Source organism: Alosa alosa, chromosome 3 (genome assembly GCF_017589495.1).
Source record: "Alosa alosa isolate M-15738 ecotype Scorff River chromosome 3, AALO_Geno_1.1, whole genome shotgun sequence".
NCBI classification, from domain to species: domain Eukaryota; kingdom Metazoa; phylum Chordata; class Actinopteri; order Clupeiformes; family Clupeidae; genus Alosa; species Alosa alosa.
The window spans coordinates 4,642,690-4,702,180 of NC_063191.1; the positions used below are offsets into that span (position 1 = coordinate 4,642,690).

Below are 59,491 nucleotides of genomic sequence, written 5' to 3' on the forward strand. Positions count from 1 at the left end.
ACGTTGTTTTTTGTACCATCTGTCTAGCCTGGAAAATCCAGACCCTGATAATTTAGAAATATTAAGGGGTCTGGCAAAGAGCAATGTAATGGCCCAACTTCGGTGACAACAAGCATGCATTTAAAATCTCACTGCAATTGGATAACACTAGACCATGTTTACTCTGAATGATTTCGGACTTTGACACAATCGGATAACATTACGACCAATGTGTACTGTCCTCCAACGTTGCAGCGCTGTCTTCAGCAGTTTAGCTGGTTCCCCGGAATGTTGGCGTAAAAGTAACGTGCATCATTGCTCATTGCCAGAGTGTCAAAATTCCACTGTACAAGGATACAAGGATACAAGGAAGTTTATTGTCACATGCATATAGTTACTGGAAGTAAAAATGCAGTGAAATTATGTCTGGTGTCAGCCTATTGTTTTTATGGGGGATGCAGTAGAAGAGGGGTTTAGTAGATTAAGTGGCAAGGGCTGCATAAGAAAGGTGGGGGAGGATTGGGATTGGGGGAGGGGGGCACCAACAAAGGCGCCCAAGGCAACAGGGGCAAGGAAAAACTCCCTTACCAAGGAAGAAATCTTGGGCAGATCCACGGCTCAAGGGGCTAGAAAGGCTAGGCAATCAAGGACATGGGTAGATAGATGGAGGAGAAATCAAAAAATAATAAATAAAAGTTCTATGGAGATGTGCAAAAAAGTTGGAGAAACGTCAAAATGTGTGTGTGTGTGTTTGTTTTTGACGTGTGATAAATAAGAAAAATAAATAAAAAGGTCATAGCATAGGGAGAGGGATGTAAAGTGCTAAAAGTCATTGTAGAGGTGTGTGTGTGTGTGTGGGGGTCATGAGTGCTGAGGTGAATGAGTGCAAAGTCAGTATAGTGTGAGTTCAGAGTTAGGATGGCCTGGGGATAAAAACTTCTCCTGAGTCTCTCAGTTCTGGCTTTGTGACTACATAGGCGTCTTCTTGATTTCAGCGGTAGGAATAATCCACTGTTAGGATGAGGAAGGAGTCCTTCAGAATCTTTTGGGCTCTTAGGAGTACTCTTCTGGAATAGATATCTTGTAGAGCAGGGAGTTGAGTTCTTATAGTACATTCAGCTGGCGCACTACTCTCTGCAGAGTACTACGATCTCTAACTGTGGAGTTCCCATACCAGGTGATGATGCTACCAGAACACTCTCAACGCTGAAGTGTAGAAGGCCTTCATGATGGATGTAGAAACTTTGAATTTCCTTAGCTGACGAAGGAAGTAGAGTGGATTGTCTGGACTTCTTCAGAACATATTGAGTGTTAACAGTCCATGTTAAGTCTTCAGTAATGTGGACACCAAGGTATTTAAAACTTATAATAATAATAATAATAATAATAATAATAAGCTTTATTTGTATAGCACCTTTCATACACAGAATGCAGCTCAAAGTGCTTTTACATTTGAAGCATGTAACACAATAATAGTCAGTCAGTCATTATCAATCACTTTTTTCTTTGCTGTTTTATGATCTACTCAGCAACATATCAAAAATATAGAAAATGACATGTCATAAGACTGGCAGCCTTTAACCCTCTTACCCCCACAAGCACGCCATATGGCAACTGTGGCAAGGAAAAACTCCCATATTCCAGGAAGAAACCTTGAGCAGAACCTGACTTAATAGGGGAGCCCATCTGCTTCTGGCTGGCTGCGCCCTCAATAGTAACAGATGTAGAATAATCTGAAAAATGTAGTCTACAGGATAATATGGAGTTAACTAAAAGCTTTCCTGTACAGGTATGTTTTCAGATCTTTTTTTAAAATATTTACTGAACTTCGCCTGCTTGATGTACAGAGGCAGGGTGTTCCATAGTTTGGGGGGGGCATAATGGATAAAGCAGCTTCTCCACTTTGTTTGTGGAGCACTTTGGGTATGATTAAAAGATTTGAATTGGATGATCTAAGTTTCCTTTGTGGTTGATAAGATATTAAAAGCTCAGAGATATATGAAGGTGCTATGCCATTCAGAGCTTTGTAAGTAATTAACATAACCTTAAAATCAATTATATAGGAAATAGGGAGCCAGTGCAGTTCAGCCAACACAGGGGTGATGTGTTCTCTCTTCTTAGTCTTAGTTAAAAAAAGTCTAGCTGCAGAGTTCTGTATGAGTGCCAATTTCTTTTAGATGTTTTTGGGAAGACCAGTGAAAAGTGCATTGCAGTAGTCTAACCTGCTAGTGATAAATGCGTGAATTAGTTTTTTTCTGCATCTTGTTGAGTTAAGAAGGGCCGCACTTTGGCAATGTTTCTCAAGTGGAAATAGGCTGTCTGAGTAACTTTACTGATATGGGGCCTAAAACTTAACTCTGCATCTAGGATGACACGAGGCTTGTTACTTTTGATTTGACCTGGTGTGCCAAGTTCCCCAGATTACTAAGAATAATATCTCGCTTTTTAGTTTTGGTCCAACCAGAAGTACCTCTGTTTTGTCATCATTTAGTTTCTTTAAAAAAAAGTTTTTGCTCATCCACTGATTAATGGAGGTTAGGCATGCAGTGAGGGAGCAAAGGCCATCTGGGGTTAGTTGGCTCCACAGAGATATACAATTGGGTATCATCTGCATTAGCTGTGGGGAAGTTTACATTATGCTGACTTATGACGTTTCCCAATGGAAGCATATATAGAAAATAGCAGGGGACCAAGGCAGCTCCCCTGGGCCACACCAAAAAGGCAAGTCATGTTTTCAGATACATGATCTCCTAGACTGATATAAAGATCTCTGCCAGTAATGTAGGTTTGAAACCAGTTTAGAGCATTATCAGAGAGACCCACCCACTTCTTAAAGGCGGTGAATTAGGATGCTATGATCAATGGTGTCAAATGCCCACTCAAATCCAGAAGAATAAGGATTGAGACTTTGTTTGAGTCGGTAGCTAGTCTGAGATCATTGACTATTTTTACTAGAGCCGTTTTGTGCTGTGATTTGATCTAAAACCTGATTGGAATTTTTCAAGGATACTGTTTTCGTTGAGGAAGGTATTTAACTGATTACAAACAACTTTTTCAAGTACTTTGCTCAAAAAATGATAGATTTGATATAGGCCTGTAGTTGCTCAGATTGGTATGGTCAAGATTTGACTTTTTTAAGTAAAGGTTTCACAACAGCGGTTTTAAAAGCAGTTGGAAATATACCTGTTTCTAATGAGGTATTTATTACCTTGAGAAAAAGGGAGCTAAGCTATCCTATACTTTTTGAGGAATGTAGTAGGGATTGGATCTAACACATGTTGAGGAGCGGTTTGAGTTATAATTTTACCAAGCTCAGATTGAGTAATAGTGCTAAAAGGACCTTAATTTTTGGGGGGCTGTTTTTGGGTGTACTATCAAACATATTACTTGTGTTACCAATAGCCTCCCTTATAGAAATGACTTTGTTTTTGAAGAAGTCTGCAAATTCTTCGCATCTTAGAGAGGATGCCTGGCTGAGTGTATCAAAAGGTGTTTGATGCAATAGCCTATCAATGGTAGAGAACAACACCCTAGAGTTTCCACTGTTTTCAGCAATTACCTTAGAGAAGTGGTTCCTCCTCTCATTCCGAATAGCTCTATTATAATTTGCAATTTTTCTTTTAGAATGGCACGGTGAACCTGTAACTTAGTTTTTCTCCATGTTCTCTCAGCTTTCCTACATGATATTTTTTAGATCATGGATATTTTCGTTCATCCAAGGTGTCAGTTTGCTACAGGGCCTTTTTTAGTTTTTTAAGGGTGCCACTCTGTCAAGCAAGAGCCTAATTCACGATTGAGAGCCTCTACCATTTGATCAATGGGATGATGTAAAGTATCTAAATTTTGTGGAGTCTATAAGAGCTATGAACTGCTGTTCTGCTCTAATGTCCAAGAGTCGCGATTTGATTGCAATTTCGGGATGAATTTTTGGAGTATGTAGTACTATATTAAAAGATACACAATAATGATCAGACGTATTTATATCATTTACTGATAAGTCTGTGACTTCTATCCCTCTAGATATGACTAGATCGAGGGTGTTGCCAAGGTTGTGGGTGGGTCCTGTAACATGCTGCTTTAGCTCTAAACTGTCCAACACATTAAGGAACTTACTGGCTTTAGCATCAGTTGTCTTATTGACATGAATATTGAAGTCGCCATTTACAATTATCCCATCATAGCTAGTGATGATTGCGACATAAGTTCAGAAAACTGGTCTAGAAAGCCAGTCCATAGTTTAGGAGGGCGGTATAAGGTTAATAGAAGTACAGCTGGGTCAGCCTTCAGAGTGAGGGCAATATACTTGTGACTCTCTCTACAGGTTGCCCTGCTCTCTACAGGTTGCCCGCTGATCATTAGTGGGGTGTAACTGTAGTTCTGCTGCTGCCTTCTGTAATCCACTACCATTTCATTGGTTTTATTGACATTCAGTGTCAAGCTGTTAGATTGACACCACTGTGCCCACCTCATCAACCCTGATCCAAGTAGAGCTGTTCATTGTTGTTACTAATCAGGCCCAAGATCACTGTGTCATCTGCAAACTTGATGATGGAGGTATGACTACTGTTGGCTTTGCTGTCATGTGTGTAGATGTTGTACAGCAGTGGACTCAAAACACAGCCTTGGGGAGCACCAGTGCTGATGGTTAATGTGTCAGATGTCAGACCCCCCACTCTAACCTCTTGTGAACGGTTGGTGAGAAAGTCAAATATCCAGTGACACAGGGTGGTGTTCAGTCCTAAGGCCTTCATCTTTGTGACCAAGGTGAGAGGTACTATCGTGTTGAATGCTGAACTAAAAGTCAATGAACAGCATCCTCACATAATTCCCATTCCCCTCCTCCAGGTGAGTTAAGGTGGTGTGCATGAGGTTTGAGATGGCATCCTCTGTAGACCTGTTGGCTCTGTAAGCAAATTGGAGGGGGTCGAACGAGGCAGGGACGGATGAGCAGATAATGTTTTTCACAAGCTTCTCAAAACACTTCATCACTGTAGACGTCTCATTGTGCTCTCGCGAGAACTTTGGATTTCCAGGGTACCATCTGCCTGCACTTATGGCGGAGCTCTGCAAGTCACGATTTTTCAATAAAAAAAACTATGTAATCACACAGAAATGACATTTATGATATAAATTAGTGAGGAGAAATTGATTGTGTGGAAATATATTATTTGACATTTGTTTTTCTTATTTTCATGGGAGCACCTGCCTCCCCTGCCCTCATGTCACTGGCCTGAATGGAGTGAGGGCTTCATGTCATCATGTCATATTAACGTAAATCACTTCAGTTTATCTTGGCCCACTGCTAAAGTGGATGGGAGTATCAAACACAATAGGGTCATTCCATGTCAATTCAACCAGGGCCCACGCACTTAGGTCTCAAAAAAATCTGACCTATGTTACCCAGGGAGACACACTGTAAAATTACTCTTATGTAAGATCAATACTTTCCAAGATACAGCCAGTTTTACGGGGGGGGGTGTCGATTTTGTTCAGCTTTTTTTTTTTTGTCAAAGTTCACAAGCCCATAAGCATGAACTAAACCATGTAGGAGGCTCAAATTTTGCATGCCGGTACATAAATAGGAATAGTATGTAGCAACATTTTCACATTTGGTCTGGATGATCCTGCATGGTCATAGCTGTCCCTCAAAATTGATTAAAAATTTTATTGGAGTTTTGGCTGGGCTCTGTTCAGGCCTTCAGAAGATTTTTTTTGTACTCAACATAGGCACAACCGTGGCTGAACACGCTCCTATACATGTTTCCACCACTCAGTCTGATATATCCAACTCTCCAGAGTAAGAGAAAACAGACTTTCTTCTCCTAGTGGCCCCAAATTGGCCAGGGAGACTATGGTTAGTGGAGATCAATTAGATGTTAGTCTGGCCTTTCCCTCTATGTGGAGACCTACTGTCTCAAGCCCGCGGGAGAGGGTAAACCTGAACTCCTACTCAAGATCAAGGTGCTAGAGCCCCAGTGGTGTAGTCTACTTTTTTGAGGTGGGCATACTGTATATTTTGGCCAGTAATGGGCTCAGTGGTTACCAAACTAGGGGTCGGGACTCGACCCCTCGGGACCAATATTAAGGGACAAAAATGTTTGTGGGGGTCGCAGATTTGCACTTACCTGCCCCTTGCATGCGTGAGGGACAGCATAAATTCACTTTCAAAACCAATAGTAAATAATCATCAAATACCCTCTCCAGCTCTTGAAGTTCCTGCTTGCTCCTGCTGGTCCACCATCTCAGTGTCAAGGTCCCCTCCAGCTCCCCTTGCACCTTGTTGCTGACTGCCACTGCGATCTAGAGAAAACAATGAACAACTCTGTTTCATATGAGTTCAGATGCAAAGAGTTCAGATGCAAAGCCCTCTAAAAGCTATGACAAAAATAGGCCAATTTTAAGTTTCATTTTTAAGCATTTTCATCTATGACAATCAAAAATGTTACTATCAAGTACTGTAGGCCTACAACAAGTCAAGCCCAAACAAAATTAGATTAGCTGATTTTTAAATGTCGGTCAATAGAAATATAGCCTGTTTTGTAAACTCATCACATGCACTAAAGGTTTTTGCATCTGGCATTATATCGCAGTAACAGTGTGGTAGATAATGTTATTACCCATAAGTACAGATAATATATCTCCCCATCCATGCATACCATGGAGATAGCATGGTTCTGGCTAGTAAATAAAGTTAATGATAGATACTTAATCCAGACAGCCACAGTACACATCATGTAGACCGTTTACAGACAGACATGGCGATTAGGAGTTATTCCCAAAGAAGAATCCCAGATAAACAAAGCGCCCAGAAATTAAAACTAAGTAGGGTAACGTGGATCAGAGTACGTTAGCTTGCTAGTATTGAGAGAAGAACAAAAGCTAGACTACAGCATGACTAGCCTGTGTTATTACTGTGTTATGTCCACAAATTAAACAACCTAGAAGGGTAACTTGGTAGCCATACAAGTCTCATAAAAAGCGTGAATGATGTTTTTGACTCTTAACTTACCTTCGGAAATGTCAGGTTGGGCAACCTTATTAAAAAAGTTCCGAAGGTCTTGCTGTCCTTTGCGCCTGGCCATCCTCGTCGTCCCCAACTAAAAACCTGGAACGCTGCTGTGCTGCTGCTTTAACCTGGCAGCTCGGGGTCGGGGGGAAGGCTGATTGATGCTGGCAATATGTGATACCGGTTAAACATGGCGGTGATCTGACATTCAGCCATTCGTCCCCATAGAAAGCAGTGCCAGTGGTCAATGCTGGAAAACAACTGACGGAGAATCCATGGGAGATTGACTGCCGCAATCTCCGAATGAATATTGTAAAGTGTAATATCGTTGTGTTGTTAAATTACAAGGCTTCCATGAGAAGTGGCCGTTGATGAAACGTGGCTGTGCTACTCTAAATATTGAAAAATGAATTTTAAGTGGGTATGCTGAACATTATAGGTGGGTATACTGAAATAACCAAAATTTTGAGGTGGGTATACGGCGTATACCTGCATTCTTTGTAGACTACACCCCTGTAGAGCCCTATCTGCATTCACACTTAAAGGGAAACTTGGCAGGATTTCCCCCTCTGCTGGAGAAATTGTGCATTATGCTATTTCAAACTGTGGAAAAAGGTAATGATAAAGCACATGGATTTGTTTACAAGCTAGCAAAACGGTTAGCATAAGTTCGGTAGACAATGTGGATGTTACAAGGTAAGAAACACGATTTAAAACAAGTTTCTTGTTTCTCACTTCTCTTTCCGGGACGGTAGTCTCAATGTTGCAAGGTTGGTTTTCCGCCTGGGGGGCTTAGGGGGCAATGGAAAAGTCACCATTTTCACCGGAACAGGTCATTTAACCATCCAAATGATTTCTAAACGGGTTTATTACGTTGAAATAGTTGCCAAGTTCCCCTTTAACGATGGGTTTGCAGCACAATCACAAGGCACTCTGTCACAGAGACACCGACATCAAACATAATCACACCAGTCATACTCGTGCACAGTGACGGACTGGGGTCAAAAAGCGGCCCTGGGATTTGCACCACACACGGCGCTAACCTGCTCTGTAGCATGCAGATAGGATTTGCAACACACACGGCGTTAACCTGCTCTGTAGCACGCAGATATAATTTGCACCACACACAGCGCTAACCTACTACCATGCCGACAGAAGGCCACTGTCACCAGTATTCTGAGTGGCCCATTTGACGAGCGGCATTTCTAGCATGTGCCCAAGATCCAGACGGCCAGTACATCACTGCTCATGCATACCAGAGGACATTCTTCCCACCCACACATACCCACACCATGCACTTTGGGCATGACAGGTCAGCTGGAAAATTTGCTTATTTTAACTGATTTAAGGCATTTATATCTTAAAGGCCTTTACACCCAGGTAAAAAAGTAGTATACTTTAGTGTGTTAGAAATATGATTAAAGTACATGAAGTATAAAGCAAGTATGCTTACACTTTTAGAAAGTATACTTCAAAGTAGATGTTATTAAGTTCAACTTCAGTGTACTAAAATTAAATATACTTATTGTGCAATATTCAAAGTGTTTTTGTAATGTACTTTTTAAAAGTGTACTTTGTTGTTAGTGTATTTTTAAATGGTAAAGAAGTTTATTTAGTTTAAGTGGTTTAAATTGCTAATACTTAGAGTTGTAATATAGTGTACTTATGGAAAGTATATTTTTTTGGTAGGCCTAATACATTGTTTGTATAGTTTCATAGTCATAGTATTAAGTTCAACTTCAGTGTACCTAAAAATTAAATATACTTATTGTGCAATATTCAAAGTGTTTTTTTGTAATGTACTTTTAAAAGTGTACTTTGTTGTTAGTGTATTTTAAATGGTAAAGAAGTTTATTTAGTTTAAGTGTATTAAATTGCTAATACTTAGAGTAATATAGTCTACTTATGGAAAGTATATTTTTTTTGGTAGGCCCTAATACATTGTTTGCATAGTTTCATAGTCATCTCACCTTTAATAAAATACTAATGTGTGTAGCTTTTAGGCCTGATATGTCAGCCGCATGGATGGCAATGTGCAATAATCTAGCCTAGACACACTGATCTATCAGTTTTGGTCATCAAATAATATTTTTTTCTTTTTTGTTGATTTTGTGTCTTAGCAAGGTAGTAGCCTATACGTTTGTGATGTAGTAGAGGTTGTGAGAGGATGAATGTGGCATTTTGTTAAATTTATAGGCAACACAGTTAAATGTTGGCAGTCCAGTTGACCAATAACATGGTTGTTTGAATTTGAAATGGAGTGGGCGGATCTGTGCAGCTTTCGATCAAAACGTGGTGTGAGCAAACATTAACGTTATTTTATACAGTCTATGCTTGTAACTTTATTTGCAAGACAGATGGACTGTAGAGACCAGAAAAATGCATCGTTTACGGTCCGTATAAGGTTACAGGTTTGTCCAAATTAAAGATACCATAAATTCTAGTCATGCCAGAGACGTTGGTCCTACAGAGCCAGAAGGACTCGTCATATGAGATAACAAGGGCTGAAGCCAGTTGGATCTAAAGTGCTAAGTTATTCGTTATCAGGTGAGTCCCAAAGCATATTGTTAAATGATTCTGATGTATCGGAACTCCCCTATTACCGCCGGGTCCCGTATTTCCACCGTCTTGCATGTATGTGTCACTTAATATCAATTTCTATACAAACCAAGACAGCAGACTCCTAAAGAAGCGCGAACCACCCACACCATAGGTGTATCTAAATTAGCTATGTACCAAAAATGACATTTTACCGGGACTCAAAGAGCTGTAGACAGTGTTGTAAGGCTGCGGTACACAACCGCTTGAGCTCCAGTGGAATTTTAATTTCATGACGAGAATTCTCGGTCTAACCGTTCATGTGCCGTTGAAACGGTGTAAATAGGCGACCCATCAGGCCAGCACTATAACTCCTGAGTGGTAAACAAAATCGGATATTTCAGGCAGTAAATGCTCCGTTAACAAACAAACCAGATTTTGTTCAAATCTACACACCTATGGCTACTGAAAAAATGTCAGGTTAATTTAGCAAATGTTATTTTGAAGTGTTAAAAACATCGTTGTTTTAGAATTTCTGAACAAAAGTGGTGATAATTGGGGTTGTTACGATAGCTTACTCTTTATGACCTTCGGTAGTCTTTGGAGAAGTTAAATTGATGGCTTAGCAATCTTTCAAGAGTTTGTTTTTATCCTTGCTAGTACAAGCTAGCAATGCCAGATCACGTTAGCTAATTTAGCTAACGTTAACGTCATAAACATCGACCAGATCCCTATCAAGAAGAAAACTAACGTTACATTAGCCTGCTTTGTGTTTGTGGGATTATTGACAAGCGTTGGCTAGCACTAACGTTAGACAAACTATGATGGAAGAAAGTGTGTTCTTTATTAAGCAACGTTTGCCTAAAGTTCACCAATGTTCTTTAATATTATAGTGTAGGCTAAGTTAACTCGCAGAAAGGAGGATGGTGCTAGGCTAGTCACACTTCACATTCATTAGGCATGCTAATGTCATTGTAGCTGTTTTTTTCTTTAATCGTGGAGACATCTTTTAAAATGAGTCTACAGGACAAATTACATGCATTTTATGAAGTAGAGCGTTTTTTTTTCCACAATTGATATTAGAGGGGAATTAAACCTGGTGTTCTACTAAGTTAGTGCTATGAAGCTTAGGCTACGATTGATATTATGCCTTGGTTTATGCGATAGATTTAGATTTTTTTAATTATTTGTGTTTGACAGAGCATTCAAGTTCATTTCATGGTAGTGATTGTAATTTACCTAGTTTTAATCTGTAGCCTATCTATGTTTTTACAGGTGTTCCTGGACAGTTTTGAAACCGAGATGGCTGAACGCCTCAAATCAGCAGTAAAGGTAAATATTCTTCATCCAGGACCTTGTCTCATTACTCTTAAAGCATAACTCAAGCCAAAATGCAACCTAGGGTCTTTTTGTGAATGTACCTGAGTCAAACTTTCGTTTGAAAGCATAATTAAGTCAGAAGCGCCACCATTAAGCTTGACTGTATTGTCGTTTCTGGGTCAAATGCCATTTTGAATGGGAGTCGTAGGGGCAGAACTATTTTGATACATGATGATTTTGATTCATGCATCAAAATAATAGGCTAGTGCCCCTAACGACTCCCATTTAAAATGCCATTTGACCAAAACGATAATACGGGGTTGTATTGGAAACAAAGGAATCTAAGGTAATCAAATGCAGAAAACAGGGTGGTTGCACTCATATCGGTGCCAAAGTGCACAACGCTTTAAGGAAAGACTACCTGGCCAGGTCTACCCATACCAGGATGGCAAACAGATGGTGTCAATACCAATTTGATCCATAAAAAGTAAATGGCAAATAGGTACAGATAATCTGTATTAATCTCATCATTGCCAATGGATTTCTGTGTAAAATATTGTTTATCTTGTAAAATGTTGTCAATCTTCTTTCTGTTCACAGACAACAGAGACAAATTCTCTAATACCAAGGTCAATGCATTTGACTGCTGTCCAGCCCCGGGTTGCCACCGAAAACTTTATGCATCTTGGACTGGAAGATGGTGTGCTAGTAAGGAAGCTAGCTACCACAGCCTTTGCCACCACATCTCAGTGTTGGGAGGGAAGTTCACTCACTGCGCAACTATACCAGCTGTACCTTTCCTCCTCAGCCATGATCCGTAACCACCATGGTTTTCTTTCTGGGCCAGAAGACTTTGCAAACAAATAAGCAATAAATGATCATGCATTACAAATTTAGCCATGTTAGACTGTTAAGTTGTTGGCTTGTAGGCTGGGTCTCCAGTAAACAATTTCAAGCTTAGAGGGCAAATTCCCTCACCTAGGAGGGTAAACAACTTTTGTTTTTCATGAAATATGCATTTTGAATTGATGGTTCAAAAAACGTTTTGTATCCATGATGGCCTTGAAGTCTTGAGTTTGTGAATTTGCTTAAATAAGCTTATTATGTGCTGTTAACCAGCAACCATAGACAGTAAAAGAAAGCAGCAAGTAGCCTTGGCTACAATTTCTGTAGTTGCTTTGCGTCCATTCATTGTTATTCTCTCTCCTGCTCAAAAAAAAGTTGTGCGTGCATTAAGTTGATGATAACGTGTTTACAAACTCTACTTTACATAAAATATTGTAAATAGCCTATTGTCATGCAGTTAATGGGATACTGTGCAGAGTTGGAAAGTTAGGTCAACTTGGAAACTGTTTCTGTTGCCTGATGGTAAGGTACAGCCAGTAGCTTTTACACCTGCAGGAGCGCTTGCTTGTTAGCCCTGTGTGTTGCACAATGCACTTTGCTCCTCTCATCTATACGACACAGTTCCCATGGTTCTCCAAACCATACATAACTACGAGGACAAATATTGCTACACGAGGGAAATCAATGTGGTGTCCGATGTGAAAAAATAGGTATAAATCTAGCGCATTACACATTTCCAACCTAATCACGGATGTGTGGATGACATAAATTAGGAAATATTAGAGGACTTAATGAGGCGTGATGTTGAACTGCATGCCAATGCCATTTAACCAAAATGCCCCAGCAGCAGCACGGGAGAGGAGAGCTTATCTGACAGATCTGCATTGTCTATACTCTATAGTGAGGTAGATTACATTGCAAAAATATTACCATGCATTCATAACCTCGTGATTCAGTGAGAGTGATCCCAAAACATCGGAAAGTGACATTTCTGTATTACATTTTGTCAAGAGGAAAAATCAATAGCAAACTGTTCCCAACTGACTATAGCCAAAGTCCTTTTAGGCAAGTCCCTCCACTCGGCGGCCATATTGCAACGCTTTTTGGGCACTCATCGGGCATCCTATTCGGCAGAAATGCGTGTGCGCAATGCTTCACGACACCAATCTTGCTCCAGCGGCACGTTCACAACACATGATTGGCACGATGTCTTCACAACACACCATATGATTGGCTTAATGTATTCACATCACACCACATGATTGGCTCAATGTATTCACATGTCAACGTTTTGCCGAGGAAAGGGTGGGATACAGTATATGTAGACAACGGCGTTACAAACTAGCCCCATGCATTTCTATGGATGATTTTTTAAGTGCTGTGTCTCCTCATTAGAAAGTCTCTGCTATAGCACTATGAACCGTTCCTGGCTGCGCCTGGCAATTCCGCAATCATAATAGCAATCCGCTATGGAACAAGCGTGCCTGTTGTTAAAGGGAATGTGAGATGACGCTCTGATTGGTTTATTGCACCTTACGCCCAAACCACACCCATGATTAATGTAGCTACTTCAGACCACCCCATTTTAGATTTGCGTCGGACGCAACAGTCATTAACCCGCCGGTAAAATAGAAACAGTGCCCAAGATCCGCCCACAAAGTGATTTGCGCGAAGTCAATTGAGTTAAAGTGCACGATAGAGCCCAAAGTATGTGTTTATAAAAATATTCTTATAACACAGTGAGCAGACACATCCTTTTCCCCTTTATAGATGACAATCTGAGTTAAATTTGGTGCCACCTGTGTCATGCCACACCCACACTTGCCTATATGTAGTCAGAGAAATGCCCTTAATTAATACTCATTTGGACACAGCAAAGTGCAATACAATTTTTCAAGTCAACTCCAAAAAATTGTGTAGAAAGTGGCGGATGCCTTCTTTTGTGCATATACAGCATTTATGAATGAAGCCCCTGGACTCTACATTTGTTGTTCTGGTACAGTTATCCCTTACTTACAATACATCAGGGAACCTCATCACTATATAAGTGTCAATCACAAGCAAATGTGAAGAATAGAGGACACTCCTGAACTGACTAGAGAGCAGATTGAGCTCAGTGTGTCTCTGTGTCCTCCTGGACCCCATGCTCTACTGCTGGTCATACCTGTGGACACTCATATCACAGAGTCAGAGAGAAGATCAGTGCAGGAACACCTGGAGCTTCTCAGTGAGAGAGTGTGGAGTCACACTATAGTGCTGTTCACCTGTGGAGACTGGCTGGGAGACACACCCATTGAGCAGCACATTGAGAGTGAAGGAGAGAGTCTGCACTGGCTGGTAGAGAAATGTGGGAACAGATATCATGTCCTCAACAACCAGACCAGAGATGATCACATGCAGGTTACACAGCTGATGGAGAAGATAGAAGAGATGGTGGCAGGAAACAGAGGACATCATTTTAAATTTGGTGAATAACAACTAACCATTATCAGTAAAAATGCTAACATACCTGCTACCCCATTGTGAGAGAAAATTAACTCTTACTTTGCTGGAGAGTTTTATATCTTTATATGAAGTTATGGTTATGGGATTTGGCAGACACTTTTGTCCAAACAGACTTACAAATACAAAACACAACAAAAAACAATACAATAGGTTCAAATGAACAGTTTTAAAATGTTGGAAAGACTACACGTTGAATCATATATTCGTTTTCATTTGTATACAAATCTATTTCTTAATTTATTCATTACAGTATATTAATTTACTGTAATTGATATTATTTATCTAGATAGATAGATACTTTATTGATCCCCAAGGGAAATTCAAGAATTAATCTATCTATTAATATGTGTTTATTCATTTTAATTTCTGATTATGTTTTTATCTTTGATAGTGAGTGGAGACTCCCTCTCTGACCGTTGGTCTCTCAGTAGTTCTGCATACAGCTCCTTCAGATCACAAGCTGGACCAGAGGAACAGCATACACGCCCTGTCAAGAAAGCAAGCAGCTTTGACATTATACCACCAGACAGTAAGCAAATAGTTCAGACAATTTGGATTATTTGGTTATGCTGCAACTATGTCAAATATTTATCAGGAATGTATTTCATTTGTTATATGGTGGATAACATATATTGATTTACATTGTGTATGAAAATATGTATGCATTTCTTACTTTATTTAGAGACAATGTTGATTCCTTAGCTGAACAAAAACCTTGTTTAGCTAAGGGTGTGTGTAGAGGGATTTATACTGATATTTCTCTTTACAGTAAAAACACATAATATGGCTGGACTACATAGAATGGCACCTGTGCACATGAATTCTGTCTTGAGTTGTGTTATGTGTGAACATTTGTGTGCATTATTTAGTTATTTAGAGCCTAATACCTCAAGCATACCAACCTCAGTATGTCTGCATGTCAGAGGTGCTGAGAATTTCAATATCTTGTCAACTTTTTTGGAAAACTCTTCTTGCCTGTGGTATGTGGCAGGCAGAGATCTGCAGATGATCAGATACAGATACATTATGGAGCAGGCAGAGATCTGCAGATGATCAGATACAGATACAATATGGAGCAGGCAGAGATCTGCAGATGATCAGATGCAGAGCACAGAGGACACTCAAGGTGTGTTCATGCCCTGGACTCAGAACACTGTGTTCTGCTATTTACTGTTACTGTTCATTATGATCCATCTTCTTCACTGACATTTCTGTCTTCTTTTGTAGTGAGTGGAGAATCCAGTGGAGATTCTGACCGCTGGTCTTTCACCAGCTCTGCATACAGCTCCCTCAGATCACAGACAGGATATGACATCAGTTCTCTCCGTGGTTCCATGAGGTCTACAGTTTCTTCACAGAGTTCTGGTGTTGGATCTATGAGTTCTAGAGCTGGTTCTGTTAGAAGTTCAGATTCGAGAGGATTCAAGTTCCCAAACCTGTTTAAAGTGAAGAAGGCCCTTGGAGATCTTCCTGAGGCCCAGGAGGCATCAGACTCCACACACACCAAGAAGGAGAAGAAGAAGTCAGCAGAGAAGCAGGAGAAGTGAATTAATCAGGATACACCAACTCCAGTATAAAGAGTGTCTGATGACACAGACAATTATGACTTTCAGTGGACATTTTGTTATACATATTTCATTGCACTGTTTTCTCATTGACCACATTGTTGTCATGAAAAGTGTTCTGGAAAGTGAAGAATGAATTGCTGTGCAATTCCTCATATTGACTACAGATGGCAGCAAACCCAATTTCACAATAATCATTTTAGCCATTCTGGCTTTTTTATGTCCTATGAGGAGTCTACTGTTTGTCCATGGTGTGATGAGACTCCGATGCACCTTGACCTTGGAGTTCACCTTGGAAGTGTTCTTTGGCTTTTTGGCTTTCCAAATTGCACTATTCCCTTTGTCCAGTCTGGGGTCACTTGTACTCCTGCAGGAACATATTGTGAGGTTGGCTACAGTCATGTGCACCTTCATCTTCTTAATAGCATGGACATCAGCAGTCACAGGAACATCAAGCTGCTTGGAGATGGTCCGATAGCCTTTACCTTTAACATGTGTGTCTCTAATGTTCTTTCTGATCTCCTCAGACAACTCAGTCCTTTGCCTTCTCTGTAAACATGTTATGAAATTAGCACAACGCAAGTGGCAACAGTGGAATAAGCGGGATAATGGACTCCACGGTGGTCTGTTCGCGTCAGGGCTGTTTTACAACCTCGACCGTGCATTAACTTATGCGAACAGACCACCGTGTCGTCCATTATCCCTTACATAATTTCTTATGTTTTTAGCGGTACTAACACATTTTAGAATGTCATTGTAAAATAAACAACTAATTTTCTCTTTTCAAACGTTCTTTACTTTACTCTATTTATACCAAAGCATGACACCGTACATGAGAAATTTGAGAATGTCATCACTGTTCTATTCCATAACCATTTCTATCAGTGAGCTGGAAGGGAACCATTCGTTTGGTTAGCATTCGTTTGTATGTGTTGTTATTCCAAAACTGAAATTCTGCAATTTTTTTACACATACTTTATGTAATGTTTGAAGATAACAGAGCAAGACAGACAGACAGAGAGAGAGTGTTGTTTATGGTGAATGAAGCAAGCTAATTGGCCAATATGATACAATGGAATGTTAACTCATTGAGTGCCAAAAACGTAATATTATGTTTTTAGCTTTTTTTTTTTAATTACGAAACTAGACACTCTAACACACCTTATAAACTCATGAAAACGCACAATCTGGACATTTTATCATAACTCGGTTGCCGCTTTGGGTCGATCAGTGACGCATGCACGTCAGCTGAAATCCAGGCCATTTTCATGGGTCTATCACTAGGTGGCAATCTCGCCAGGTCTCGCTGATCACTTCCCGGAAAGTTTACAGGCAACACTTCATATTTCATGAAAGACGTTATATCTCCATTTCTAGAAAAAAAAAACAGGGATTTTGATGGAAACTAGCCACTGTTTAGCTTGGGATTTCTCAGGAACAGGGGCGTGTAGAAATACACGGTTTGCACCCACCGAGAGCTTTAAGTCTCACCTTTTAAACGAGCCATTGTATGTGTTCATAGCTATAACACAGAATATGCTGTGGCTGTACAAATATCATCAACAATGGTCTAGATTGCTGGCACTCTAGGACAAAGCTTCCGAAAACAGCTTGGCATTCAATGAGTTAATAATCACAATCACACATTGGGGAGGCAGTTTCAGTTTAGGTTGATTGGCAGCTCATGGCGCATCACATGGACAGCAATATATAACTGCTATGGGCATCACATGGGCATCAATATATAACTGCTCTCATCACATGGACATCAATATATAACTGCTCTCATCACATGGACAGCACTATATAATATATAACTGCTCTCATCACATGGACAGCAATATATAACTGCTACGGGCATCACATGGACAGCAATATATAACTGCTCTCATCACATGGACAGCACTATATAACTGCTCTCATCACATGGCCATCAATATATAACTGCTCTCATCACATGGACAGCAAAATATAACTGCTCTCATCACATGGCCATCAATATATAACTGCTCTCATCACATGGACAGCAATATATAACTGCTACGGGCATCACATGGACATCAATATATAACTGCTACGGGCATCACATGGACAGCAATATATAACTGCTCTCATCACATGGACAGCAATATATAACTGCTCTCATCACATGGACAGCAATATATAACTGCTATGGGCATCAATATATAACTGCTCTCATAACATGGACAGCAATATATAACTGCTATGGGCATCAATATATAACTGCTCTCATCACATGGACAGCAATATATAACTGCTCTCATCACATGGACAGCACTATATAACTATACTATGGGCCGGAGACTGCAACCTAGTACAGCCACTGTTACTCAGTGTGAACCACTGTTATGCACTCACCTGCTAAATCCACCTTCCACCCACACCAAAACTCTCTCTCTCTCTCTCTCTCTCTCACACACACACACACACACACACACACACAGCACCCAGGGGACTGTCACCAGCACCCTCACCAGTCGCCAGGCAAAATTGCTAAAAATAAGTATTACCATATTCAGCATGCCATAACTTGGCAAATATTAATCTCCGGGCCTAGAGACTAGAGGCCACCCATCAGCCATACAGTAACATAACTACAGCCTATAGCACAGAGACTAGAGGCCACTTATCAGCCATATCATAACTACAGCCTATAGCACAGAGACTTGGGGCCACCCATCAGCCATAACACATATAATCTACAGTCTACAGCTCAGAGACTCTCCACCCATCAGCCATATCATAACTACAGCCTATAGCACAGAGACTAGAGGCCACCCATCAGCCATAACACATATAATCTACAGTCTACAGCTCAGAGATATTCAGAGACTCTCCATCCATCAGCAGCACTGATGTGTTCCCATATGCTGGAAATAAAGGAGGGTAGAAACAGATTGTGCAAAGGGGCTTCTATCTGATATTGCAGCCTAAACACCACCACTCTGCCTCTATATGGACACAATGACCACTTTGTATAGGTGTGCCATATGTGGCAGGAGCAGTTAAGGTGCTGAGAAGACGCCATTCTGGGTGGGAGACAGATGAAAAATAGATAACAAATGAAAACACTACCACTCTGTCCCTGTGATGGCCATAATGACCTCCCATACCGTGTGTTGCATGGTGCAGGAGTCTGTGATGGCCATAATGACCTCCCATACCGTGTGTTGCATGGTGCAGGAGTCTGTGATGGCCATAATGACCTCCCATACCGTGTGTTGCATGGTGCAGGAGTCTGTGATGGCCATAATGACCTCCCATACCGTGTGTTGCATGGTGCAGGAGTCTGTGATGGCCATAATGTCCTCCCATACCATGTGTTGCATGGTGCAGGAGTCTGTGATGGCCATAATGTCCTCCCATACCGTGTGTTGCATGGTGCAGGAGTCTGTGTGTGTGCGTGTCAGGAATGTGGTTTGGCATGAGCAGTTCCACACAGGTAGGCTTGGTCAGAGTGCTGAGCCAATCAGACAATCCCATCACAGTCACCTGACACATCAGGATTACACTCATAGCTCACAGGAATAGCAACTGACATTCTTAGTACATCATATAGGGAAGAACTCTCTTTACTTCAAGGTAAATGATGTTCACAAATCTGAATGTGATCTAAATCACGTTATGCAGACAGTAACATGTAGAATGTGTACCTTTAAAAGGGATCTTCAATAGAAAACAAGTAATTACATCAGACACTAGTTCATATCATTATAAATCCTAATAATGTCAGTGGTGTGGACAATTAACTCTTTGTAAAACTAAACTGCTCTCTGATACTCTGCTTTCATTTCACTTCTCACTTCAGATGTTTAAAGAACTAACCATTGACTCTCCTGGAAGACAACTCCTGTGAGAGGAGAAATGGCAACTCCAGAATTTAAGGCCCATCTGGGTGAGTTATCTGTTAGCAATTTTCACAAAAAGTAATGTTTTTCAATGTCTCATATTTTACAATTACAAATTGATATGAAAATCCACAATGCAGATTGTGAAGGGAAAAATGGTTTGTTTGATTATGCAGGAACTGATACCCAGTATCTCCAAGACCTGAGGATTGTGCTGCTGGGATACAATGCTGCTGGGAAGAGTTAATCAGGAAACACCATCCTGGGCAGAGAGGAGTTTGATACTGTGGGGAGGAACAGCTCAGTGTGTGAAGAGACAGGGAGAAGTAGCAGGGAGGCAGGTCACTGTGGTGGAGGCTCCCAGGATGGTGGAGGAATTATCAGCTAAGGACACTCCTGAACTGACTAGAAAGGAGATTGAGCTCAGTGTGTCTCTGTGTCCTCCTGGACCCCACGCTCTACTGCTGGTCATACCTGTGGACACTCAGTTCACAGAGTCAGAGAGAAGATCAGTGCAGGAACACCTGGAGCTTCTCAGTGAGAGAGTGTGGAGTCACACTATAGTGCTGTTCACCTGTGGAGACTGGCTGGGAGACACACCCATTGAGCAGCACATTGAGAGTGAAGGAGAGAGTCTGCACTGGCTGGTAGAGGAATGTGGGAACAGATATCATGTCCTCAACAACCAGAAGAGAGATGATCACATGCAGGTTACACAGCTGATGGAGAAGATAGAAGAGATGGTGGCAGGAAGCAGTGGGCAGCATGATGAGATGGAGAGACAGAGAATAGAAGAGTTGAAGAAGAGAAGGAGAGATGAAAAAAGAATGAAAGAGAGAATGATGAAGTTGAAGATACAGAGAGAGTCTCTCAGATCACAAATGGGTGAGTTAAGAAACTTTTACTTGTACGTGTACAACTGCACTTTTTATTTCATTTTTGAAACACTAGGGACCTCATTTCTAAACAATTGTACAGGATTCACATGAAAAGATGTGTACAGTACATAGGAAACACATGACGTATGTGCTTATAAAACTATTCTTATAGCACAGTGAGCAGACACATCCCCTTTCCCTTTATAGATCACAATCTGAGTTACATGTGGTGCCACCTGTGTGAGTGTCATGCCACACCCACACTTGCCTATATGTAGTCAGAGAAATGCCCTTAATTAATACTCATTTGGACACAGCAAAGTGGAACACACTTTTTCAAGTCAAATCCAAAAGTTTGGGTAGAAAGTGGTGTACGCCTTCTTTTGTGCATATGCAGCATTTATGAATGAAGCCCCTGGACTCTACATTTGCTGTTCTGGTACAGTTATCCCTTACTTACAATACATCAGGGAACATCATCACTATATAAGTGTCAATCAATGTGAAATGTATTGCATGTCCAATATGAAATGGTTTATTCCCATCAGGTGCCGCTCACTACTTGTCAGAGTTGAGGATTGTGTTGCTGGGCTACCGACTATCTGGGAAGAGTTCATCAGGAAACACCATCCTGGGCAGAGAGGAGTTTGATACTGTAGGGAGAACAGCCCAGTGTGTGAAGAGACAGGAAGAAGTAGCAGGGAGGCAGGTCACTGTGGTGGAGGCTCTAGGGTGGTGGAGGAGTGTTCAGTTAAAGGACACTCCTGAACTGACTAAAGAGCAGATTGAGCTCAGTGTGTCTCTGTGTCCTCCTGGACCCCATGCTCTACTGCTGGTCATACGTGTGGATATTTCATACAGAGAGACAGACAGAAGATCAGTGCAGGAACACCTGGAGCTTCTCAGTGAGAGAGTGTGGAGTCACACTATAGTGCTGTTCACCTGTGGAGACTGGCTGGGAGACACACCCATTGAGCAGCACATTGAGAGTGAAGGAGAGAGTCTGCACTGGCTGGTAGAGAAATGTGGGAACAGATATCATGTCCTCAACAACCAGACCAGAGATGATCACATGCAGGTTACACAGCTGATGGAGAAGATAGAAGAGATGGTGGCAGGAAACAATGGACATCATTATGAGATTGGTGAATAACAACTAACCATTATCAGTAAAAATGCTAACATACCTGCTACCCCATTGTGAGAGAAAATTAACTCTTACTTTGCTGGAGAGTTTTATATCTTTATATAAAGTTATGGTAATGGGATTCGGCAGACACTTTTGTCCAAACAGACTTACAAATACAAAACACAACAAAAAACAATAGTTCAAATTAACAGTTTTAAAATGTTGGAAAGATTACCAGTTGAACCATATATCTCCATTTTCATTTGTGTGCAAATCTATTAATGGGAATAATACATGTTTATTCATTCATTATTTAATCTTTGATAGTGAGTGGAGACTCCCTCTCTGACCGCTGGTCTCTCAGTAGTTCTGCATACAGCTCCTTCAGATCACAAGCTGGCCATGAGGAACAGCATACACGTCCTGTCAAGAAAGCAGCCAGCTTTGATGTTATACCACCAAACAGTAAGCAATAGTTCATAGACAATTTGGCTTCTTTGCTTATGCTGCAACTATCTCTTCAAATATTTACCAGGAATTTATTTCATCTGTTATATGGTGGATTAAGTGCCATTGCACCTTTGTGCTGTGTATGAACATATTTGTGAATTCTTTAGTTATTTAGACACAATGTTGGTTCCTTGGCTGAAAAAAAACACTGTTTGGCTAAGGGTGTGTGTAGAGGAACTTTAACTGGGGAAAGATATACTTGATCTCACAGCATGAAATCCAAACAGTGGCACCCAGTATAGCAGCAGAAACATGCTTTATAGGTGATGCAGAGTTGGGGAAGTGATGTCATATACACTAGAATAGCAGATACACTTACAGGAGCAGGCAGAGATCTGCAGATGATCACATATAGACATACATTATGGAGCAGGCAGCATTCTGCAGATGATCACATATAGACATACATTATGGAGCAGGCAGAGATCTTCAGATGATCAGATATACACTTTATGGAGCAGGCAGAGATCTGCAGATGATCACATATAGACATACATTATGGAGCAGGCAGAGATCTGCAGATGATCAGATATACACTTTATGGAGCAGGCAGAGATCTGCAGATGATCACATATAGACATACATTATGGAGCAGGCAGAGATCTGCAGATGATCAGATACAGATATACATTATGGAGCAGGCAGAGATCTGCAGATGATCAGATACAGATATACATTAGACATACATTATGGAGCAGGCAGAGATCTGCAGATGATCATACACACATTATGGAGCAGAGAGATCTGCAGATGATCAGACATACATTATGGAGCAGGCAGAGATCTGCAGATGATCAGATACAGATATACATTATGGAGCAGGCAGAGATCTGCAGATGATCAGATATACATTATGGAGCAGGCAGAGATCTGCAGATGATCAGATATACATTATGGAGCAGGCAGAGATCTGCAGATGATCAGATATACATTTATGGAGCAGGCAGAGATCTGCAGATGATCCAGATGCAGAGCACGAGGACTCAAGGTGTGTTCATGCCCTGGACTCAGAACACTGTGTTCTGCTATTTTACTGTTACCGGTTCATTATAGTCCATCTTCTTCACTGACATTTCTGTCTTCTTTTGTAGTGAGTGGAGAATCCAGTGGAGATTCTGACCGCTGGTCTTTCACCAGCTCTGCATACAGCTCCCTCAGATCACAGACAGGATATGACATCAGCTCTCTCCATGGATCAATGAGGTCTACAGCTTCTTCACAGAGTTCCGGAGTTGGATCTTTGAGTTCTAGAGCTGGTTCTACTAGGAGTTCAGACTCCAGAGGATTCAAGTTCCCAAACCTGTTTAAAGTGAAGAAGGCCCTTGGAGATCTTCCTAAAGCCCAGGATGCATCAGACTCCACACACACCAGGAAGGAGAAGGAGTCAGCAGAGAAGCAGGAGAAATTAATTAATCAGGATACACAAACTCCAGTATAAAGAGTGTCTAATGACACAGACAATTATGACTTTCAGTGGACATTTTGTTAATACATATTTCATTGTTGTCATAGTGTTCTGGAAAGTGAAGAATGAATTGTTGTGCAATTCCACATATTGACCACAGATGGCAGCAAAGCCAATTTCACAATAATAATTTTAGCCATTCTGGCTGCCCCCAAAAATATGCCCCCCTCATCTTCTTAATAGCATGGACATCAACAGTCACAGGAACATCAAGCTGCTTGGAGATGGTCCGATAGCCTTTACCTTTAACATGTGTGTCTGTAATGTTCTTTCTGATCTCCTCAGACAACTCAATCCTTTGCTTTCTCTGTAAACATAATGATACCAAACTGCAGACTGAATACTTCACTCCATTTAAATAGGCTGAATGACAGAATTAACATTGAATACATCTGTAATACTAATTAAGATGAAACAGTTTGAAGCATGGCTATAATCCTATAATTTATTATGTTTTTTAAGCGGTAATAACACATTTGCTTAGGACATTTTAGAATGTCATTGTAAAATAAACAACTATTTATCTTTTCAAGCGTTCTTTGCTTTATCCTATTTCATACTAAAGGCTCGTTGCTATACATGTCATCGCTTTTTCTATTCTATCACCATTTCTATCAGTGAGCTGGAAGGGAACCAACAAATTTGGCATTTGTTTGTATGTGTTGTTCAAAACTGAAATTGTTTAACACATAGAGCCTAGCTTTATCTAGTTTGAAGATAAATATATTATGTGTGAGAGAGAACAGAGAGAGAGAGAGAGAGAGAGAGAGGCAGTTAAGTTATATAATTTGTTTGGACTACCTTATTATTTGAACACTTTAGCTAATTGTCTGTGCTTTGGACCTTTTGCCGGATTTCTGATAACTTTGTGTCTCCTGTGTGTTTGCTAAGCCTTGGGCCTGCAACTTCCTTGTTTAACGTGGTGATCATTAAATCTGAAAACCTGGATCTGAATTCTCTGTCTGAGTCAGTGTGTCCTGACACATACATTCACAGTAATCATACGTATGACACATGCACACACAGTAGACATATAATAACTTGCATGCATGCACATGCACACAATACAAAACTTTTATGACGCCACAAGACACACACACACACACACACACACACACATAAACACGCATTACACAATAATTCAAGAATTTCTCCAGAATTATGAACAGGCAAGATGGGGGGTGGGGTTTATAAAATGTATTTTACATGTTAAATCTATGAACTAATCATGTTTTGCTACTTGTTGTCTATAGCAGATAACCAGTGAGAATTGAGTGTGGCTAATGCAGTTCAGTGAGACAGTTAGAATCATATATGCCTTTCAGCTTGACTTATTTTTGGAAAAATAATGCTGGACTAGGCGGTAGTTGGTTAGACAAACATCTGTTAATATGACTTGAAATTGTGCCATTTGGTGCAAAAAAAGTTTGATTTTGATAATATATGTGGTTTTTTTGGCCGCAGTGCTTCATTTTGCAAGGATATATAAAAAGTATTTTGCAGTTTGGGTGTGTGGTTTGTGTGTGTTGTGTTAGGCTTTGTGTGATAAAACCAGCCTATAGTCAGGGCCTATGTGGTTTATGTGGGATTGAAATGTTAATTTTTTTTGGAGGGTGGTTTGGACTGTCTTGTTTTACCTGTTTTTTAACCCTATTTTGTGAAATTGTATATTTCACTATAATTAACACCATAAATATTGCCTAAAATCACTGGCTATGTTGAATAAAAGTTCACAAGAGAAACAGTTATTTTTTATTTTCATAACAGTATATGTCCGGTATTATGATTGTCAAACAATTAGAGATAAGATCAATAACCAATCGGTTCACCAAATACACATACTCCATTGCTGAAGATAGCAAAATCTCACTGAATCACAGATGAGACCTCCAAACAACATTTTAATTCATTTACATATACACAACATATTAGATGTCCACCATCACAATGTCCTCATCAAAATCTACAACTAGTCTACTAAAACCTATTTGTACTCACCTTCTTAGACTGGTCTCCCCTTCTGGATAATGTTTTGCTCTAGATTATAAATAATTCTGTCAGGGCATGTACCACAGTCATTTTAAGACATCTGTTATTAAGCTCTCCTCCCAAAAAAAACCTAGCCTTGTATCTATACTGGTCCTCCCTGACCTCAGCTGCCTTTGACAGCATAGACCATGACATACTACTTAGGCTTGAAAATTTGATAGGCATCAAAGACACAGCACTCAGCTTGGTTTAGATCATACCTTCCCTAACTTAGATCCAACAATTTGTACAGGTCCATAATAAACCATCTACCCAGATTATGGTAAAGTATGGAGTGCCCTCAAGGCTCAGTACTGGGGCCCCCCTGTTGTTTTAGCAGATGATACATAACTATACCTCTCCATAACACCTGATGAATTAACCCACGTTAGCCAAAAACTTGACACATGTATAAGAGCTATAAAGACATGGATGACTAATAATTTTCCTGCTTGTGAACTCAGATAAAACAGAAGTCATGGTTTTAGGGTTCAAAAAGATGAGGGATATCCTATCCACATCACAGGCTACAGTACATATAGCGATCTTCCACTGACCTCATCCACAAGTGTTAAAACCTGGGATTTTAATAATTGACCAGGACCCTAGCACTAAGTAATCACATAAAACAGATGCCAAAACTTAATTTTACCATTTTAAGGAACATTTCAAAGATAAGGAAGTCCTTCCCATACCAGATGCCAAGAAATTAATGTTTTTTGTCATCTCAAGGATAGGCGATTGCAATGCTATTGCAATGCTATTATGCTGGCTGTAATAATACCTGTCTAAAAGAGCTAACCGTTTATTCAAAATGCAACTGCTCAACACACACAAAAAATATGAACATATTTTCCCCATCCTAGCATCTTTACACTGGCTACCTGTTAAAAAGTCATTGACTTCAAAATATTACTTATAGTTCTTGGTTGGTTGCCTGCATTGAAAGAGGATACCTCATGGAAGAAGCTCTTTTTGTCTGCTTCTGACAGAAGAAGCACTTATCTATGCTGGCAGCAGCGCTGCTGAACCCCCTAGATGGACTTGATGCAGTTGCAGGTGTTGCTGCAGGTTCAGAAGATGGTCTACCACGTCTTTCTGAAGACACTGAGTCCTGCCTGCTTCACATGATTTCTAGTAGCGAATCTTAGCATGCTGCAGATGCTCACTGTTACAGGTGGATTTGTAGCAGTTCCTGTGCTAAACTGCTTTTGTTCTCTTGTAAGATAACTGCACTGTAACAATGTAATCGTTGGCTGATCTGTGATCCCCATCTCTATATCTCTCATGGACAAAAACAAAAAAATTTGGCATATGTCTCTAGTGATGGTTCATTCTCCAGTCCCACACATATCTGCCACTGGATACATAGCCCAAAATCTGTTTCTTTTAGAATATGTGTGCCATCACCTGAACCAACAGAAAGACACACCTCAGAATATAACCTAACTAGACTGTGCCACCATGGACTATGAAAATGTGCTTGCTCAAATGTAGAAGGCTAGAAGGTCACTAATATCACCAACCATGAGAAAGAACAGAGCAGTATGTAGCTTGGGTTATTCGATATTCTAAATTCTATCACTGCCAGCTATCATCAGCCAACTGTCAATGGTAGTCTCAGGGATGGATTACTGCATGGGAGCCCCTACCGAGGGCCCAAGCCCAGGGAGCACAAGGAGTCAGGGGCCCAAGCATTTGCATGGAATCATTGCCTCAATATCAACACATCATATCAACATATAGGCTATGAATCTGATTGAATTAAAGTATTGGCCATCCCCAAAATGCACCAGAATATAGGAAATCATATCAAATAAATTTTTTTTAAAAATGTCCCCCATAATAATTAGTGGGTGGCGTTTAATACATCTGGGCCCAGGGGCCTGAAAGTTCATAATCCTTCCAGGCTGGTAGTGTCTCTCTTTCTCTTTCTCTCTTACACACACACACACACACACCTGTCTGTTTGTCTAGCTGATCCTTTACCCTTTCTTTTCATCACACTTACATAAGCTCACAGGAAGGCCTTACAGACTTCAGCTGTTACTATGTAAAGTCTATTAAGTCTATTAAACTTGATTTAACAGAGATCTCTGCACTTTTGTGCTTTCTGAATGGGTGTAGACAAGAACTGACAGAGCAGGCCCTAGGCCTACACTCGCAGCACACTAATAGGCATGAATTGATTGTATTGATATTGAAGTATTATTTTTTTTAGCGGACAATTTAAATTTTAGGCACAATTTCTTGTTAAAAGATCATCAGCCTAAAGATGTTTTCTAATGTTGTATTGTTTATGTGGCCCACTTTTGCACCTTGTGAGGCACCAAACCCTATGCTATAATACCAGCAATGTGAGGTTTATGGACAAAACACCATATTTGACCTTTTCTGAATTTGACCTTTGATTTGGGTCCTTCAAAAAAAATGGAGACATGTTTTTTTACTCTTAAGAACCCTAGAACAAAGATATAATAGTCTCCAAAATTAACATGCTAATCCCACAGGCCCCTAAATTAGACACATAGGCCCCCCTACTACTAGTTTGCAAAATAGTTTTCTAGCAATTGGAAAAGACTGTAATATCAGTGGTGTGGACAATTCACTCTGTGATACTGAACTGCTCTGTGATACTGATACTGAACTGCTCTGTGATACTGAACTGCTCTTGTAAAACTGAACTGCTCTGTGATACTGAACTGCTCTGTGATACTGAACTGCTCTGTAAAACTGAACTGCTCTGTGATACTGAACTGCTCTGTGATACTCTCATGTCACTTCTCACTCCAGATGTTTAAAGAACTAACCAGGGGCGCAACTACCCAGTGTAAGAGGGGTATGCAGCAACAGGGGCGCAACTACCCAGTGTAAGAGGGGTATGCAGCAACAGGGGCGCAACTACCCCCCCCCCGATTAAAATAAATAAATAAATAAATAAGTGCCGGACATCATCGTGAATGGTCTTTAAATAATAAAGGTTTATTTTAAAGTATATCAGCCACTGTAGGCCTACCATAATAATAAGTATATGGTATATTATTAACAATGTTAACACATAATAAACAGTTGCAAATTGACAAACATTAACATTATCATTATAACCAATGCAACTTAATGCATGCCTTAAAATGCAAAAGTAAGCCTACAAACAAAGATTCATTAGAACCCTCTCTGTAAATTATAATGTAGCTTAATGTAACAATGTTGCTACCAGATTCTAGAGCCCTCTTTAGTTCCTACTAAATTGTAACATGGCGTGCCTTTGCACTTGCCCATTTATCTAGTATTGCATCAAATGAAATAGTTCGTGCCACACTTTTTTCAATTGAAATTACTGCTAATTGGGTTAAGCGATCATTACTCATGTTGGAACGAAGGTATGTCTTTATCAGCTTTAGCTTGCTGAATGATCTCTCCGCAGAGGCAACTGTCATAGGCATTGTCAGGAAAATTCTCAGGGCTACTGTTAGATTTGGAAAAACCAAATCAAGGTTCTCCTGTAGGAGGTAATTTAATTTATCCAGAGCCTTTTCATGACCCCTAAGTAGACGGCTCGCTGGGTAAATTTCCTGAATGATATCCCTTGAAACATCATTGGTAGCCAGAGCATATCTTGTCACTGATTCCTCCAACTCAGCTTTTGTCATGTGTTCCATTTTAAAGATGAATTTAAACTTTTCGGACACAAGGTGAAGATTGCTGAATCTATCAGACAACTCCTGAATTATTGTGTCAACGATTACATTGAACACCATGCACCTAAAATGGGTCTCGGGTTCCTGTTCATAATGGCCAGTGCTGGAATCATCACAATGAAATCTCTTTTGCTTTCTGAAACGTCTCTCTCTAAACTCAGGGGAAGCATCCATCTCAATGGCTATTCTGCGTGCAACATCAAGGGATTTTTGAAAGCCCTCCACTCTATACTTATGCAAGAATTCTTTAATTCTTTAAGAGAATCTATCATTCTAATGGCGGTGTCCATCGAGATGTTCACTGCTTGCATTGCCTTGCTGACATAGGTGATCTCTGACAATAGATCATACCAAACCAAGAGGCACATGAGGAACTCCATGCTGACAATCTCGCCAGAGAGCGACTTTGCTTCTGAGACAGTTTTGCCATCTTTTTCCACTTCCTCAAGCTTTTCCAAAGCATCAAGAATCCCCCCTAACTGGAAACGTACAACTTTGACGGAGTCTAATTTTGCTTCCCACCTGGTATCACTCAGAGGCTTCAGAGTAATGTCCACAAATTCTTTCAAAATATCCCACCTCTTCACCGAACCCGAAAAAATGGTGTACAGTCTTTGGAGAGTGCCAAAAAAGGTTAGACACATTCTGTTTGATGATGCAGCATCACATAACAGGAGGTTCAGACTGTGGCTACAGCAGGGGATAAATAGTGCCTCTGGATACTTCTGCTGCACCAATGCTTGCACACCCTTGTGTATACCCCTCATATTTGAGCCATTGTCATAACTCTGCCCCCTACAGTTAGCAAACTCCAACCCCAGGTTATCCAGCACCCCAGTCAGTGTTTCTGTGAGGCCTTTACCAGTTGTGTCCTTCACAACTGTGAAGCCAACAAAAGACTCATTGATGGTGGCATTCTTGTTGTCGCCTGTATGGACATACCGGATTATTACTGAGGCCTGCTCCTGCTTTGAAATGTCAGGTGTGCAATCCAACTCCACTGCAAAGTACTTGGAGGCTTTAACCTGGGCACAAATTTGAGCAAGTACACATTCTGAAATTGAATCTAAAAATTAATTTTGAGTGCACCAGGTAAGATATCCTGTGGTTTCTTTAGAGGCTACCTTTCTAAGATGCTCTGCTAGTGTGACATCATATCGTGCTATGACCTCAAGGAAACCCAGGAAATTTCCATTTTTAGGATCTTTTCAGTTAGCATTCTTCCCCCTCAGTGGCAAGTTCCTTTCTGCAAGGAAGAGTATGCAGTCGATCACTCTCACTAACACACTTCTCCAGTGTGCCTTTTCATCATCTATGGCTCTTTGCAGTGTTCTGTCAATAGTTTTACCAAGGCGTAAGCGGGATGCTAATTCTTTCCACAACAGATAAGCATTTATGTGATAACTGGTTTCATGGTGCTGCAGTGTTTTTGAAAGACACTGCCAGTTATTGTACCCCACAACAAAGCGCATGTCAACAACTCTAGCTCCTCCAAAAAGCTTACATGCAAAACAATACACTTTATTCATTACATTACATTACATTACATTACATTTGGCTGACGCTTTTTAACCAAAGCGACTAACAACATGGTAAACAGTATGTTTTGGAACAATTCTCACAATTTTTGGACAGTTTAAAACATTAGAGTACAGTAAGAATAAGTCGCCGGTGAGTGCTGTTTTTTAACAGTTACTTGTCAGTTTAAAACGGCTGGTGAGTGCTAGGATCAGTAAGACTTGTTGTAAGTGTTGCTATGAGTAGATGTTCTCTAAAGAGCTGGGTCTTCAGGAGTTTTTGAAAGTGGAAAAGGATGTCCCTGCTCTTGTAGGAATTGGCAGTGTGTTCCACCTGAGGAACAACAGATGAGAAAAGTTTGGATTGGCTTGAGCGTGCCGATTGGTAGAGCTAGACGTGGCTAAGTCCAGAGAGGACAGCGGGTCTGGAGGTAGTGTAAGTCTGTATGAGGGCATTCAAGTAGGTGGAGCAGAACCAGGAGACTACTTTGTAGGCAAGCGTTAGAGACTTGAATTTGATCTTTGAGCCATAGGTAGCCAGTGTAGCTGGATGAGCAGAGGGTAACATGTGCCCTTTTGGGTTGGTTGTAGACCAAGGCGCCGCCCAGCGTTCTATGGATCATCTGAAGTGGTTTTCACTGCGCAGGCTGGGGAGACCTGTCAGAGGGCATTGCAGTAGTCGAAGTCGCGGAGATGACTATTGCCTGAACCAGAAGTTGGGTAGCATCTTGAGTCAAGTAAGTCCTGATTTTCCGGTATGTTGTAGAGTGCGAAACGGCATGACCGGGCTTACTTGAGGCGTTATGATCTGAGAAGTTTAGTTGGTTGTCAAGAACAACTCCTAGATTTCTTGCAGTCCTGGTGGGTGAAACGAAGACAGGGAGTCAAATTTGATGTTGATGTCGTGGTGTATGGTAGGTTTAGCTGGGATGACCAGCAGTTCAGTCTTTGAGAGGTTCAGCTGGAGGTGGTGTGCCTTCATCCATGTAGCTATGTCTGAAAGGCAATCCGAGATCCGTTATTCGTACTTTTGGAGTACAGTAACCAATTCCGCTGCACTTTTTCTCCATTGGACATTAAACGAAAAAAGGTTTGCTTTGTTATGCTTTGGAAAAACACCTTCTACTCTTGTCTGATCTTGGATACGGCCCATCAGGACATTTCTGTGGGCCATTCTCAACCATACACTGCCTAAATGAGTCCCCAATTTGGTGTGGTGGTGGCCAGTCAGATGGATCTTCTGAGTAAAGCCTCATCTCAGCCCTCTCCTCTTCACCTCTCTGTTCCACATACTCTTCCACCTCATCTTCACCTCTCGTTTTCACATTCTCCTCCAATTCCTCCTCAGTGGTGAGTGGCTCTCTAGTGAATAGGTTGGTCAACAGAACTTTAAACCATACTGGACATTTAGTTTTGTGTGGTCTAAAGAATAGAACTCCTACCTGATGTCATCACTGGTCTCATCTATACTTGATGCCATCACCGACTTCATGTCTGTCTCATTCACTCCTTCCCTGTGTTCTTCTCCACTAAGACATGTTGTCAAATAAACAATTTGTAATAGATTTTCCATTATTAGTTTTTTCCATATTAATGATAGTAAGAAATCAATCTGTTGGTATCAAGTGGCTCGCCCTACACTTCCACCTAATGTTAGACCTAATTGCCTTCCCCTGTCTTTCCTGATCCACCATCCTCACACCTGAATGAAATGAACTCACTGTTAAATATAGCAGCCTTAATTCAATTCTAAATCAGCCTAGTGATGGCATCAGATAAGACAACTATTATGCAGTAAGGTTTTGTTGCTGTTGAAATTACATTCAGATTTTGGATTTTAAAAAGTAGAAATATGGATAGCCTTAGCACAGACCTTTAGAGAGAGAGATGTGACCCTGTAATTACAGCTTCCATGTCACCCAACAGATGTAAAGGAGCCTACATGTCTGACAGCACAGCTAACATGAACAGCTAATGGTAAAACTAAATCTTTATTGCATATTATTTATGCATGAGTTATTGCACAAATTATGTTTTCCGGATTCTTGTCATTTATTGTACATGCTACCTTATATTTTCCAGCTGTCAGCGCAGCAACATTGGTTTTGCATTAAGCTAGAAGCTAGCTGTGAACCCCCATTTGGCTGCTACGTTAGTAATCGCTAGCTAGTCTCTTAACGTGAATAACGTTATTTGCAAGCCTCCAAGCACAGCCGTCAAACTTTAATTCCTACCTGTTGCCTTTCACCATCCACTTGTTTAACTGCTGTCGCATTCCTTGACATGCCATCTCCTTTTCCCTCTTCCTTTTTCTATTTTTCGCCCCCGACAGCTTTCTTTATTTATCCATTTTCCATAGACATCTGAACTCACTACTCGTAGGCTATTCTATCTGCTCGCTCAGCGCTCACGGCACCCCCGCTCCCTCTTGTGTCAAAATTCTACGGTGGAATCTTATGAGATAGGGCGTCTACTCTAGCCTGTTTTGTTCTAAAATGTTATTTAAAACATTGAGGAACTTCAGAAATGATTAAGAAAAGCACAATAGCAGCTACATATAGAAAAATACCAAACTTTTTTTTTTTTTTTTTTTTACCATCACTTTGGCGCCCCCATGGTGCTGCGCCCCTATCGCTGCATATAGTGCATACCACTTTTTTTTACCACTGGTAAGAGATCGCTGGGGATGGATAATGAGCGGTTGTTTAAGATTAAATTACAAATGCCAGACACCTTCAGATATGAGAGACCCCTCAGGTTTTTGACTTTGTTTGCTTTCATGGGAGCCAGTCGTCACTCTATGGAGCTCGGCTCCCTCTGGCCTCCACGCATTCCGCCCTGGCAGGACAAATAAAGGCAGGTTCCCATATTTGCCTATACCATACCAGCAATTGCCATCAGTCCACCAGCACTAGAAGACATTGCTTCGATTTAACTGTGCAATGAAATAACACCTCTTCTTAATATTTTATTATATTGTTGGTTGGATTAATAAAGTCGCTTTTCCTACCATGGGTCTCCAACACACGCAGAGCTCATTGTCTTGCCGCTTCAATTGCTACAGAGGCTGAAGCCTACTACATTTAATTGTTATGCGTGACTCAAGGCATTCCAGCCTACAAATTTAATAATAAGTAGCCTACTAAATCATGCATAACTAAACAATAACTCAATTTAGGCTACTTGGCTACGCGAAAAAGGTTTCTATTACAGCACAACCCCTATTCAATGAATGGCTGCCTTGTCTCGCAATAAACAAACAGTGGTGGAAATCCCGACACTTTTCAACTGCATGAAACATAACAGTGAACCATCAAATATCTCCCAGAGTTCAGTGCCCATCAGTCCCAACATTTAGCAATATAATCAAACAGTCCAAAGTAAATTAGATCCCAAACCAAACCAAAAATGTTATGCTTTTTGATGGCCTACCAGTATGCCGGCTCCAAACGAAAAGCATCTCTAATGATGGTTGTTAGTAGACAAACTGGCTTCAGATATCCAACAGAGTGAATATGAGATTGTGCAGTCTTACAGTACAGTAGATGGCTGTGGTTAGTGATGTGATGCTGTTAATGGGAGTTTTACATAGTTAGCGCAAACCCTATAGGTTATTATTTATTTAGCGATATAAGGCTTTTTTCCTTATCAAAAGTGAGGGGGACGACGGCTGTCTCTTCAGCACTGCGTGGGACACATCCCCCACGTCCCCCGTGCCTCCTGCGCCCCTGACCAGTCCCTCGTGTGGAATGGCTGCTCTACTGACTTCACTTCCTCAGTAGTGCTGGATCCGGAGAACTGAGTCTCTCGATTTGGCTTGTTCTATCTGTTCTATCTTACAGCCAGAACCAGTGTAGCACAGGTGCACAACCTAAAGAATTGTTCTATCTGTTGGTACCAGGAAAGCACAGGTACAGCACAGGTAGATAGATAGATAGATAGATACTTTATTGATCCCCAGGGGAAATTCAAGGTAAATAAAGGCGACATTTGTATCCACCAGAAACAAATATAAACTCTGAAACAAATGACCACAGAGGAAAGTCCAATCGAGCTCAAATTCAACTTTATGGTGTTTTATTGCTTTTAAATATTAACAGTCAGGCTTGTAGACTGAGGGATGCAGTTATTCTCTCCAACAGCAGAGGGCAGAAGGGGACTTAGAGGAATATTTCTAAACTGGGATGTGTGTTTTTGTCATGATACCATCAGTGTGTGGTAGTGTTGAATATCTGTATCTGAAATAGTGTCATTAAAAGAACAGACTGGTACAATATTTCAATAGGAGACATATGAACAACAGACTGGATGGTACAATATTCCAATAGGATACATTTGAATTATGTCACACGTTTAGAATTCCTGCTTTCTTCTCAACTGCCATGAGCACTCTTGTCCTGCAGGTGGCACTGGAGTAGAGGGGCAGGTCTGTGGGCTGAGATCAGGAGGAAGTCCACATATCTACCGGACACACCCATGGGCATTTTTTAAATCACTTCTAAATGATCAGGGGGAAGTCCACATAACTACCGGACACACACATGGGCATTTTTTAAATCACTTCTAAATGATCAGGGGGAAGTCCACATAACAACCGGACACACACATGGGCATTTTTTAAATCACTTCTAAATGCACAGATCTTAATGTCTGCTGAGTATATGACACTGGTCAAATATATCTGGATTTGCAATGTGCAATTAAAGTATTTCACAAATCAACAAATGTTGACGTTGGGGCAGCTGTGGCCTACTAATTAGGGCTTCAGGCTTTGTGAAATAATCATCAACTGTGTCTGTATTTTATGATGATGCACAGTATGATAAAACTGTTGTTGCTTATATCGGAACTCTGATCAGTTCAGGCTGTGAGTTAATTCTTAACTAATATGACCTCATCATTAGCGACACTTGTTCTTGAGTGTTGACCCATATCCACAAGCAAATGGTAATTGCATGCCACATCCAACTGAGATGACTAACTTAGTCCCGCTCTACAGGGGGAAAAGGGTAGTTCATGTCTTCAATGATTTCCCCTTAGGAGAAAAACAGAACTTAATTGCCTTTGTAGCTGCCCTGACATACTACACAATTTACACTGGTGTGTCACATGGCTCAGGAGTTTCAGCAGTTCATCAACTGTTGTCTGATAGGTGCTATTTAAAATGGCTCTACTGAATAACTGACTGATTCTTGTTTTCATGGAGTGAAATTGAAATTGCAATTGCAATACATTATCATGTTGGAATTTGGTCCACCACTGATTCAGACAGATATATAAAATAAAATAAAAATGATTCAGTAGGATTCGATGCGATGCGATTCAATGCAATTCGATGCAGTTCAAGAATGGAAAGCATTCTGAAAGATTTTTTATAATTTGCTCAAGGTGCACATTCATTTTATATTATCAATTATCATGGTCATGGTTGTAAATTAGGCAACAAAATGTGTGAATATGATTATCTAAACTGAGGTTTGTTTCATATACAGTATTGAAATGAAAAAAGAAAAGTCTACATTTCAGTTAAACACAGCAGCCAAATACAACATAAAAATACATTTGTATAGACTTTACAGATTTTATAGTTATATCTGATTGTTTTCATGGAGCTGTAGCCTTGTTGAGGTAAGACAATACCGAAATAAAATAAAACAGTGCTTAAGACACTCTTGGCCTTTTCTCATATAGGCCTAGCCTACCCTACAAGAATAAAATAGGCCTACAAATCAATGAACTCTCTGGGCTTATTTTGTTCCAACAGTAGACCTAATGCAGAAACCTAAAATGCCACAAGTCTGAGTGAATATGAACAAAATCATTGGCAAATAATGTATGCATCGTTTTAGCAGCAAGGGCCAAATTATTATTTAACATTAAGGAAATCCCTTCATCAAAGGTAAGGCTACTCTACAGACTATCGTTGCTGTTTAGGAATGCTATAAGTCAGGGGTCTCAAAACACCCAGTTATGGGCCAAATCCGGCCCGCGTCCTGCCCAATTCCGCCCGCGACGTATGACAAAATAATAATGTAATCCGCCCTTGAGGCTATTAATTGCGACAAACAACGATACTGGATTTAAATAGACGATAGATCCAGGTACGGTGACAAATCTCATTTGTAGGCCTACTCTGCTCCACTATGTGCAAGACATCCAGAGCTTGATTCAAACTCCAAAATCGCTGCGCAAAGTTTTCAGGAAATACTTGTATTACACGCCGAAACACAAAGACGTGCATTTTGTAATGACGCTGGAAGCAATGCAGGCCATAGTGTTGCAGAAATTGAAGCAGAAATTAAGCAGAAATAGCCAGGCCTACACCAAATGTTGAAAACGTTCACGTGATGAAGTCTTAGGTGTTTATTCCACCTATTCTAATTCTGAAGGAGAATATCCTTTTTGGAGATTATGATCGATCGTCTATATGACAGTGATAGTCACGGTGCGTCTGTGAATGGAGGTGCGTGTATACAACGGTGTCCACTAAGCATACCATGCTTGTTTCGACCCTCTGCCAAACATAGCTTGGAGGTTGCAGTGGTAATCATTGATGATAGTGTCCGTAATGGATGTGGTACAGAGCAGGGCTAGTAGAAATAGGGCTCTAAAGAACTACAAAGTCACCCGCAATATGATCACGAACTTCTGGGTACTGCAGATTACCCGCGATAGGAACTGTTTGACCAGAATACTTTATTGTAGGCCTATATTGTAGTAATCTATTACTAAACCACAACATCTTAGGTGTTGGTATACATCTTAGGTGTTTTTCTGTTAATTTGTTCTGTGGGTAATATGAAAAAAGGAAAGTAAACCTGCTTACATATGTTCATCCAGTATTTACGATTGCATAATTTGAAGTGCTTGCCATCCAGTGACAAATTAGATGGGTAAATTTACCCCTTCATAAACTTTTGTTTTACTCAAAGATTTTACATTTACAGTATAACTTTATCTCTGACCACTTTCAAGCCATGGCCTTTTAAATGTTGATATAAAAATCCAATGGTGTTGCTTTCTTAACCCTGATGCCTAGTTTGCCAGGTTTAAAAAGTTAGGGAATATTTTTATTTGGTGTGAAAAACACACACACATACCTGTTTTTATGTTTTCATTTATTTTATAATTTGTATTAATATTTATTTGATCATTATTTTATTTATAAGCTAAGGTTGCTAGCACAGGTGTCTAAAACTAGATAAAAACACTTGCACTTTCTGTTTGCAGTTTTGTGTGGTATTTGAAAAAAAGAACATTGCATTTTCAGAAATAGCCGGCCCTCCAATCAGATGACGTTGGCAGAATTGGCCCCCAGCTCATTTGAGTTTGAGACCCCTGCTATAAGTACTTAATTTCGCGCTGGATTTCGAAAAACAAAAGCTGACCGAGTGCAAGTTGTCACATGCTTAAGTTGCAATAGATGTATGGGTAATGAGGTCATTTGACAACTTTGGGCAATGAATGTAACCAAAAACGAACTGCATTACCCACAATTCCGTGCCACGTATAGTTTCAAAACCGGAAGTGGGATGAACGCGCTGCTTGGAACGTAAATGAGAGTCTAAGCGAGCAGAAAAGGTTGTGCACCGATTCATTACAACTAAATCGATATAACGACCGGTTCATTTCAGTTTTTTCCCGATACGGGGCTTCACGTATCGATGTAGCCGTATCTTACACGTTAAAAACGGATACCGATACGTATCGGTTAATCTTTACACCCCTAATATATATATATATATCAACTTCCCAACCAGTCCAACCTGCCTGGTCATGCTTTCCACTTCCACAAATACAGAATACCTGGCTGAGACCATTTGAGCTCTTTTATTTTTTAGTATAATTGAAAGTGTGAATTAGTTCAGATTATTAATGGCAGACTAAACATTGCCATGGACTCAGATGACTCCTATATAAGGATGGCAAATGGCAGCTTTTTTTCTCTCTTCCTGATTCTCCCAGGTAACGGTTAAAAGTCAGTAATCATTAATCAGTAAAAGGGGCGTACATGCAAGCCTCTTCCAGTCCTCTCTGAACTAGAGATAATAACCCTTGTGTTCTTTTCACCTGCAGCAGCAGCGCGACAGAAGCAGGTAGGAGGGGAAAGACAAACTCATTCAAGATCGGCTAAGAACACAAACCACACACAAGAACACTGGGAAACTTCTGGAAACACTTACCCATACGGTGATATCACATAACTATCTTATTTCATGTCTTAGTTTTCAGAAAACTGTATTCTTCTGGATTGTTTTGTTGAGAATTTGGTTGTCTGCAGATTCATTCTCCTCCCAGTTTGTCACTTAATACCATCAACTTGTTGATCATTCTGTTGGAGAAGAGAGACATTGTTATTAACACTGAATAGCACTCATCTCGCAGACAGGAAGTATCCCATAATAACCTGAGACATAGATAAGACAACGAGACATCACATGGACTGACTGTCTTCAGTGAGCTTCACTTCAAGGAGGCAAAATGTCTGACAACGGTGAGAAATATGATCTTAATGTGATTTCTTATTACTTGACAATGTGTTCTGTTCTAGTCTATGATTAGATTTTCTTTCATTCTGCACGTCTGTTTCTCTCCTCACTGAAAAAAGGGAAATAGGGATCGTCAGAGTTTCTGAAATTGCACAAGCTAGTCTCTCTTCAGAGCAAAATGTTATTATGTAGAGTCTACAAATCTCTTCACATCAACCAATATATCCAACTGCATCATGAGAGTGAAGTCCACAACTGGGAATGCACATGATATGGGAATGAACCCTACTGTCAATTCTTTAAGTGTGTTCCCATAAACATTTGTGAAATGGTCAAGCTGCCAAAATCTTAACAAGCGTTAGATAATTTCAAATTTTGGACATGGTCTATGTTATGCTTTGAAATGAGCCATGCTTTATTCATACTATGTCTGGTGTTATGATGCCAGTGGTACCTGTCTTCTGCTGCCAGATTAAATTAATACATCTTAGGATCTGAGCTCTACTTATTCAGAATGTTTTATCTCATGAAGAAGTATGTCTTCAATATGTCAATATTTAGCCTAGAAATCTAGACGCACCCTAGCGGCAGCAAATGTAATTCGCAGCCAGGGTAGTCTAGCAACTCTCCGTTGGCTCGAGAGCTGGAATTAAACTTCGGTCAGGCCAATCACATCATGTATTGAGTCGGTGGGAGGGCTTAACATAATGATGGCAGAATTGCAACGGTTCCGCATGAATTCCCTGCTACTTGAAAACAAAGAAGATGGATGCTGCTGCTGGCTAACAGCGTGACACAAGTTAAACTTCATTGAAATTGGCAAAAGTTTGATCAACTAGCCAACTAGCTCCGCTGGTGGGAAAACGCATGGGACTCATGAGTTGTAATCCTATCCTATTGTGTGCAGAGGGAATTTGAAAGACAACCGATTATCCTGCCCTTCGGTTTGAGCACTGCGAATGGTGCAGACCCTACAGTACATCTTGATGTGGGTCTGGCTCGTCAGGCTAGTCAATATTAGCATTGGAACTGCAATATTTTCATGGCAAACGATATGCCCTTTCGGTATAGGCCTACTTGATTATCAAAATTTGTAACAGTAAAACCATAAAGTTGAAGTTACATATTCACTTGTTGGTTTTACATCAGGGCATACAATCAACGTTATAACCTGAAAGAGAAAAGCAGTATTGTTCTAACATATTCACACGTTCTAACACATTCTTCAGTGCATCATCTGCCAGAGTTGAAGATTGTGCTGCTGGGATACAGAGCTGCTGGGAAGAGTTCATCAGGAAACACCATCCTGGGAAGAGAGGAGTTTGATACTGTAGGGAGAACAGCTCAGTGTGTGAAGAGACAGGGAGAAGTAGCAGGGAGGCAGGTCACTGTGGTGGAGGCTCCAGGATGGTGGATTAATCTTCAGTTAGAGAACACTGAACTGACTAGAGAGGAGATTGAGCTCAGTGTGTCTCTGTGTCCTCCTGGACCCCACGCTATACTGCTGGTCATAAGTGGGGACAGTTCATTCCCTGAGACATATAGAAGGTCAGTGCAGGAACACCTGGAGCTTCTCAGTGAGAGAGTGTGGAGTCACACTATAGTGCTGTTCACCTGTGGAGACTGGCTGGGAGACACACCCATTGAGCAGCACATTGAGAGTGAAGGAGAGAGTCTGCACTGGCTGGTAGAGAAATGTGGGAACAGATATCATGTCCTCAACAACCAGAACAGAGATGATCACATGCAGGTTACACAGCTGATGGAGAAGATAGAAGAGATGGTGGCAGGAAGCAGTGGGCACCATGATGAGATTGGTGAATAACAACTACACTGTAAAAAATATAGCTTGCCTTTTGTTCTGCCAAATAAGGTTTGTAAAGTAAATATAACTCAAATAATCAGAAAGAAGTGGTAAACTAGAAAATATTACACTTATCTCAATCATTGGTCCGAAGTTCGGTGGTGATATCTCCAATCACATGCACCTGGTTTCAAAGAACTTGCATGTGATTCGATCAAATTCACTTCACCAAGGAGGTCTCACCCATTTCAGAGTCTCCGCCTTGACATAGCAGTGACATGTAATTCCGGTGTCAACCTTCATCATTTCATTGTAATTATCATCATATTCTCATGGCATGGAGATATCACTGCCAAACTTGGGGCCATCAAGTCTTTCCTTAAGTTACTTCAACTTATAGAAATAACTAATGTAATTTCAACTAAGTTTCATGAGTCAACACACTGTAAAAAAAAAATCGTATTTTTTAAAAAGTCAACATATTTCACTTTTTTTGTCTGTTTGTTTTGAATAATTTTCATTATCTCAGTAAAAGTCTACACTTATTTGCTACCTTATAGTGAGAGAAAATGAACTCTCTCTATGGAGAGTTTTATATCCTTATATGAAGTTGAACCATATTTTTTTTTTTCATTTGTGTCCACATCTATTTTTGAATGTAATACATCTCTATTATTTAATCTTTGATAGTGAGTGGAGACTCCCTCGCTGACTCCAGATCTCTCAGTAGTTCTGCATACAGCTCCTTCAGATCTCAGGATGGGCGAGAGGAACAACATACGCGTCCTGTCAAGAAAGCAAGAAGCTTTGACATTATACCACCAAGAAGTGAGCAAATAGTTCAAAGAAATGTGTAACGTTTTCAGCTAAGGAAACATGATTTGTATACAGTGATTTATGCTGACAGATTATCTCAAAACAGTATTTTCTTGGTTATAATATGGCTGAGTGGATTACATGGTATGGCACCTGTGCTCTTCAATTGTGTCTTGAGCTGGTGTTGTGTTTGAACATTTTTGTGCATATTTTAGTTATTAAGAGACAATTAGTACGTTGGTCATGAGACCAACCTCAAATTAGAGCTGCTGATATCTTGTCAGCCTTCTGTGATGAGGTTTTGTGGATGTGTTCTCTGGGGCTAAGCAGGAGGTTCAATGTGGTTTGAATGTGAAGTGAGGGCTTCATGTCAGATTAATACAATCATATCTGTTTCTATTGGCCGATTGCTAAAGTAGGTGGGAGTAACAGACACAATATGCTTGTTTAATTGGCAGCATCTGCAGATATGCATTTTCATGACACAGAACAAGTTTATCATTTACAAAATTATGTTGTGGACCTTCAATCTATGGGACACCCAGGAGTCCTGGACCACACTTTGGGAACCACTGTGCTAAAGGACCAGATAGAAAATCATGGACAATGGCAGATATAGACATACATTAAGGAGCAGGCAGAGATCTGCAGATGATCAGATACAGAGCACAGAGGACACTCAAGGTGTTTTCATGCCCTGTACTCAGAACACTGTGTTCTGCTATTTACTGTTACGGTTCATTATGATCTTCTTCACTTCACTCTGTCTTCTTTCCTAGTGGGTGGAGAATCCAGTGGAAATTCTGACCACTGGTCTTTCACCAGCTCTGCATACAGCTCCCTCAGATCACAGACAGGATATGACATCAGCTCTCTCCGTGGTTCCATGAGGTCTACAGCTTCTTCACAGAGTTCTGGAGTTGGATCTATGAGTTCTAGAGCTGGTTCTGTTAGAAGTTCAGACTCCAGAGGATTCAAGTTCCCAAACCTGTTTAAAGCGAAGAAGGCTCTTGGAGATCTTCCTGAGGCCCAGGAGGCATCAGACTCCACACACACCAAGAAGGAGATGGAGTCAGCAGAGAAGCTGGAGAAGTGAATTAATCAGGATATACAAGCTCCAGTATAAATAGTGTCTGATGATATAAACAATTATGACTTTCAGTGGACATTTTGTTAATACATATTTCACTGTAGACAACTCAATCCTTTGATTTCTCTGTAAACATGATACCAAACTGCAGACTGAATACTTCACTTTATTTAAATAGGCTGAATGACTGAATCAACATTAAATACATCTCTAAAACTAATTAAGATGAAACAGTTTGAAGCATGACTATGATTCTATAATTTCTTATGTTTTAGCAGTACTAACACATTTTAGAATGTCATTGTAAAATAAACAACTCATTTTCTCTTTTCAAACGTTCTTTGCTTTACTCTATTTTATACCAAAGGCATGACGCTGTACATGAGAACTTTGAGAATGTCATCACTGTTCTATTCTATCACCATTTCTATCAGTGAGCTGGAAGGGAACCATTTGTTTGGTTAGCATTTGTTTGTATGTGTTGTTATTCCAAAACTGAAATTCTGCAATTGTTTTATATATACTTTATGTATTGTTTGAAGATAAGAGAATGTTAATAATCACAATCACACATAGGGGATGCAGTTTCAGTTCAGGTTGATTGGCAGCTCATGGCACATCACATGGACAGCAATATTCAGTATAACTGAACAGCACTTTAACCTCCTGACTACCAAGAAAAAAAATATCTCCAAAGTCTTTTTTTTCTTAACTTCTCCAATAGTTTGGAAGACAATGAGCATACTGAAAACTTTTTTTTTTTTTTAAAAATGTTTTTATTTAAGAAATATAAAGTGTCCATTTCAGTGGACTTCATAACACCGTACACATAAAACTGAATCATATAATGTAAGTATAAGTAAAATAGAGTTTTTTAACACTCTCCTATGATGGTAAAACATTGTTACATTACTTCAGAAAAATATTTTAAGTGTTTTTAAGAGATTCATAGAAAAAACAACAACAACATTTTAAATGTTAAATGCTCAACTAACTTGATTAAGCACGCACTTTTCTTCTTTCCATTAAATGTCCTTGTGGTGATGGCCGCCATTTTCTTTGAAGAGGAAGAGGAAGTTCCCAAAACCCCACCCCCATACATGTGATACCATTCAAAAGCCCTAAATGTCCTCTTTAGAGAACAAAAGGAATTAGCTCAGTAGAATGTATGGTGTGGGAGATATTCCGGTTTATAAAGGTCCTCTAGAGAGGACAAAATTGAACTGCTGGTAGTCAGGAGGTTATAACTGCTCTCATCACATGGACAGCACTATATAACTGCTACGGGCATCACATGGACATCAATATATAACTGCTCTCATCACATGGACAGCACTATATAACTGCTCTCATCACATGGACAGCAATATATAACTGCTCTCATCACATGGACAGCAATATATAACTGCTACAGGCATCACATGGACATCAATATATAACTGCTCTCATCACATGGACAGCAATATATAACTGCTCTCATCACATGGACAGCAATATATAACTGCTACGGGCATCACATGGACAGCACTATATAACTGCTCTCATCACATGGACAGCAATATATAACTGCTACGGGCATCACATGGACAGCAATATATAACTGCTCTCATCACATGGACAGCAATATATAACTGCTCTCATCACATGGACAGCACTATATAACTATACTATGGGCCTGAGCCGGAGACTGCAACCTAGTACAGCCACTGTGACTCAGTGTGATCCACTGTTATGCACTCACCTGCTAAATCCACCTTACAATCACACCAAAATAACAGTCTCTCTCTCTCTCTCTCACTCTCACACACAGCACCCAGGGGACTGTCACCAGAACCCTCACCAGTCGCCAGCCAAAATTGCAAACAGGTGCAGGCTGATTGAAGCTGATTGGTAGGCAGAGCAGAGGTGGAGGCAGGTGAGAACCAGGAGCAGAGGAAGGGCGGAGACTCAGACCGACAGCAGTAGTACACTACAGCTCCTGCAGAGGGGGACAAATAGACAAAACACTAGGAGGACAATCTACAAACACAGACTGGCAAGTTGGGTGTTTTAACAGTTGTGAAAAACTATTAAAAATACAGGAAAACACTGTATGTATTTACAGTAAACTTTATTTTTTTCATTATAATAATATATACTATATGTGTATTTATTCTTCTCTTAATGCCATGTAATTAAAGCCCTCACACACATACACTCACACACACAGCACCCAGACTACAGTATATGTATGTATGTATGTATGTATGTATCTATCTATCTCTACGTAGTTCTCTGGCGATGTGCAGTATCTCTTCAGTAGGTTAGTTTAAGGTCCGTCTTTGCCAACTCTAGTGATAACTGTGATGACACTGTGCATATCGAAATAAGAAGCATGTTAAGGGTTAACAAAGAGTGTACAAGTCGACTTTCCTCAAACCAGTTCTACCCGTCTTGTTACTGCTTTTACTTTCACTCACACAGCAGAAGCCACGGAGAAAGGTAAGCAGTGTTGCCACAGTTACCTTGAAAAAGTAATCTGATTACTGATTACTCCTTTAAAGCAACACCAAAGAACTTTCCCTCTGGAGCACGCGCGCTATTTGTTTATCCAGCACCGGCTTTGCAAATAACGATGTCCATAGACAAGGTAGAATATATTGCACGATTTATGAAAGTACGATGTATTGCGACATCAGATGCAAGTCAAATTTGTAGTTTCTTATGTCTCATTCCATCGAACTACAGATCCGCTACCTGACCTGGCAAACTTACATAATGCGGTTATAGCCGATAGAGGGCTGTGAAGTTTAATGCAGAAGTGCCGTTCACCCTGTTACAAGTTGATGAACCACTGAAACGATTTTGGAAACATTATTTTAAGGTACAAAAACTCTTTGGTGTTGCTTTAAAAGTAACTTAGTTACTTTACTGATTACTTGATTTTAAAAGTAACTAAGTTAGATTACAAGTTACTTTATTAGTTACTTTTAGCAGCTGCCGACAACACCCCCACCGCCTCAACATAAAAATGATAACCGGTTTTGCCAATACTCACTATACTGGAAGTGCATTTTAACAGCAATGTATAGCAGACATCCCAACCTAACCTACTTAGATACTGAAATTCAGATGTTTGTTCAATAATGTCTAAGTACACCAAATAAGGAAGGCCTATGATAGAAACTGTTATAGTAAAATATGTAGATTTTTTTGTAGATTTTTTTTCATGTAGCCTTGACAAGCCATCTTGTATACGCCTGAGTAATATGCAAATGAAATTACACTTGTTAAACTCACCTCAACAAGTCGTTTGCAATCATTTAACCCGCTGTGAGCAATGCTAAAGTCACTGTTACAAACAGTGCAGTGTGCAAGACTATCATTATGTTTTACTCTTATGAGACAATCGAGTACACTTTTGTGTAGTCTGATGTGAAATGGGTCTTAAATCTTCCTTTTTGAGGGGCACTGTTCCTAGATACACTGACTTAACTGATTAATTAAGTTTTGGAGAAAAGAGATATAAGCACACTTACACTGGAAACTGATTGGTTGATTTAGCAAAACAGACCAGGATGCTCTCTGTCTTGGATGCGCTTCAGACACAAACGCACCACTCCTCTCTCTCTCCCTCTCCGTTGTGTGCACGTTAAACTCGCGATTTGAAGTCTAGTCTGGCTTGCGTGCTCTTGTTCGCTCTAGGTTCCGGGAGATTTTATGTAATTTGCGGGCGTCAGGAAGCCGCTATCAATATGTGGGAGACTCCCAAAACTTCGGGAGACTTGGGATATCTAGCTAGACAGCACTTTGTCGCCAGCACAGAATGTACAACGTGCCTTAATGTCAGTTTTAGCTGACACAAACTCAAAGTAATGACTGATGAAATGTGCATCTGTCTCTCTCCCTCCATTGTTGTTACCATTTGTGTCGCTACGTGGTTTTACACGTGAATTGTCCTCATTGTTGGTAGAGTTCATACGAGGGAGACTTGTGCATACTCAGAAGACTAACTATGATAATAAACTATAAGGGACCGTTCGTTATTTATAAACGGAATCAACGGAGGGATTTTGAGAGCTTCGATCAAAAGTTGCGTGACCCTCCCCTGACTGCAATATAATCTTCTACGACCCTCCAGCAGTATTTTCTAAAATGACATGACCCTCCCCGACCAGTTGCCAATGTCTTTCGCCCACGCTTTTACGCGCTATGAAAACACATCAACATATGCTACCGTCCTAAAATCAACCTCTGCTTTCTGATCTTACACATCACACTTCACCAAGATGGTGGCCATTTCAGTAGATTTACTCACTAACATTGTTGTGGAAACACAATAACCATGGAAACTAAATGCACACTTCCTGCAACTGCATTAGCCTACTTGAAAAGTTACTTCTCTAGTAAGTATTCACATGAAATAAAACAATAAAGCATTGAGACCATTCAACAAAGTACACTGGGTAATAACAAATTCAACACATGAACTTGTTGCTATGGACTCGTCTCTAGGCTTCCTCAGTCATTGTAAAGGTGCCGAAGCTGAACATTATCCAAAACTCAATTTCTCAGACGAGCGTCAATTTGGGAGCATGCTACACTCCTTCCTTCTCAAATGACTTGAAAAGGCCGTTTGCACAATTTCACAAATAATCACAGGGACCGAAAAATACCTAACATGCCAACTTTTTCCAGGTTTATCGTTTAACGCGTTTCCCTGCTGTCTTGCCGTTTTAATATTTTCCCGTAGAATATCCCATATTACTGTAATACTCTCATCACATTAGTCCTGCATTCTGGCCTGTCTCTGTGTTGTCCTGTTGTTACCCCTTGCGTTTTGCTTGCTTGAATGCGAGTGATTTTAACCTAGGCCTATTTAAGTTAACGACGTGGTTGTCGTGAGAGCACGATTCATGGCGCGCTTGCAGTGTTAGGCCGTAGGCTATGCCTCACGCGCACCTGCCAGGCTACTCAGCTAGACAAAGAATTCCCCTGTATATTCACTCCAAGTTGGCCTACCATAACTTACCAACTGGCTATTTATATGACCAAATGTATTTGTTCAACTTTATGAAGCAGAATTACGACTGCTACTTGGAGGCGTAACACCTTTTGTTGGCAGGAGAGAGAATGACAGCGATTAACAAATTGCACTTGTTGCTGGTTACCAATAAATACTATATATTTTTTTGCAAACAACAAAAACAGAAAGGATGGAGACAGCAAAGCTAGAGATGGGCAGGAACAAGGTCAATTGGTAGAAATGCTTGTCAAAACGTTAGGAGCTGGATGTGTGGATGAATGAAGCACAAGTAGCCTATGCTTTATGTTAAGCATGCACACTGTTTAAAGTTAGGCTACACGGTAAACCAAAGTTAAATTTAGCTTTTTTAGGGCTGGATAAAGTTGACCAAATGGATATAGGCTGTTAGGCGTGAATAAAGTAGGCTTTGTTGCTCCAACCCTTCCAACGTTAGGACGAATGTTGATATTTTCCGTATTTTGCGTGAGAAACCCGGGAAATCTCCCTTATTTTCATTGTTCAATGTTGACAGAGCTATGGAACGAAAGAGAACGTTAGGCCTATACAGTCCCGGCGGCATGGGCGGGCTTTGAGGGGCCAGGCCCGTCCTGGAGGTCATCTGTGCCCGCCCTGGACGAGCTTGGCTGCTCCAACCAACCCCAATCCCATACATTGATTTTGAACACTTATTAAATGTAGGCCTATATTATACGTTTGTCAATCTAGCAAATAGCAAATAAAACTTGTAAAATCTGTATTATTCTGTAGCTAATCAATCAGGAACATTAGGTAAGCCTATCACCTAAATGGAGAGGAGGTTACGTGGCGCAGTCTACTTCACTTCTGCACTAACCCCTGTCATCCGATGACAAATATGCTTATCGGCTCGCAGGTAGGCTATATCTCATATCGTAGTTAGTAGAAGTAGGCCTAGTAGTTTCTGGGTTTGTTTGATAGCGTTAACCTTTACTGTTTTTTTCTTCTGACCTAATCGGAGAACAGGGAGCTTGTTACCACTCCAGGGCCGAAGTTATCCGTAACTTCGGGGCTAACTCCCTAACACTCTATCTGAAAGTGGTTAGCAAATGCACGAGGATTTTGCTTGCTTTCTACACGCATCTCAGTTCTAACACACATATCCCCCTCTCGCTTTCTCTCTCTCCATCCCTGCGCACGGGGCTCTCTTAAAGGAGCTGCACCATTTTACAACAATTGCAATCAATTTAAGTTCCCGTGCCCCCCCTGGAAAGGTGTAATGGCCGTCCGTGAATTTGTGTCTGCCGCCGGGTCTGGGCCTATATGGCGACAGAAATCAACAATCAAACAAGCCACTTTGATTTTTTGCTGTTTTCATTAATACATAATATGGGTGACCCTCCCTCCTAGACAAAAAAATGTTAGGTGACCCTCCCCTCAACAAAGAATAAAAAGACATGACCCTCCCCTATTTTCCTCCGGTGACCCCGTTGATAAATAACGAACGGTCCCTAACCAACTTGACGGAAGAACTGCACTCGACACACAACTTGTGGGAAGTTCAGCAAAAGAGAAAGTGTTTATTGTTGCGCACAGTTTTATACTCATGTATCACGTGCCCTTACTAAAGTATACCATTGGCTCTTACCCACCAGCATTATTAACCACAAATAAAAGTTATTTTATAATACAATTGAGGGCATACTTATTTATTTCTATACATGTCAACACCCCCACTTGCACTCACATTGTTAGCTTAATAACTGAAAACATTAATTTCAACTGTGTGCCATCTAGGCTAAACAATACATTTATTCTCCAAAAATAAACTTATCAAACTTCATCAACTTCAGTTTTGTTGCAGGCTTTGTCATTACATCTGCAATCATTTCATCGGTTGGGCAATATTCCAGACATGGAATATTGTCAACATGCTTGTGTGGCAAGGAAATTTGGAGTCGACTACGCCACCTAGGGGGTTACACCCTAGGACCAGTTATACTATATTCCCTATAATACCCACAAGGCAACACAGATTCGTACACTCTTAGGCCAGAGACAAGAGTTAAGTTAACATGATTTATTGATACATACACAGATTCAACCATAAAAGCAATGCATCAGGTGTAAATACAGGAGACGCCTGGGTCAGATCTACTGGAAGGTTAATGATGGCAACCCCACTGTTACGCCGTAGCTTAACCTGTGACCCGTAATCAAAGGGAGTGGAGCAGGGCAGGGGGCTTACCACAGCGAGCAGAATTTCCAAAAAGGGGGAAAAGGAGGGACCCAGAAGACACGCACCACACGTGAAGGATAATGGCACTGCAATTACACTGCAATTCAGAATAAAGCACCCGTTGTACACAGCAGAGAAAAGTGAGGGGGGAACTCCGCCACCTGAAGGTTGGCCTGCCGCCTGTGGGAAACCCATCACACCTGTCCGGAAGAGAGAGAAAGAGAGGAGGAACAGAGACACAAGAGTTGGTAAAAGGCTTGACAGTAATTATATGGCAATCATTCATTCACCAATAGCCCATTTATCAAACTAGGCTACTTATCTCAGGCAGGGGAGGGAGGCAGTCAGGCTGTCCACCAGGGCCCAGAGGTTGATCCTGACAGTGAAGCCGCCCTGGTCACAGTAATTTAAGTTACAGTACGCATACACAAACACACACACACACACACCAAGATACCAATAGGCCAACAGTTAGAAAAAGCATGCGAGTCAAGCATAGGGAGAAACAGTACAGCACTGCATAACCGCATGCACCAAATCAAAGAAAACAACAAACAAAATAAACATGCAGGTTAAACAAAAAAAGACAACACACCAGGTATAGCCGGCGATAGGAGCCAAATCAAAGAAAACAACACAGAATAAACATGCAACTCAAGCAAAAGGACGGGACAACACACCGTATAGCCGCCAAATCAAAGAAAACAACAACCAGACGTAGGCATGCAGGTAGAGCTATAGAGAGGGCAATACACCACTGCGTAGCCCCATGCGTTGTAAACTACAAATAGTCCCCAACCAAACTAGGCACGCCGTTCAATCCCGACCGTATGAAAACGTCATCCACAAATCCACAGCACAACAGAACAGCAGCCTTTCCAAGGCGTGGAGGCACTTGGCTGTAATCCACTTCCCACACGACTGTAAACGTGAACCACATTCCAATTAGAATTAAAGTTAGCAACAATTTAAAAGACTAACAATATTATGGCTAACATTTGTAATGCATCTACATACCAAGTGGCGATGAATCCCCTCTCTGGGACCGCAGGTCATGAATTGAGCTTATGAGAGGCTTGGCTACGGCTAGCCGCAATCCGGAGAACAGATAGTTTAGTAGTGGACAGACGCAATTTAAAATACAGGGCGGTAAATTAATTAAACTAACCTACCTCCAGCTGATTCCCACCGAGCACCCAGCGTCAGAGCTCGCTACAACAGCCTTGCCAGTGAATATGGACCACTCAAGCTGACTAGAAGACGTGGAGAGGGAAGTATTACATTCATGAAAGGCACAATGACCTACGACAGGGCTGAACGCCAAAATAGCTTACCTTAATTAAAACACACTCGTCGGAGAAGTGGCTACACAAGCCAACTTGCCACCACACGCCACCGAGTAACGACGGGCACCCCGGAAGCAAAACAAAGACAGGAGAAAGTACCTCCCCGTGATATCCGCTAAGCTAAATATCCAAATAAGAGTCCGCCCTGCAATTAGGGTGATGGTAGCTCCACCAATCGCGCCCAGAGGAAATGGCACAGAAACTATTGTGGAGGTGTAAACCAATCTGCCACACTTGCATCTCTGTCTATTTACAGGATTCCTCGCTAAAGCAATTGTGCCCTGGTTGTCCCTCATTACACTTTTGGTGGCATGCATTGACATCCATCAATACCTTCCAACAGTTGAACAAGATACATACACTCCTGCACAGTTGCAGCTAATGCCATGTATTCTGCTTCACAGGTAGACAAAGCAACAGTGGGCTGCTTTTTGGTTTTCCATGAAACTAGAGGTCCATCCTTATTAAGACTCACACAATAACCTGTAGTGCTTCTCCTGTCTGTTTTGTCACCTGCCCAATCTGCATCACTATGCGGCTTGTAACCACAGATCTGTATCACATTTTCTGTAACACAATTCCTTGTCACTGGTACCCTTAAGATATCTCATCACATGTTTCACAGTAACCCATTGCTCTTCTGTCGGTTCTGCAAAATATTGTGACAGTTTGCTAACTGTAAAACTAAGATCTGGTCTAGTGCATGTAGTCAGATACAGTAGATTAAACTACCCACCACTTCTCTGTATTTCCTAACATCACTCATTTTCTCTGCATCATCAGTGTAGTTCAGCTTTTGTTCACAGGGTGTGGCTCTAGGCTTACAGTCTTGCATATTAAACCTTTCGAGTAATTTTTCCACATATTTCTTCTGTGACATTTTCACACAGTCACCACACTGGTCAAAATTAATGCCTAGGAAATTTTTCAATTGACCCAAATCTTTCATTTTGAATTTTGATGTGAGCATCTCTTTCACAACCTTGAGTGCATTTTCATCACTGGCCGCAATGATCACATCATCAACCCATATTATCATGATCACCTTTTCATTACCGGTTTCCCTTATGTAAACACAATGGTCTGCTTCATTCAATTTGAACTCATTTTCAATCAGGTATTCATGCAACATCTTATTCCAATTTCTGCCAGACTGTTTCAATCCATATAGTGACTTCTTCAGCTTGTACACCAACTTTTCAATTGTACTGGGTTCAATCTCATACCCTTCTGGCTTCTCTATAAAAATCTCGCAATCAATTGGTGCATGTAGATAGGCCGTTTTGACGTCCATCTGATGCAAAATCAAACTCTCTTGTGCTGCTTTTTGCATCAACACTCTGATACTAGTCAAATTTGCAGTAGGAGAAAATGTCTCCTCATAATCGATACCTATCTTTTGACTGTATCCTTTGGCTACGTAACGTGCCTTGTATCTGTCTAAACCATTACAATCACTCTTAATTGTATACACCCATCTACCCCCCACTGCAGCCTTTCCCTCGGGCAAACGTGTCATTCTCCCTCAATGATTGCATCTCCTCGTCCATCGCGCTAACCCATTGTTTCGATTCAGTTGAGGTCACTGCTTCTCTGAACGTTAGGGGTACATTACACATCAGTCTGTAACAGTAATCTATGTTCGCCAGAACTTGATCTTTCTTACCATCAGTAACATATTCAGTCAGATAACTTGGTTTCTTCCTCTCTTTAAGAGGGTATCGTTTAGTCTCTTGGTCAGTCTGACTATCCTGCGTCTGGTCGCTCGATTTAGATTCTGTTACTGGACATTGGTTCTCAATGCGTCCTGCACTAACATCAGTACCCTGTCTGGCTCTGTTAGCTCTGTCCTGAATATCAAAGTCATCGTCATCATGCGTCATGTCAGTCTGTGTTTGTTGTTCTACTCCCGTCTTAGGAACAAACTTCACTAATCTGTGCCTCTGAACTTTTCTGCTGTCCGGATAGTAAACCATGTAAGCTGGACTATTTTTGTCGTATCCAACAAATATCCCTTTCTCACACCTTGAGTCAAGCTTTCTTTTGTCTTGTTTGTAAGTGTAACACTCTGACCCAAACTTCTGCATCCTAGAGACATTAGGTTGCTTCCCCGTCAGCATGAAGTAGGGTGTCTGCTTTGTCGCGGTTATTAAAGCATCTGTTCCTCACTACAGCTGCAGTCTGTACGCATAGGTCCATAACACCTTAGGTAGCTCACTCTCAATAAGCATACACCTAGCCATGTCGAATAAGGTTCTCCAATTTCGCTCGGCAGTACCATTTTGGTGTGGGGAATATGGTGCTGAGGTCTCGTGCCGAATCCCATTTCTGCTGAGTAGTGCCTGGTCATTTCTTCCCATGAACTCTGTACCATTGTCAGACCTGATACATTTAATTCTCCCATATGTACGGTGTTCATTTTAGGACATCCTCAGACTCAGGTGTCAGTCTCAGCTTCAGAAAAACCTCTGTCATCTTCAGACAAAACTGCCTCAGCGTCAGAAAAGCCTCTGTCATCCTCAGATAAAACTGCTTCAAACCAAACGGCCTCAGAAAAAAATCTCAAAGGAGTCAGTCTCAGAAAAAACGCTGTCAGAAAAAACGTCAGACGAAAAAGTCTCAGATGAAAAGTTATCAGAGTCAGGTATCAGACATCAGATGAAAATGAGTCGGGTCTCAGGAAAACCGCTGTCAGTCAGACGAAAACGTCTCAAATGAAAAGTAATTGCGGGGAAAGAAGACGACGGATACAGAACGGTGAGTTTAATATTATGCTTAATACATTTATTCTGTCACTGGCATGTTATTTGGTGCTTGGATAGATGTAGAAATTATAAGTAGGCTAAAGGTAAAAAGTGATCCAACGGTGTACACATAGCATAGGAAATCGATGTATATAACTTAGCTAACTTCGCTTCGCTAGTAACATTAGCAGCTGCTGTGAGGCATATACCAGAGTATGCTACATACTACATACAGCAAAATAACTTGTTTTTCGTAGGACTACGGTAGGCTACGCTACGGAGCTAGGGAAAAGTGGGTTAAACATTTTTCCACCACAAAAGTCCAGAACGACACCTGGACCATTATTTCTTACTTTTGCTAACCGTTTCCCAGTTGTAGGCTACACTACCTACCAGTAAGAAACCTGTAATCATCATCACATCATTATTCCCAAACCCCCATTAAAGACAAATGTGCTATGCCATGATGTAATACCATGTAATACCATTATAATAATACCATTACATGAAATAGCAGGTAACAACACGGCACATTTCTCTAAATAAGTTAAGATAACATCTCATATCAAATTAATTCAACAACGCTGCAGTATTGTCTCCTGGGGATTACATTTCAAGTAGGCTACCTGTCTATCTTTATGTCTGTCTATTATTGTTGTGCATTGACAATGACAACTGCTAACGTTTTATAATGGTATTATATGGTATTACATCATGGTATAGCACATTTGTCTTTATGGGGGTTTGGGAATAATGATGTGATGATGATAACTTTTCATCTGAGAATTTTTCGTCTGACTGCGTTTTTTCTGAGACTGACTCCTTTGAGATGTTTTTCTGAGGCCTTTTGGTTTGAAGCAGTTTTATCTGAGGATGACAGAGGTTTTTCTGACGCTGAGGCAGTTTTGTCTGAAGATGACATAGGTTTTTCTGAAGCTGAGGCAGTTTTGTCTGAAGATGACAGATGTTTTTTTGAGTCTGACACCGGAGTCTGGTTTTTCTGACGCTGAGGCAGTTTGGTCTGAAGATGACAGATGTTTTTCTGAGTCTGACACCTGAGTCTGAGGATGTCCTAAAATGAACACCGTACATATGGGGCTGTGTCAGCTAGAAATTTCTCAGTCGCTTGCATTGTGTCACTCTTATGTTTTAGAAAATACACGAACACTGCACTGGAATAATCATCTGTGAATGATACAACCCACCTATATCCATCTCTGGATTCTGGGTCTATAGGCCCTGCTAGATCTGTGTGTACTAACTGTAGAGCTGCTTTGGCTCTTGCATCAGGCTCTCTGTTCCTAGTCTGAATGAATTTCCCCTGAGTGCACACATCACAACGTAAGACAGAATTGTCTTACTTAATTCCCTTAATTGTCATGCCATCAACTACATTCTGCAATTTTTGCACATCATCGTAATTACAATGGCCTAAAATCTCGTGCCATGTCTGCATGTCATAACACCCATTGCATTGATCATCACACTCACCATTTACAGTCTGTAAGCAGTAAAGTCTGTTATGTTCGTGAATGTAGAATTCAGTACCGTCTCTGTCCTGTAGCACACTTTTCCTTCTCCCTGAAGATCACAGTGGCTCCGCTGTAGCGGCCTTCACAGAAAAGATGTCCTCTTGGGTATGAAGGAATGTACAACGCTTTGCTTCAGCGTCGGCGTTACAGGGCGTCGTCCTCGCTGTCGCATCAAGCACACATCCGCATCTCCTCTGTGCTTTCGGCGATTCGTTGCTCCGCGTGCGCCAGCCAACTCTACCCAGTGTGTCTCGACTGGAAACTTTGTCGAATCTTTTGAACTTTGTAATATCCGTAATGATGTGTGAAGTCGCCCCTGTATCCACCATCAGTCCTTTCTCCTTGACACCGAAATACCCTTCCCAGGTCAGAGACTGTATGTGGCTCTGCACCTACATCAATCAAAGGTCAGTCTCAGGTGAAACCATTGACTTATAGCACCTGGTCAAGAAAGTGTAGGAAAAAATCTGCTTCTTCAAAAGCAAAATATGATTATATCCATTTGTGTTTTTGTCTTGTTGTTGTTGTTGCTGTTGCTCTTTTATGGAGCTCAACAGAATGTTGTTCTATGATGTTGGATATTTCATTTTCAAGACATTGCTCTATTAAATTAATACGAGTCAGATACTAACCCACCTGATAGGCCTTGGCTGGTTCCACCTCCCTGTCGCTTGCCAGGAACGCGATACGACTTGTTTGGCCCCTCAGAAGCTTGCGCCGCGACGTCTCGCGCCTGTTTCTTTCTGCAGTTGATGTCGATCGTGTTGCTCTTACAATGACTGCACCACTGTCTGCGTGTACAGGCTCTGGCTTTGTGTCCTTTCAGCCCACACTTGAAGCACCACGATATCCACATTCACCTCGGTTCCCCCGCTTCACTTGCCACATAATGGCCTCGAATAACTCTGCTGTGCTCGCGCCTTCATAATGTTGTCGCCGGTGGCGGTTGTAACGATTTTTCGTTGTCTTCATAGCTCCGGAACTTTGTTTTAAATTCGCAAAAGGCATGGTCACATCGCTCTGGGTAACGGAATGGTAAATGTTTGAACGATTCAGGTAGTCCTTTCAAAACCATAGCTACCAGCAATCCATCACTTAATGTTTCACCAGCATTTCTCAATGCTGTTATCACAGTCTCTTGCCAATCGCGTGACTCAGTGACGCTTTCGCTATTCGACTTCTGCAGTGAAGTCAGCTCGGTGTAGAGGCTAACTATTCGTGGCTTTCCCTTGCCCACGTGGTAGTCTCTTAGAATCTGCAATGCTTTCCGACCATCGCCCATTTCGTCTCGCATAATCAGCTTATAAACTCTTATCATCCAGAAACTGTATTAGCTCTGCATATGCCGTTTCTTCACTCCATCTACTCGCCCATTCTCTTTCATCAGCAGGTTCCCCAATAATAGTATCTTTCAATCCTTGCAATCTTAGATGCCCTAAGAATTTCTTTCCCCTACAGTTCGGGTGACTTCTTTTCATCCCCATCTAAAACTAGCCTGGACCAACGGCTACTTGATCTATCCATGGCTCTCCTTTCACTCCTGCTAGCCATCTTTGGTTCTTCAAGCGTTACTTCACGTTAGCTAACACGCCTGGAACTTAATTTCGATTTTCTTTTAGTTTATCTCTCTGGGTAACTCTGGCCCATAACCTGTTGTTAGAGTTCATGAGGGAGACTGGGCGCATACCAGAAAGACTAACTATGATAATAAACTATAACCAACTTCATGGAAGAACTGCACCTCGACACACAACTTGTGGGAAGTTCAGCAAAGAGAAAGTGTTTATTGTTTGCGCACAGTTTTTATACTCATGTATCACGCGGCCTTTACTAAAGTATACCATTGGCTCTTCCCCACCAGCATTATTAACCATAAATAAAAGTTATTTTATAATACAATTGAGGGCATTTATTTCTATACATGTCAACACTCATGCTGAAAACGTGAGCATAGCCTACATGACATTAATCCCCAAGACAAGAAGAAAGCAAAGAATATATCTTTTACTAAGGAAAAATGACAAAAATAGTAACGCACAGTAACTTAGATAAGTAACTTTAATCTGATTACTGATTTGTAAATAGTAGCACGTTAGATTACTCGTTACTGAAAAAAGTGGTCAAAATAGACTAACGCGTTACTGGCATCACTGAAGGTAAGCACAACACCTTAACATTCAACAGACAGAATGTCTCATTTTGTTTTATAGGTGTGTTCTAAACACTGATTGAAACTCTTTGTAAACATGTGCTTGTTTTTTACAGTAGGTAATTAAATGTGTATGAATGTGCACTACCTGTGATTGTGGGTCATTTTCAATTGAAATGCTTTCATGTGTGATTGTATCGGGAACTGAGGAATGAATGTGTGTAAATCCTCATATTCATCAGAGGCCAGACAGCTAAGGAAGGCATAACACATATAAACTACAGTGTATCTAGAGTCTACAGCTCAGAGATATTCAGAGACTCTCCACCCATCAACCATAGCATACAGTGGGCAGTGCTTCGACTTGGCCAGCTTCCTTCCTCGCGGTCCAAGACGCCGCATCACGCCGCATCACGCTGACTTTTAATTTGTATTTTCCAGTGACGCTGCAACGACGCCTGCAACAACCGCAGAGGTCTGAAGTGAGCAGGTGTCTAAGTAAAAGAAATGGAGCTGGAACCCTACACAGACTTCACTACAGACTTTAGCCTACTGGTTTAGGAAATAATTTAATAGCCAAGAAATATGCCTGCTCTGCCCTAATTAAGAAATATTTGGTTAACGGCGAAAGTGAATCCGTTTGCAGCCGAGAAGAAACGCGAGGACAAATTTAAACATTCTGGTTTTCTCGAAAACGATGATAGACAGACATCATTTGGACAAAATATAGAGCATATTAACCTCCGTTGCTTAGCCAAATGCCTTCCCTGTTACAATGCGTCCCCGTTATCCAATGGAGTTACAGGCTATAAACGATTTTTGATGGTCACAAGCTTACTTCCATTAGCGCTTATTTTTTTTGATTATAAAGAGTGTTTTTCATTTAAAGGCTGACATTTATTCAGAAACATTTAGTACTCCCCAATCCAAACGTTCACATTGCATGTTTGTTTATAATGGATGCAACCGCGAGATCGCTTGTCATAGGCGCCGATACCGTAATTACGCATGTAACTATGGATCTATTGAGACGAGGATGACCGTCACTACGGTCTAAAAAATGGAATGATCACCTTTGTTCTGCTATCACGAGACCATATGTCCAACAAAGTCATATGACCTCCGGAAGCAAACGACTCGGCTTGTAAATAAGCGGAGGTGCTCGGTTCAGTCTCTACCTTGGCGCCTCAGGATGGTCCGGCGACAAGGATAGTGGCGGTCATCCCTCGGTCTCACAGATCCATAGTTACATGCGTAACCGATCTGTCCGACCTCCTCTGACCGTCCTCTGATCTAAAGGATGACACATACAAAAAAGTGTGAGGCTCTAAACTAACCATTAAGCCTGCAGCTCGGTCACGGACATGAGGCCAGCGTCGCCCAGCCGGAGCTGGGCAGTGGCGTCACCTATAAAACCTGGTAAAGTGCAGGCGTCGCCCGCCAGAGCC

The 59,491-nt window shown here is 40.9% G+C and overlaps 2 protein-coding genes, 1 long non-coding RNA gene and 1 pseudogene across 5 annotated transcripts in view; 3 read left to right on the forward strand and 1 right to left on the reverse strand.

Annotated features, from left to right (window-relative positions):
* The first annotated feature begins 19,644 nt into the window (after window positions 1-19,644).
* Window positions 19,645-23,583, forward strand: LOC125292264 (annotated as a pseudogene).
* A 15,092-nt stretch (window positions 23,584-38,675) lies between these two features.
* LOC125291715 (GTPase IMAP family member 9-like) lies at window positions 38,676-43,354 on the forward strand. 2 transcript variants are annotated; one of them, XM_048238562.1, is made up of 6 exons: window positions 38,676-38,818; window positions 38,930-39,043; window positions 39,239-39,347; window positions 40,572-41,159; window positions 41,837-41,974; window positions 42,742-43,354. In XM_048238562.1, exons 3-6 carry the CDS (start codon window positions 39,335-39,337, stop codon window positions 43,056-43,058), a joined length of 1,056 nt encoding a protein of 351 aa, XP_048094519.1. In that variant the 5' UTR covers window positions 38,676-38,818; window positions 38,930-39,043; window positions 39,239-39,334; the 3' UTR covers window positions 43,059-43,354. The 2 variants fall into 2 exon arrangements, with proteins under 2 accessions (XP_048094519.1, XP_048094518.1); XM_048238561.1 differs by having other exon boundaries at window positions 38,930-39,347.
* Window positions 43,355-50,621: 7,267 nt separating this feature from the next.
* Window positions 50,622-51,688, reverse strand: LOC125291744. 2 transcript variants are annotated; one of them, XR_007193045.1, is made up of 5 exons: window positions 51,607-51,688; window positions 51,445-51,525; window positions 51,290-51,358; window positions 51,072-51,193; window positions 50,622-50,665 (listed from the first exon to the last, which is right to left on the reverse strand). It is a non-coding gene; the product is annotated as an uncharacterized LOC125291744 (long non-coding RNA). The 2 variants fall into 2 exon arrangements; XR_007193044.1 differs by lacking the exon at window positions 50,622-50,665 and having other exon boundaries at window positions 50,673-51,193.
* A 7,391-nt stretch (window positions 51,689-59,079) lies between these two features.
* The window catches only part of LOC125292265 (zinc-binding protein A33-like), a 4,944-nt gene continuing 4,532 nt past the window's right edge, over window positions 59,080-59,491 (forward strand). The window contains exons 1-2 of the mRNA XM_048239478.1: window positions 59,080-59,094; window positions 59,395-59,462. Of these exons, the coding sequence (XP_048095435.1) occupies window positions 59,080-59,094; window positions 59,395-59,462 (83 nt within the window). The remainder of the gene's footprint in view (window positions 59,095-59,394; window positions 59,463-59,491) is intronic.

Bases quoted from the DNA above. Each gene is read 5' to 3' on its own strand.
- LOC125291715 (XM_048238561.1), top strand. The intron at 41,160-41,836 runs GTGAATAACAAC...AATCTTTGATAG, and splicing joins TGGGCACCATGATGAGATTG to TGAGTGGAGACTCCCTCGCT. The intron at 41,975-42,741 runs GTGAGCAAATAG...CTTCTTTCCTAG, and splicing joins TGACATTATACCACCAAGAA to TGGGTGGAGAATCCAGTGGA.